Here is a 72089-nt window from a genome sequence, read left to right as displayed (position 1 = left end):
TGACTATAAAATGTTGGACACCATGCAAATATTTTAACAAAATATGCATTTAAGTAATGTAATTAAAAACATACTATAAACACTGTAAAATCAACTTGTCACCTTTATAGACACGGAACATTAACTTGTACTGTGCTTCACATCGTCACAAACATTCATCATTACTCTTTTTGCTGTTTTAGCACATAATTCATTAAGAGAGCGTCGTTTACTATATCTTGTTTAAGAGAGATCGTTTTGTCACTAATAAAGTTACCAGCTGAACTGACGTTTCTTTCACTTGCCGCAGTGGGGGCTGGAATAGATATTATGTTCTTCGCTAGCAGAGCAAGTCTTGGATATACCATGCTGTTATTTCTCCACTACACAAAGGGATCGTCATCAGAAAGGCAATCATTTAATACATGAATGGTTATAGTAAGAACAGAGGCAACGTTTTTCGTCCATAACTTGCACCAACATTAACTCGTTTTGACATAGATCTAGGAACCTATTTCCGAAACAACCACAAAGGAACGGAGATATTTTACACACATTTGATGCACTTCTGTGCACTGATTTGTTTGATATCATGTTGTACTGTCTTTGATGGAAGGCACTGTATTTGGCTGCACTTTACACACCTGTGTTTTTATATGTGAGGTAGTAGATGCAAACGTCAGTAAGGAAGCACAACATGTACAATCGCGATCACAAGAATTCCGGGTGGAAAAGGAAACGGGTAACGTTTGGGCGAAGATTTTGACCAACCCTGCGGATGAAGGACAAGTAACCAAGGCATCGTCACATGTGTTCGTCTTCCAGGAGGCGACGTAGCGCACTCTGAGGGCTGTACTGATTTTTTGCCTGAAATGAATATTTCTGACCACGAGATACTAATGATTTCGAGTGTACATGGCACATAACCTGCATGTTGACCATGTTTTCGGGAACTGATTAAGATGTTTCTATGTTTAAACATTCTTGTTATACTGGCTTTCCCTAATCAAGGAGAACAATAATTTACTGTAATTTAATTGCGATGAAGTGTGCACGATGTAATCCCACCCCAAATTATGATATTGTTTGATCAGCGCTGACAATAACTTCATAGGAACGGTTTTACAAACCCTTGCGTCTCTGATAATCATAATTATTTAATGCCAGATTATTTTGACTTTGGCTTTGGAGGATAATAATAATAATAATAATAATAATAATAATAATAATAATAATAAGTAGTAGTAGTAGTAGTAGTAGTAGTAGTATATAACAGGGCCTATATTGACGAAAATAAGGGTCATTCTTTCTTGCAGTGGTTGATCGCGATGCCATGTGATAGTCGAGACCGCTAACATTCTCCAATTGACCATCAATGAGTTGACATACACATTACGTCTGTTGACTTGAAGGAGGCGTGTGGTTCCTCCCATCATTGTAGAGCCTATGGGTTCGTATGGGCAGACGGAGAAGCAAGTATCTTCTCCTCCGCGTGTTTTTCGTTCATCCTAGATATCCTCGTACTTCCGTATTCACCACCTCCCCTCACTCTTCAAATGTGTGTATGTGTTAACGCGTCTGATGGATGTGACCAATGAGCGAGAGTGTGTAAACAGTTACTGGGTGGTTCTGAGGGCTGTACTGATTTCTTGCCTGAACTGAATATTTCTGGCCACGAGATACTAAAGATTTCGAGCATACATGGCACATATCCTGCATGTTGACCATTTGCAGTTGTTACTAGTAACAAGTACACCCATGCTTCGCTCTTCATCCTGTCTTAATTTAGTAATCCATATTGCTTCCTCTCAGGTTTTGCTTTCACCTTGTTTTTAGACTCCCGTTTCATGTTCGCAACGAATGTTGGAGTTACTGCGAATTTGAATCAGTCGGACCGAAGGTGGTGCGTTCATTCGGAATCCCAAGTGCCAAGCGGTCGGACACGACACGCTTACCAGCAGAGCAAGACTTGACTACACGACTACCTTCGCTCGACCAACATTAAAGGGGACCCTTAATTGGAAGTTCTAAAAGAGGTATGTGACCTCAGCAGTTTCACTTACTATCAGTTGTGTAGTTTTCTGAGTACTGTTTCTGAGATTCTCTGTGTTTAGAAAGTATGTTCCAAACACAAGTAAAACATTAATTGAAACTCCTGGCCCTAAACTGCAGAAGTGATTTCACTCTGATAAAGAAATGACAGAAAGTATCAAAAGCAAACATCCTTCGCTGTCCGGCTGTTTGCAACACTTAAAGCAGCCACAGAGATTTATTACCTCTTGAAAATTGTGGACTAGCCAGGTGGACGAAAGCAAATCGGTGAGGTCTCATCTCGGGACGAGCCCATCTGCTTCATCACACGGCACGTAGATAAGCAAATATTCCAACGACGATTCGTATGTATTTTGAATATCCACAAAAAGAGATTTGGGCACTTAGCTGTTTCAGGTTTCCCAAAGTGCAATTTTATTTTGTTTCTCATTTAGAATACAGTATATCATCAACGAAGGGCCAAATGTGAGAAATGCCGAAGTCCACTTTTTGAGTTTTTCTTCTTTTACGCATAATATATTTTTTTCTTAACATAGACTACAATATCTTCAGTTTTGTTTTTAAGTCGTTAAATTATAACACCCAAATATGATAATATTGATGTTTACTGTTCAATTTCAGAGATAAAATGTACACACAGTAGATTACTTCGTACCTCAAAAGTGGGCCTTATCATCAGAACTATTAAGACATTTATTCTATTACTACTACTACTACTACTAAATGTTGTCATTCCTCCACTGAAGGGGGAGGTGGGCCTCCTAGACGGTGACACCGTCTCTCAGGCCAGGAGATTTGTACCGGAGAAGGATATGTGCGGAAAAGATGAGAGGGTTGGCGGCCGTGTCTTACTAGGAACTGTCCCGGTATTCACCTTAGTGCAGGAGAATGTAAAACCACGGAAAACCATTCTCAAGACAGCCAGTGATGGACCAGAGATGGACACTGGAACAATGGCGTAACGTGATATGGTCGGACGAATCACGATTTCAACTGCACCATGCCGATGGGAGGCACCGTGTATGGCGCAGACCACATGAAGCGATGGATCCCGCCTGCCTCGAAGGTCTCTGTTATGGTCTGGGGTGCATTTTCCTGGTATGGAACGGGCCCCCTAGTTGTTCTGGAAGAGACATTGAATGGTATGCGGTATGTTGAGCTGCACGGAGACCATCTCCACCCATTTTCGGCCTTCCAGCGCCCAGACGGTTCTGCGGTGTTTCAAAATGATAACGCGCCGCCACATCGCTCCCACGTCTCCCGGGAATGGTTCCAGGAACATGCAGCGGAGGTCCAACGACTGCCATGGCCACCCAGGAGCCCCGATATGAACCCTATCGAGCATATCTGGGATGTCCTGGAACGCAAGCTCCCTGCCATGGATACTGCCCCCACGAACAGACCAGCATTGGTGGCCGCTCTGCAAACGATTTGATGTCAGCTGCGTCCAGAGGACTACCAGGGACGTGTCGACTCAATTCCACGGCGTCTCACTGCAGTTCGCAGGGCCAGAGGAAGCCCCACACGCTATAAGGTGAATATCCCATGACATTTGCTAAGTCAGTGTATTCTGCGTCCTATTAACAAAATGATAGTTTTCTGGTTTTCTCTTAGTGATCTTACTGCAGACTAATCTACAGTCTCTTATTATTTTTTTAGATTCATAAACACAGCCTAATTTGTTCCCAAGATGTTGTCTCTTAATTTACACATGAAACTTATTTTTGTATTCAATTGGTGTCATGAGTTCTGATGTCATCCACGGGAATGTAGATTCATTACCGGTACTCCTTAGCCTACCCATGTAACTGACATTTTGAGTATAGTTATTTTTTATGTAGATATTAATTTACCGTAATAATGTTACAGTTATCAGCTCGCCTGGTGGCCATGATCGTTAAGGCGCTGAAGTCTAAACGGTCTGACACCGAGGTTAACCGGTTCATGTCCCTTTGGCCGAAAAAATTTTCACCATCATAATGTTGGCCGGCAGGGTAGAGGAGGTGGTGGTATACAATTTCTAATCACTAGATTGCGTGCCGAAAGCTTGGATTAAATTCCAAACCTCTCCGCAGTGCTCATATGGAGTGAGGGCATATGACGCTGTTGATGGTGATTCGTCCGTCGGATGGGGACGTTAAGCCTTGAGCAGACCCCTTGGTGCTATTCGACAGGAGTAGGCTATGTGCCGGCACCGGGTTTCCTCCTCTCTCTACTATCATATATCACGTCATTCATTTCATCCCATTAACTCGTCTGAAGATGTTGACGTCGGGAAGGGCATCCGGTCGTAAAAACCCGCCACGACAAATTCATCTCACCTCATACCCGACCCCGTAGGGAAACGGGACAAGGGTTGGACAAACACACATTTTTAGAGTTATTGTCGTCAGTTAAGGAATTAGGTGGCACTTTTTGACTGATATTTTTAAATTTGGTTCTCCTATACACAAAAGGTTGATTGATTGCTTTAGGCACTATGATGTTTGGAAAATCATAGACTAATAGCACTGATTTACAAGGGGTTGATATCTGACACGATGTTTACTGTTTCCGGTGCAGAGTTTCGTGCTGATTTCAAATCTGAAAACCGTTTTGCTCCATCACGTCAGATTTTGAAGATGCTGTCAAAGTTTTATTTTTCATGGAACAGCGTTCATCGAGAATTGTTTTCATAACGTTTCGTTTCCCTACCAGAATATTTTCATTTGCTTCTTTATTTTCAGTGACAGTGGACATTATGGAGTCCAGAGGTTGCATACATTCACCAGCTCTGTTTTGCTACGTGTGAGGCAATGTAACAAACAAATCCAGTATGTACCTTGTGGTGCATTTGCACTGATCTTAGCTAAAGCCATGTTCGTTAACACTCCATGTAGCAATCAATGCTCCAGTGAAACTTCTGTATGCGAGTTCGTTTCCTTGATTCAATGTTAAACATATGTAAATGGTTCATGTCGTATATCTCAAGAACGGTGGATGGTTGAGACAAATGGTTTGCATATTTTGAATCAACATGTTTCAGTTGTCTTAGAACGCGTGTGGGATATCAAGATATCCACCGAAAGTCAGTTTTTGTTGATCAGTGTAGGTTATGATCGCTTAAATCATTAAGAATATTATAATTCTGAGAAATACAGAGCTCATTATTATGTATGATCTATCAAGGTGGCATTGTGATTAGTAATTATGGTAGGGAAAATGCTGTTATATGGAGAATGCTTAAAACAACGACACAATTGATATAAGTGATCAACATGATTACTTTCTTCCAGTTCATTTATATTCAGATCCCCTACTGTAACACATAACTTTTTACTGTATTTATTTGCACATATCCTCAAGGCAAATGAGGAAGAAATCGCTATATTGACGGGATAATAAAATATTTTCGAAATCTACTGACTTCGATTATTAATATGCTGAGTGGAACATCAAAGGAATTTACCAGAAGTTTAAACATATAATGATCTAGATACAGTATATAATCCCCTTTCTGTTTGTCATTCACAGTGATATTGAGAAAACGAGAATGTTTTAGAACTGAAATTGGTAGCAGTTATAGACTGCTGTGTCTTCTCTACAAGAAAAAATACAAAGAACCTAATACGACCACGACTTTTGTAGGCTACTTTGTTAAAGAGAAATATGTTTTTGTCAAGGATGTTATTGTCTCATCACCATGATGACGTAAGTACATAGCTCTATCTATCGGACTGAGTTAGAACTACATACATCCTGACTTCTTGTGCCTTCCAACTGGTACCAGATATGGGTTACAAGAACAATGCGATGCTGACAATCATACTGTTTAGTGAAAAATGCTAAATTTCAATAAAAATTAATCATTTTTCCCGTCCTGGGGTATGATTATCTCCATCGATAAGCACAAAAGTAAACAGCCTGTCTCTGGCCATGGGCGTTAAGGCATGAACCCTATATGGACTGACACCGTGGTTATGTGTTTCGAGTCCCATCGGTTGAAAAATACTTTATCATCGGAATGTTAGGCGGCAGGGTAAGGGAGATCGTGGTACACAATTTCTGATCTCTAGAATGCGTGCTAAAAGCCTAGATTAAATTCCAAACCTATCATCAGTGCTCAAATGGAGTCAGAGCACATGACGCTGTTGATGGTGATGCCGATGTAAAGTCTTGCGCAGACCCCTTGGTGCTATTCGACAGGGGTAGGTTAAGTGCCGGGATTCATCTTCTTCCTTCCTATTGTCATGTATCACGTCATTCATTTCAGCTCATTAACTCCTCTGATGAGGTTGACATCAGGAAGGGCTGCCGGTCGTGAAAATTCGTCAGGAAGATTCTTCTCTCTTCATACCCGGGCCCGAAGACGAACGGGACAAGGGTTAGGTGAAAACATGTGATAAAACGCCTTTCGCTGAGTTTGCGGAAGGACATTGTAACAAATGATGACCTTCGATGCCTTCTATGGTAGAGATATGATTCGGCTGAGATGGGACTTCGTATGCGTGGCTCTTTCTCGACAAAGTACCACTCATTCAACGAGGTAAGGTTGTGATTGTGACGTTTGGACAAAGACGAATATTGAGTAAAATTAAGTAACAGGAAAGTGAGAGTAATCACTCTAAATTCGCAGACCTCTACGTCTAACATTGTCAGAAGACGAGAAGTAAATGAGACAGGCTAAGTTAATCATATAGGACGAGGCATCCATGGCTCCCCATTACGCTCTTTCAGCAGTAGGTCAGATACTTACTGCTCAATGAACAACAAATCACCTACCGCTGGAAAAGTGATCTTGCTTGATGAAGACTTCCGACAGTGCCTAGCACTAGTTCCTTACTGTTACAGAACAGCTGTAATCCAGTTAAGTTCCAAATAGTCTACTTTATGACCTTAAATTTAGATGTAACTTCACTGAATGGTTTCTAAAACGCGGAAACAGAGACCTAGGACAAATGGCACTATCGAAATTCTACAAAACTGAATTTCGAAAATATTGTAAGAGGTTTACTTGGTTCTTCTTTTCATCCAATTGAAAGCACAATGTGTTCCAAAGTAGCATTTTTTATTTTTATTTTTTATTTTTGCCCAAGAAACGAACAAGTTAACTTCATCAACCAATAGGTTATGAATAGTTTGTGAGGTGACCAAATAACGTACATTAGCATTGACTCCATACTGTGCAATGATGTTAATGAAGTTAATAAATCTGGTTTTGTGTAAGGGAACGAGAATAAATCTATGGAAGCCATACAAAAGTATCGTTCATGAAGAAATCCAGACGGGCTCGACTTCAGGAAGAAAGCGTTTTATTCCAGGAATAGATTTAGCACCTGTGAATCCGAGTATACCATTCATTTTTAAATGGAGGCAATTTCCTCTAAACGTAGCCTTCTCTGTCACACTGAATAATTCACCAGGGAAAACTTTAAAGTTGGGATATATCTCCCCACGTCACTATTTTGGACAGTTGTGTGTAGCTTTCTCAAAAATTCGCAGATACTCTACATAGACGCCGAAGTTTAACTCAGTATAGTTTGTAAGGAAATACTGTAATGCCTGCTTTGATTCCATTCAAATGGCACATAAAACTTGCAATCTGTAACACATACATAATATATATTAATAGTCCATTTAGAATGTCCAATTACTTTACATATAGTAATTTCTTGTGTTGAAAACAGACTTATGCACTTGTGTTTAACATAAATGATAATAGTTCCGTCCCTTGTCCAGACATATTGTACCAGTAAAACAGCCCGACTTTATAGATTAATTTTATTAAAGTTAGCACGAAGTAGTTCTCAGGGCAATTCTGGGTGGTTTCTAGCTAGAGCTTGGTACAGGAGGCAGGGTCCTATCTACAAGAAATTTTTTAAATAGATTAAATAATAGTTTTTTATTCAGAAAATACTTTTCAAAGTGCACATCACCTTACTGTTGATAGTCGCTGTCTTCAACATCGCCTATTGATGACCCGTGCCCCCTGTTCACCAGGCTGAACGGGACTGGAACACGTTCTGGAAGTTGCCAATATTACGGTGAGATAAGGCCGGAACACCCAGGTTGGTTTGATATGGGTTTGAGTCTCGAAATTTCGACGTTCTGGACGATCTCCGACGTTCTACGACGTTCTCCGACCATCTTCGACCATCTCCGACGATGTTGTGGGGTAATCACTCGTTACATAACTTACACGAGTGTCCAAATTTACACAGCCTCCCCGAAACTTTGGTTTAACAGCAGTGTTTCATTTAATATGGTTGGGATATGCCGTCGAATTCACTCTTAATCTTGTAGATAGAATTTATAAGTTCACTAAAGATGCAGATACGAGTAGCATCGAGATTGGAAGAAAATAAAGCACAGTTCATGAATAGAAATAATGAAACTGAAAATTGTTCACGCACTTGGCACAGTTCATGGTGATTTTCCACTAAATAAAGTAGCACTTGACAATGAAAGAAATGTATGTTGCTCTAGAGTTTATCAAAGACACTGCTGCCAGTCATGCAATAGTACTAAACACTTTGACGAAGAAATAAGGTTGAAATGAAAAGCACAGTTCGTTGTTAGGCGCACTTGACATACGAATAAAAAATAGGTGACTGTTCAAAAGTTTATCAAAGACACTGCTGTCAGTCACACACAAATAATTTACACACTGTTCAAAAGAAATAATACACAATTTTGTTTGAACTGGATAAAGAACACAGTTTGAGTTCGGAGTGAAACCTTGGTGTCGTAGCACAAGATTATGGTAATCACTTGCATTAACATTCATGTGAAAGTTCGAACACTTTCATAAACACCCTTGTTCATAAATGAAATTATGCTGACTGAGATTTAACAAAATGTCACAGATAATAGTATAACGTAGTAGTGTCACATTGTAATTAATGACATGTTTGTTCAGAGGCTGAGTTTCACACAGGCAACGTGGTAATAAATTCAGTTCTACAAGAACGAAAGTTAGTTATATCGAGAAGTTTCTACAAGCGCACAGAATATAAGTTCAACTCAACTGTTGTCACCTAAGTCCAATACATGACTTGTCATAATCAGAGTTCCAACACACGCAAAATTTATAAGTTCAACTTGACTGATGGACACAATGTCCATTATAAAGATTTTGTCATACATTAGAGTTCACATGCGCACAATTTAAAATTTCAACACGACTATCAGAGTTTAAGTCCCACATGAAGACTTGGAATATTCGAAGATAGCCTCTGTCAGCACTTCGACGAACACTGCAGCGTGGAGAGTCAGGCTGGACACCCAGCTATGACTGTGTGATCAGAGTCAAGTGAGCTCAGCTTATATTCAATTTGGGGCTCCTACGTCATCAGATAACGTGATCTCTTTGAGGCTGATTATCTCGCGAATCCCTCGACGGATTTACTTGAGATTCAGAATTTGAGACGTTTATGTTATCCTCTTCAAAATAACGTATCGCTCAAGTCGCTGCGGTTATTATTACAGAAGTTTTAAAAAATTTCCTCATCGAATGTTCGTGAAGGCGTGACGTTCATATCCAGAACATACCAGGCCATGCAGGCTACACGTGGCGTCAGGCGGGTAGTCTATATTGTCCCTGCAGCTACGTCACACACACATCTGTTGCTGGCTCGCCTGCTCGCTCCTTCGAACTTAAACAAACCAAGTTCGCTCTGAAAGTCTTGCGCGATGATGGAATACAATTACTCGTCAAAAAATACGGCATGTACAGGTCGTAACCGGTACAATATTTATATCATTTACTGCTCAAATCCTTCACTATTTTAATCATTCCCTTGGTTCAGGATGTTAACTGATCGTTTATGTGCATTGAAAAGCTTTGAGCTTCAATGCCAACTTTTACAGACTGAAGACTCCTGACATTTTTCTTTGCTGACATCAGTTCACGCTTCTTTTATCTACTGGAAAACTTGACTACCGTACAATCAGTCACTTTAGTACTTTGTTGCTGGAAGGGATCCTGTGCGCAATATCTATGTCCTGTTTTCTAATTTCGCATCCCACTGCATCATCCATGTTCTTCACAATTCAGTACACATCTTCTCCTTGAACTTCCTATGCACCGTAAATCTCAACATCTTTGGAGATAGTGGTTCACTTGTTCGTCACTTTCAATGTTCTCTTCTTTGACTTACTTTATTTGATCTTCAAGTTCTTTGATTCTCTCATCACGTGAGTCGGTGAGTGAAGCTCCACTCTTCGTTCGTTTATTACCGTGGTATTTTAGTCTACACTGTCCAATGATTTGGTTATAACCTTACTTAGTAATTTACAAACTAAAGAGTCTATAAAGGACGGAGAAATCATTATGTTATTTATGACCTCCTTCATCCCCATTGAGTCTCCATTGCATGTTAGGCAGGTTATATTCTATTATCTCCCTCGTAGGAGCTTTGTGAAGTGTTTCGCTGTCCTTTAGTTAGAATTATCGCTCTGCTTTTGTTTTTACCCTGGCGTCCCATGTTCTCGCAAATCGCGAATCGCAATTTACTAGCAGAGCCTCTCGTCTACGGCTACTAGCATTTGTCCATACAAAACCATTAACTCCCAAAATAAGTTCAGAACAGTTATTTACCTAAGAAACATGTTTTTCTCAGTTGAAACACGAGTAAACACCTAGAGTAAACTGTTACGAGCAAACTGTTCTTTCACCAACTTGCTTTGAACCTCTTTAGGCTTTAATGTCGTTTACCACTATTCCCCTTGTCTTGTCTCGTCGTAAAGTGGTTATTATAACAGAAAAAGTGATTGCAAGTGAATAGAAATAAACAGTAGTGGCGACTGGGAATAAAAATTGGGGGGCACAGAAATTGACTGCATTATTTTCTTAGTCCTTCTGTACCAAATTTTCTGTTTCAAGTGTCGAATAAACTGTTCATTTTCGAAGTAAATAAAACGGTGATACCAATCATCTATAATCCAATCGCCTGTTGTCTTGCATAAAATATAAAAACCTTGGCGGTTGAGTTATTAAATGATTGTGGTAATATATGTTACTCTCCCTTTTTCGCCTAAAATTTTAAGATTCGCGTGTGCCTGAATCAGCAGCAAACAGGTTTGCACAGTGACACCACTTTATAATATTTCCCTCAATAATAGAATAACTTCCTTTACGTCAGTTAGGTCTTATGGCGACTACGCGATAGGAAAGAACTAGGTGTGGGAAGTAAGCGGCCATGGCCTTCATTAAGTTACTTCCCCAGCATTTGCCTGGTGTGAAAATGGGAAACCACAGAAAACCATCTTCAGGGCTGCCGACAGTGGGGTTCGGACACACAATCTCCCGGATGCAAGCTCACTGCTCCCTCAGTAACAAACTGGTTATTATTATGTGGACGGTTTCATACACACTTGAGGATGTGAGATGCATTAGTAAACACATCAGTAAACACAATTCAAACACGAATAGAATTCTGTGATCAACTGATGGATTTACGAAAGAATTATTTATCATACATTTTCCCTGTTTTTCCAAATTTATTCCAGACACTCTGACAACAATTCCGTTGTATCGTGCTCCAGATATTATTATTATTATTATTATTATTATTATTATTATTATTATTATTATTATTATTATTATTATTATTATTATTTATTTATTTATTTATTTTATTTTATTTTATTTATTTATTTATTTATTTATTTATTTATTTATTTATTTATTTATTTATTTATTTATTTATTTATGTCTTAATCCGCTTACCCTCCAGGGTTGGTTTTTCCCTCCGACTCAGCGAGGGATCCCACATCTACCGCCTCAAGGGCAGTGTCTTGGAACGTGAGACTTTGGGTCGGGGTGATACAACTGGGGAGGAGGACTAGCTCCTCGCCCAGGCTGTCTTACCTGCTATGTTGAACAGCGGGGGGGGGGGGGGGGAGATCGGAAGCGGTAGACAAGGAAGAGGGTAGGAAACGTCCGTGGCCTTAAGTTAGGTACCATCCCGCTATTTGCCTGGAGGAGAAGTGGGAAAACTCGAAAAACCACTTCTAGGATGGCTGAGGTGGTGATCGGACCCCTGTTTACTCATTCCACCTCCCAAGGCCGGGTGGACTCCGTTCTAGCCCTCGCACAACTGTTCAAATTTCGTGACAGAGCCGGGAATCGAACTCGGACCTCCGGGTATGGCAGCTAATCACACTAACAACTACAACACGGAGGCCGACTACTATTATTAATATTTGATTGATTGATTGATTGATTGATTGATTGATTGATTGATTGATTGATTGATTGATTGATTGATTGATTGATTGATTGATTGATTGATTGATTGATTGATTGATTGATTGATTGATTGACTGATTGATTGATTGATTGATTGATTGATTGATTGATTGATTGATTGATTGATTGATTGATTGATTGATTGATTGATTGATTGATTGATTGATTGATTGATTGATTGATTGATTGATTGATTGATTGATTGATTGATTGATTGATTGATTGATTGATTGATTGATTGATTGATTGATTGATTTACAACATTGTGACCAAGTAAGAAACTCGATTGAAATTAGTTACCAAATGAATCTTTTTTCCTCTCTTCCCAGACTCTCTCCATCGGGCGAGTTGGCCGTGCGGTTAGGAGTGCGCAGCTGTGAGCTCGCATCCGGGAGATAGTGGGTTCGAACCCCACTGTCGGCAGTCCTGAAGATGCTTTTCCGTGGCTTCCCATTTTCACACCAGGAAAATGCTGGGGCTGAACCTTAATACAGGCCACAGCCACTTCTCCCTAGGCCTTTCCTGTCCCATCGTCACAATAAGACCTATCTGTGTCGATGTGACGTAAAGCAAATAATAATAATAATAATAATAATAATAATAATAATAATAATAATAATAATAATCTCTTCATCCTCTCGCTGTTTTTCTTCCCTTCTTCCGTCGTTGCAGTGGTGGTCCTTATCTTGGGTTTTTCAGCAAAATGATGTTTGTTCATCAAGGTTCTTAAACTAGACCTGTCCCATATAATTTCTCCTGTTATGCTGATTTCTAGAAGATCGTTTCCAATGTCGCTTATGCAATTATTCTTGACTTTTATGGAGGAGGCATAATTTAATATTTTTCTAGTAAGTCTTTCATTGTCCATTCTTCGAAAATGGCCATAAAATTTCAATCTAATAGTGTCTGACATTTTCTCAAAATTTGATATAATTTACAAGACCTTTTTTCATTCGCACACCTTTATATACGGGGCCAAAGACTTTCCTAAGGATTTTCCTTTCTTGTTTTTCTAAATTTTTAGTTAGTGATTTGCCTCTAATGATTAAGGTTTCTGATGCGTATAATGCTTCAAATCCGCCTCTGTGTTTTAGTGGTTAGTGTGATTAGCTTCCCCAGCCGCAGGCCCGGCTTCGATTCCCGGCTCTGCCACGAAATTTGAGAAAGTTGTACGAGGGCTGGAACGGGGTCCACTCAACCTCGGGAGATCAACTGAGCAGAGGTGGGTTCGATTCCCACCTCAGCTATCCTGGAAGTGGTTTTCCGCGGTTCCCCAATTCTTCTCACGCGATTGCCGGAATTGTAACTAATTAAAGGCCACTGCCGCTTCCGTCCCCGTTCCTTGCCCATCCTTTTCAATATTCCCATCCCCCAAAAGGCCCCTGCTTAATATTGCAGATGATGGCGTCTGGGCGAGGTAATGGTCCATCTCCCCAGTTGTATCCCCCGAACAAATGCCGCACGCTCCAGGACACTGCCCTAGAGGCGGTCACACCAAGAACTAAAACACAGATATTTCAGTGGTAGCCAAGCATTCCTACGAAACAAGGCACGGAATATCATTTGACAAGATCAAGGTCCTAGCCGCTATCCTTGGAATCTGGAAAGGAAAATCCGCGAGGCTATCGAAATCAAGAAACACCCGAACGACATAAATTTAGAAGAAGGATATAAAATCAGTAATTCTTGGATGCCTATCATTCATAGTTTAAGACATACAGACCACAACATAAACACACGGGCCGAAACCCCATTACATAACAGCGCGGGCAAGCCCCCACTACCTGGCTGTGACACATACCTTCCAGAATACTCACGAGACAGCCAGGGCTTACGTCAGCCAGAAAGGTCTAGTAGTGTAAATTATTATTATTATTATTATTATTATTATTATTATTATTATTATTATTATTATTATTATTATTACACTTCTCCTTGGCTGAATGGTCAGCGTTGAGGCCTTCGGTTGACAGGGTATCGGGATCAATTACCGTCTGGGATGCGCATTCTGGCTCGGGGACTGGGTATTTGTGTTTGTCCCACGACTAGCCTCTTCATACTCAGACAACACATTGTATTTCTTACCACCACAGAAACATGCATTAGTGATTACATCTCTCTCTCTACAGGGTAGGCATCAGGAAGGACATCCGGCCGAAAAAAACAGTACCAAATCAAAATGTGCCGGTATACAGTTTGCACCCATGACCTGTGGGAAAAGCGGTAATAAATTATTATTTTTGTTGTTATTAACAGTAAATACAACACTAACACCAGATAACATTTCAGCAATTCGTGTAATAGGTAGTGGGAAAGAGTACCAGGCTGTAGGCCCACAGAACGCACTCCCATCTCGCGGATACCGATGAACTAAATGACATTATGGGGGCAGGGCTTTCAAACAGCTAGAAGGAAACTTCTTTACCTCATAACCTTCTAACACCGCGGTTCGAACCCACTCGTCTCTCGAATGCAGAACATGGCTCCATAGCCACTCCGCTCGGTCAATGTCATTCATATTAAGTAGAATAACATCATCGGTAGTATATTTCAGAGAGTAATTTTCATTTTACCATACTTTATAGACAGGCGATACGACTATTTATAGCGGCAACACAACTCTGGTTTAATGTGTCAGTAATTCCAGTGACAATGGAAGGAACACACGCCAGGGGGCACGGTAGGTATAACGCCAGTGCAAGGTCTATCTATATACACCCTGCGCTAGTAATGCTAAGCGCACACACTCTAGCGGTGATGTCATAAGCTCCATGATAGTAGCAGCCTAAACTTCATATACTAGCCGATGGATGGCGCTAGTTAGTAGTGGTGCGCACCTGTCAACTACTCCTGCTCTCCTGTTAAATTACACCGATTGAGGGCACCATTCTCTATCCTCCCTCCTTGAAGTACAACGACCTTTCTCGTCTTCAGCGATCGATGTAAGAGTCGTATGTTGATATGTCTCATACGGCTTACACATCCCATTGTCAAATACTACATATCAAATTATAAAACTCACTCGCAATACTCGTCGTTTTAAAACTACGTAATACGAATTTATACGACTTCCTGACGAGATGTTTCCCCATTGTTCATGGTAACTAGAGTATAGCGATTAAAATGATATATACTGCGTGTTTTACTTCTGTAACAGGAGTACAACTGAAGCTCTCATTTTTATTTTACTTTTTTACTTTTTGCTGCGGGCGAGTAAATGGAGAGCCGCAGAGCGAAAACTATGCCCTGGTTTAGAACGTAAGAACGTAATTTACTAGTGTAATGACACTGACTCGAAATCTTGGCGGAATAATTTCACACGACGCACCTTCCCTATCCTTCTCACCAGACACAGATGTAATAACTTTTGCCCCATCATAGGTCTTTTGATCTGAACTCTAAATTCTGTTATTGTGAGTGTGTTCCTGGAACTTATACTCGTTTATGAGGAAATGTCGAAAGAATAGTACCTAACTTCAAGTTCTTGAGAATCTTATTCCATTTCCTATTTCATAGGAACTCGTGATCGAAGCTCGATGGAGTCCCACAGTAAAAATAACAACACCACAGTCACAAAGTCCCTTACGACGTGAGAGTAAGGGAATACCTCTTTATATTTCCTGTGCTTCGCATATAAGGTGGCATACAAGTGAGACCTGCTCGATCTTGACCTACGCAACGTGAGGACTTACTCACTACTACAAAAAAAAAGTCATGAAATGAACCTCCTGCTCCAGTTGATTCAGATATCAAAGCAATCAGGTTATGAAGGCCCTCGGAGGATTGGAAAGTTAAAACCCTCTCTCCCCCTACAATATCATTTCATCACAATAACTCTTCTTATGATGGCGACCCAACAGAGAAATTCGATATTATATTATTATTATTATTATTATTATTATTATTATTATTATTATTATTATTATTAAAGTAGTGAAAACGATCGCTGGTATAAATAAACAAGTGGGAACAATGGCTTGAGGATACTGGAGGATAAAGGCTAAGTTAGGAATGAGCTCGATGGATGAATTGGCGGGGTCATGTGAGGCGAATGGAGGATGATAGGTTACCTAGGAGAATAATGGACTCGGTTATGGAGAGTAAGAGAAGCAGAAGGAGACCAAGGCGACGATGGCTAGACTTAGTTTCTTATAATACATAGTGAAGTAAACCTGACCACAGAGTCGTAAAACTAACTGAGGATTGTGGAGGCGTTTAGTAAATTTACAGAGGCTTGTAGACTGAACGCTGAAAATTTCCATAGTTCTTAATTCCATAGTACCCACTTTTTTCCTACTGGCAATCATTTTCATTCTGGATATTTATTATAAGTCCGCCTCTGCGGTGTAGTGGTTAGTGTGATTAGCTGTCAACTCCCAGAGGCCCGGATTCGATTCCTGGCTCCGGCACGAAATTTAAAAAGAGGTATGAGGACTGGAACGGTATCAGCTCAGCTTCGGGAGATCATCTGAGTAGGTTGTGGGGACGGGCGTCGATTCCCACCTCAGCCATCCTCGAAGTGGTTTTCCGTGATTTCCCGTTTCTTCTCCAAGCAAATGTCAGGATGGTACCTAATTTAACGCCACGGCCACTTCCTTCCTTCCTTCCTTCCTTCCTTCCTTCCTTCCTTCCTTCCTTCCTTCCTTCCTTGCCTTTCCCTTCCAATCTTCCCATTCCTGCAAGACCCCTGTTCAGCATAGCAGGTGAGGCCGCCTGGGAGTGGTACTGTTCCTCATACACAGTTGTATCCCCGACCAAATATCTCACGCTCCAGGACACTGCCCTTGGGACAGTAGGGGTGGAGGTGGGATCCCTCACTGAGTCGGAGGGAAAAACCAAATCTGTACGGTAAACTAAGAAAAAAATATTTATAATAATAATGTATGTATGTTGGGTATTCAGCCCGAAGGCTGGTTTGATCCTCTGCAGCTCCGCCAACAGCTGTCATAAATAGCCTAGGCATCACTGAAGAGGCGTACTAGGGAAATGAGGAGTGAGGTAGTTCCCCGTTGCTTCCCTCAATAATAATAATAATAATAATAATAATAATAATAATAACATTGTTATAAACTTAACATTTTTGTCCAAAACGTTAGACTCCTAATCTGAATGGTCAGCATAGTGGCCTTCGGTTGAGAGGGTCCCCGATTTGATTCCCGGTCGGGTCGGAGAATGTAGCCACGTGGGGTTAATTCCTCTAGCTTGGAGACAGGGTGTATGTGTCACTACTCACCGTCTCACCTACGCACAACACTACAAAAACATGCAATAGTCAATACACAATTCGTAAGCGTGACCTCACCACGGGGTAAGAAAAGTGGCAGAAAAAATGTGTATATGGAACATCTAACAGTCAGAAAAAACTTATCAATTGCATAAGCGTAATGGTAGAACATGACAAGATTTCAGAAGGTGAAAATCAAATCAGATTTATACAGAAGCCATAAATTCAGTGCTGCGTTGTTCAAGAGCTAATGCAGTTACTTGGGTTTATTTGGTCAACACGACACAACCTTACAAACGAATATGAACGGATAGTCAAGTAAAACAGTGTAAAAACGTTCGTTAGACAGAAATAAAACATAACATTATGAACACCGATTGTTCAAATATCTTAACTGACAACAAACTGAAATGACAAATGAAGAAGAGTGAGAAAGAGGCAAAAATACCACACATTATTCCGTGTAATAATAATAATAATAATAATAATAATAATAATAATAATAATAATAATAATAATAATACAGTAATAATAATGGCAGATGAAAAGTTAGGAGCAACAAAGACGTTTACCACAAGGTGGGCAGAATCTCAAGAGACCATGAAGAGGTGGAAGCTGGCGTTTCTCGGACATTTGTACACAACGAACTGAAATAGATTTATCAAACAAGTATTTGATTACTTTTGTTGAAAAAAGACCACTACATCCTGGATTAAGGAAACGCGGAAAGATATGGAAAGTTTAAACATCTCAGACAGAAATTAACTTCGGAACTAAGGAAAACATTTGGAAGGATCTCAAGCCAGAGGAAGAACTAAGAAGACCAGAAGAGCCTGGACAGAACAACGGAAGCAGGCCAGCGAATGGATGAAGTATTGGACACAGAGGAAACTCTGCACAAAGAAAAGGTTGTAGCGTGATCCTGAGTGGTCAGTTCGTTTGTAAAGAAATAGTAATGAAAGTGTTACAAACTTAACACCGGTCATATGTGACCAGAACGTCTTATGAATTTATCTCATTTTTACTGCCGGATGACCTTCCAGACGCCAAACCTACGTGAAGGAATGTATGCATTACTGCATGTTCCTCTGAGTGTTTTGTGTTTATGAGTATTAAGACGAACACAAACATCCAGTCTCCGAGTTAGAGGAATTAATCGTGCACAGTTAAAATCGCTAGCCCAGTCGGCAATCTAACCCGAGCTCCTCTGAACCGAAGGCCACTACGTTGACTGTTCAGCCAAGAAGCCAAACAATTTTAGCTTCTTCTTTTTATTATAAGGACCCGGAATTTTGACGCGATGTCAGCTTTTAACTAGTGCATCGTACACATTGTTAACTTACTGTACATATAAATCCTGATTATGGCTCCCTGATTACAGAAATGCTTGTTTATTAAGTCATTTCGTCGTCATCTTTTGCCATTTCTTAAAATTCTAGGTCGTTTTCTCGTTATTTTTGCCATTTTCAGCAGTTCTTTACATTAATTTCTTGTTTTTAAGTATTTTTTCGTTCTGCGATATTATTTGGTTTTTATTGTAATTTAAGGGTCGTTGATAAGTAGAAAGGGTGGGTCACAGAGTGAGAAGGCACATCTTACCAAATTATTCATGTCCTTTTCTTACCTGGCTAGATCAGCAGCGAGTCCGCAGACTTTCGTTGACTTGATCAAATAAACTAAAATCTTAAAGAGATAATAGGACAGGAAGCGCGATTGTCTGAGTCAATGAGGATAAGAATTTCACAAACTAAACTTTAATGATTGGAAGCATAAAAATCGGATGAAAAGAATATTAATAATTCCACGAATCTATACAAAAAATACAAGCGCACATCAGTAGCCAAGACGTGGCGTCATGATCAATAATCTGTTCTGAGACTGTGGGAACATTACATAAACACTGCATTTTATATCTTGATAAGTTCGAACATATTTTACACAGTAATTAAAGGCCCTATTGCACGAGAATAAGAACAGAAATTCTTCGCACATAAAGAAACTAAATTTAACACTATTCCCGTAAATTCGGGGTACCAATACACATTAATACAAATACAGGACTATCTGTTAACCCCAAAAGACGCTGAAGTTATGATGAGTCCGCTCTCATTGTCAAAGGACTAGTATGAACTCGCAACCTCTAGAAAGCATTCGTGCTATACCTCTAACAAAACTCATTCAAATGACAAACACAGAAAGAACACAAGGTACAATACAATAACACAGAACAAATCACAAATACCACCGCACCTGGAATAAAAATTACAAGGAAATACACTCGTCTTGCAGGATTGGTGAATTAGGCGTCTTTCTTCCTGGAGCACCTTATCTGTGTGATGCATTGACCTTCCCTGGAGAGAGGGGGAGTGAAAGGCCTTCTGTCTCTCTGGTATAAACAAACATTAGGTCAGCAGTCGTCTACCATAACACGGCTGAATTTCCGTCACAACTGGGATCTGTCACGTGGATAGCAGGCCCCACCTCATGCGAACTTTTCACCCCTTCAACACCGGGTACCCTACAGGCGCTCTCAGCCATTCTTTAATATAACAAAACATTACTCTGACATATGAGTCACTTTCCTCAAATCCATAAGTAGGCTTATATGCCAGACCTCTTTTCAGGCCATTCAAATCAAACGGAATATCATCCGTACATTTCATCTCCTTATACATCTAACCCCGATTCACGCCACGTGCAGAGTCATAAGAAAACTCGCCGGAATAATTTGGATAACCCTCTCTAATACAACATTGAGGACATCTGACCCTCAGCTTCTTCAGCACCTGTGAAATTCATGCACATTTAAATAGCATGCTGGCCCTATTCTTCCAGTAAGGGTCTCCCACTCGACGTTGCAAGGCATCTATGTCCTTTATACATTTTAAAGATCCTAACTCCGCAAAAATACTTTGCAAAATAACCCCCAAAAAAGAAAAAACATAACATTATCAGACACTAAATCAAACCTAAATCCAAGCTAACTCCCTCATTACCATGAACAAATAATACAAAGCTAATACACTTACTACACTACTCCTGAGTAAAATTTGCATGATTGCCATAAGGGTTTAAGGAAAATTCATTTACAATTAAAACAAATGCTAATAAAATCTGTTCAAACTTATCTTGTTATGGTGAACTCACGAACCCTCCATGCCGGACTCAGTAATTGGACTTAGCCCAACAACACTCTGTCTACATCCTGTGTCTCTGGTCCTCGGTTCAGCGCCTGGGGTTGATTCATGACGATGCCGTCTTCTTGATTGAAGAGTGTTGGAAGTCTCATGCTATTGGCAGTTCTTGTAGTTTCCGTATCGCACTAACTGCAATTGGAGACACAGTTAAACGTCTGCTGGCGCACGCCGATCACTCCTATTCCTTTATCTTTCACATTAGGACTGAAAGTACAGTCTCCCAGTCGAAAGTTATTTAACAAAATTCTTAGCGCTTTAACGCACACGACCTCTGAGTTGAAGACTATTAATTGTTCCCTTCCTATTTCGGGTACTAGCTATATCTCTAGGCTATAACTATTAATTGTTTGATTTTACATCTTCTAAAACGAAGTCTTTGTGTAGTTGGCAAAATTACGATGCAGCCTCCTACGTGGCTGACTTCCACAACGCAAGACTGAAAATAAGAATTATGCTCTCTCCACTTAGCACGCTATATTTATTAGTCCGGACAGAGACAGCACACCAGGGGACTCACAAAGATACACATTTCACCTCTTTGTGCTGAGAAGAGTTTGGTCCCCACGCTTGTTCCGCGCACGTTGTATAACACCACAAATCAATTCATAGCACTCAGAAAATCATGATAATTTTTTTTTTCGGTAGTTTTAGTTTCCCTGGATTTCGTCCATAAGCGAAGTACTCCTCGTTTCAAAACTTGCCAGACCTGCTTTCTGCCGCCTTTCTTCTTCTTCTTCTTCTTCTCAAGGAGGAACATGTGGTTTCCCTAACAGCATACGAGTCGCTCCATCCTTTACATGCGATTTCCTTGCTCTCTCTCTCTCTCTCTCTCAGCGTGCCACGCCCGTCCTGGCTTGTTCTGCCCCCCTCGCGTTCCAAACTACTTATTCGCGCCTTTCTGAATTCGACTCCCTGATACCACATTCTTTATGAGTTAAATATTAATTTTCTCTCACCATGAACGATATGGTTCATGTTTTTAAGTACGGCATTTTGTCTTGGTTCTGCATTATTATTTGGTTACTATGAAGTGATGCGTGGAATGACATTGGTAGACGAAGAAGTTTGAGTCGTACCGAGCTCGATAGCTGCAGTCGCTTAAGTGCGGCCAGTATCCAGTATTCGGGAGATAGTACGTTCGAACCCCACTGTCGGTTTTCCGTGGTTTCCCATTTTCACACCAGGTAAATGCTGGGGCTGTACCTTAATTAAGGCCACGGCCACTTCCTTCCCACTCCTAGCCCTTCCCTGTCCCATCGTCGCCATAAGACCTATCTGTGTCGGTGCGACGTAAAGCAACTAGCAAAAAGAAAGTTTGAGTCGTGTTTTAACAGTAAAAATATCACAGTATGAAGATAAAGTTGGAATTAAAGAGTCAAAATTGGGGAAAGTAGGCGTATTCGTTTATAGGAAGGGAAGTCAGGGACTGGTATAATTTATCAAGCGAGATGTTCAATAAATTTCCTAATTATTTGCAATTATTTAAGAAAAGACTAGTTATTGCTAGTTAGTTGTTTTACGTCGCACCGACACAGATAGGTCTTACGGCGACGATGGGACAGGGAAGGGCTAGGGGTGGGAAGGAAGCGGCCGTGGCCTTAATTAAGGTACAGCCCCAGCATTTGCCTGGTGTGAAAATGGGAAACCACGGAAAACCATTTTCAGGGCTGCCGACAGTGGGGTTCGAACCTACTATCTCCCGAATACTGGATACTGGTCGCACTTAAGCGACTGCAGCTATTGAGCTCGGTAAAAGACTAGTTAAACAAGAGATAGGGTTTCTGCCACCTACCTGGGCGGCTGCCCCAAATGCAGATCAGTGATGATTGATGATTTCTATGCATTTACATTGGGTAATCTGAATATCGTAGGAGCACTCAATAAATGAAAAGGCTAAAACATGAAAAGGTTCAGTACGCTACTCAGTTCAAAGGTTGGGAAATAAAATAACATTCTACAACCCTTATCCGTACTCTTAGGAAATCCACATCCCTAGAGAGCGAGAAGATTTGTTTTATCTCTACAAATGGTCAGATACCGGTACCTTTTTGAGAAATACGCGAAGTGAAAGGGTCAGCAGCATGTGGGTCGCTACAAATACGTGGTTTCCAGAATGTCAGTGGATCGCAGGGATCACATAATATCTTTCTAATGACGACACACAGTTGCTGAGTTATTTTGGTTATAAGAATTGCATTTTTAAAAAGGACTGAAATATTATTCTCTCAGCTGTTTCTGTACCTATTGTTACTACTATTGTCATTATGTTATTCTTATTCTTCTTCTTATATGTATTATAGTCCGCCTCTGTGGTGTAGTGGTTAGCATGATTAGCTGCCACCCCTGGAGGTCCGGGTTCAATTCCCGGCTCTGCCACGAAATTTAAAAAGTGGTACGAGGGCTGGAATGGGGTCCACTCAGCCTCGAGAGGTCACCTGAGTAGAGGGGGCGGTTCGATTCCCACCTCAGCCATCCTGGAAGTGCTTTTCTGTGGTTTCCCACTTCTCCTTCAGGCAAATGCCGGGATGGTATCTAACTTCAGGCGGCGGCCGCTTCCTTCCCTTTTCCTTATCTATCCCATCCAATCTTACCATCCCCCACAAGGGCCCTGTTCAGCATCGCAGATGAAGCCGCTTGGGCGAGGTACTGGTCCTCCTCCCAAGTTGTATCTCTCGACCCAAAGTCTTAAGCCGTAGGACACTGCCCTTGAGGTGATAGAGGTGGGATCCCTCGCTGATTCCGAAGGAAAAACCAATCCTGGAGGGTAAACGAATTAAGAAAGAAAGAAAGAAAGAAAGAATTGTTATTATACTGCCCTCCAAAAGAAGCGTAAAACTTGATAATTTAAAAATAATCTCAGTTTAATGTAGCAAAATTTATTTTTATTTTCAAAAATATTATTAAAGAATCTCTCCATACCTATTCCGAAGACAGCAATGCTCAAAACATTTCGATTTAAGAAGATACGGTTTTCTTTAACTAAAAGAAGCAGAATCTGGTAGATTGATTATAGAAATTATTGATTTCAATGTTCGGTTCCATGGCTAAACGTTTACCGTGCTGGCCTTTGGTCATAGGGATCTTAACCATCATTGGTAAATTCTGCTGGCTCGGGGACTGGGTGTAAGTGTCGTCTTCATCACCATTTCATCCTCATCACCAGTCCAGAGTGGGAATGTTTACCTCCCGAAGGAACTCCGTGACACACTGAGCAGTATAGGTTCTTGCATTATCGTGTATAAGCACGGAGCTATCTTGAAAGCGAATGCAAATGGCATTACGTGATTAATGAGAATCTCTTCAACGTACCTGTGTGCAGTGAGGGAGCTGTTCTCAACGAATACAAGTTACACCACCCCATATCATCACGGGACCACCTCAAACGGCGTAATGCTGGTGAAGGAACGGGGCGGGGGGGGGGGGGGGGAAGAGTTCTCCTGCCGTTCTTCACACCCTGTCACTCAGGTGACCTCAGGTTGAATCTGGACGCCAGTACTCTTCAGTCCAATGTTCATACACCTGCGCGAAGTGAAGACGGTCTCTCCGGTGCTTTGGCAGAAGTGCTAGTTTTCCGGAGACTAATATTGCCTCATGGAGCATCCTTCTGACTGTTCTCACTTACAGCTACGTCGTGGACTTGCATCAGACTGCTCCGAACCTCGACCATTCTAAGATGTCGGTTCCTCAACCCTGTTAAAGCAAGCAAGATGGCCTGAACCAGGTGTTCTGTGGTAGGCACGCTGATGAGTTGTTTATGGCTCAGAAACCCGTCATGTAAGGCTCGATACCGTTCAACCAGCGTTAAAGATACAAGAGTGACTATAATGCTGAAATAATTATTATTTCCATAATTGGCGTGAAATGAATGAGAAAAGTGCGGAAGCACTCACCATTGTTTGAATGGGCAACAATATTGTATTAACAAGTCTTTGTTATTCATTGTTGCTTCTTTTTCAGTAATGTACTACTACTAAATTGTTTTCATTCCTCCCTTGAAGGGCGAGTCGGACCTTTTAGACGGTGATACTGTTACGGCGAAGGAGATGATCGAAGAAGGTGAGGGCGGCCGTTGCCTATACCAGGAACTGTCCCGACATAATCCTTAGTGCTGGAGAATGGGAAAAACCATTCTCAGGACAGCAGACGATGGGGACCAGCCCCTCTCCGCCTCGCGAATACAGAGGCGTAGAGCCACGGTAGAGCCGTGACCACCCGTGCCAGCCGTGCATACTTGTAGGCCGACTTTTTGCGGGGGGAGGGGGGTGAATATGTGGAGAGTCCCATGGCGAAAACTATGCCCGTTTACTCGTCTGTTTCCAAGGAGTACCCGATGAGTCGGAAAATCTCAATTCTTGCACTGGCGAGGGAGAAGCTATCTGACTTGGAGGCAAAAATTTCCTTCAAGCCAGAGGAGAAATCCCCTCTTCGCTAGTAATGTGGAAAAAAATAATAGGAATTAAATGAATAGGAAGAAATTTTCTTAACAAACGGCGCTTTTGAGGGTGTAATTTAGATTTAATTAGTGGATTTGTGGTGTGATAATTTAGATAAGTCCGAAGTGGTGATTCTAAATCAGGTCGTAAGTGAGCCAAGGGCCGCGGTGTTTTTTAACGAGTGTTCGGCTTCTTGGTCCTTTCTACCTGTATTAGAATTGAGATGAGCTGATCGGCAGGCTGGGCTGCGGAATACGAACGTTAAAACGTATCTTTCTATTAAATCTCAGTAGGTTTGCTCGAGTCATCTTAGTAGTTTGTTTTGAAAAATGTCTCATTTTGAGAGTGGAGTCTTGGGAATATAGCCGCAGGTCTCACAGTCATAAAGCAGTATGGCCTGATACATGCTAAATAAGCCTACTCTGCAGAACACTAGCCAATCAATAAATACTTGTAAAAGTAGGGTAGGGTACTCGTATTCAATGTAGAATCTAAAGGAACTTTATCCTGAAACATCAATCAAGTGTTTAGTCAATCAATCAATCAATACTGATCTGCATTTAGGGCAGTCGCCCAGGTGGCAGATTCCCTATCTGTTGTTTTGCTAGCCTTTTCTTAAATGATTTCAAAGAAATTGGAAATTTATTGAACATCTCCCTTGGTAAGTTATTCCAATCCCTAACTCCCCTTCCTATAAATAAATGAATATTTGCCCCAATTTGTCCTCTTGAATTCCAACTTTATCTACATATTGTGATATTTCCTACTTTTAAGGACGCCACTCAAACTTATTAGTCTACTAATGTCATTCCACGCCATCTCTCCTCTGACAGCTCGCAACATACCACTTAGTCGAGTAGCTCGTCTTCTTTCAATTCTTGCCAGCCCAAACTTTGCAACATTTTTGTAACGCTACTCTTTTGTCGGAAATCACCCAGAACAAATCGAGCTGCTTTTCTTTGGATTTTTTCCAGTTCTTGAATCAAGTAATCCTGGTGAGGGTCCCATACACTGGAACCGTACTCTAGTTGGGGTCTTACCAGAGACTTACATGCCCTCTCCTTTACATCCTTACTACAACCCCTAAACACCCTCGTAACCATGTGCAGAGATCTGTACCCATTATTTACAATCCCATTTATGTGATTACCCCAATGAAGATCTCTTCTTATACGAACACCTAAGTACTTACAATGATCCCCAAAAGGAACGTTCACCCCACCAACGCAATAATTAAAACTGAGAGGACATTTCCTATTTGTGAAACTCACAACCTGACTTTTAACCCCGTACCTGACTTAGTTCTTGTAGGGCTGTATATTATTATTATTATTATTATTATTATTATTATTATTATTATTATTATTATTATTATTATTATTATTGCCTAGATATATATCCTCTTAAAATAGTAATCACCACCAAGGCGCTTCAGACGCCTTTTGTCACGTACACCGTCCGTTTACTTGCTTGCCCTGGTCACTTCCCATTGGTCACACCGCAATAAAACACAAAATGTCCCTATCAACATACGGTCGATCGTTTAGTAGGTACACCTGTTTTAGATATTAGCCAGAATGGGCGTATATTTCGTATTGGGAGTTTGGAGTCAGGTAGACCACTACGGACATTGCAGTACTTCTCCAGCGTGTAGAACAAAGTTGCCATCGACGTTCGAACGTGACCGACAATCAATGACGTGCAGTCAGGCGTGTGGCGGACATTTTGAGCACTTCTTATGTTGTACGGTGGCAGCTACTCGACGTGGGGTGTGCCAGGTAAAGGCCATTTCCCGTACAAACTTGGAAAGTCTGTATCCACCCCAAGATAATTTTTCATAAGTTGGAGAACATTCTGCATATTCGTAATAAGATTTGCATGTTTCCCATGTTTTGGCAGTTGTGCGGTGGTCGAAGGGACTTTCTTGTTCGATTACCTCAGTGTATGTCAAAGAGCACCGCAGCGCCGTGCTCGTGCTCGCAGTAGTAGGAGAATAGACCATATAAAGAGGTATAGTTTTCTAGAGATTTAGTGTTTTCGGAGTGTATACTTTATAATGCAGTATTGGAACTGCGTCTTCACTAGGAATCCAATAGAACCCGTGTGCTAAAACCCCTCAAAAGAAGGCAAGTTTAATATGTTGTTTATGTTTAACAGTACAGATAACACAATCAAAGTATAAGGAACTGAAGGTAGGTTAAACAAATAATAATAATAATAATAATAATAATAATAATAATAATAATAATAATAATAATAATAATAATAATAATAGATCATGGGAACATACTGGCAAAAATGAGTGCAATTGGACTAGAAAAAAGAGTGACTGAATGGGTTGCTATATTTCTAGAAAATAGAACTCAGAGAACTAGAGTAGGCGAAGCTTTATCTGACCCTGTAATAATTAAGATGGGGATTCCTCAAAGCAGTATTATTGGACCTTTATGTTTTCTTATATATATATATATATATAATGATATGTGTAAAGAAATGGAATCAGAAATAAGGCTGTTTGCAGATGATGTTATTCTGTACAGAGTAATAAATAAGTTACAAGATTGTGAGCAACTGCAAAATGACCTCGATAATGTTGTGAGATGGACAGTAGGCAATGGTATGTTGATAAACGGGGTTAAAAGTCTGGTTGTGAGTTTCACAAATAGGAAACGTCCTCTCAGTTTTAATTACTGCGTTGATGGGGTGGAAATTCCTTTTGGGGATGATTGTAAGTATCTAGGTGTTAATATAAGTAAAGATCTTCATTGGTGTAATCACATAAAGATGATTGTTAATAAAGGGTAAAGATCTCTGCACATGGTTGTAAGGGTATTTAGGGGTTGTAGTAAGGATGTAAAGGAGAGGGCATATGTCTCTGGTAAGACCCCAACTAGAGTATGGTTCCAGTGTATGGGACCCTCACCAGGATTACTTGATTCAAGAACTGGACAAAATCCATAGAAAAGCAGCTCGATTTGTTCTCGATGATTCCGAACAAAAAAGTAACGTTAAAAATATGTTGCAAAGTTTGGGCTTAAAAGACCTGGGGGATAGGAGACGAGCTGCTCGACTAAGTGATATGTTCCGAGCTGTCAGTGGAGAGATGGCGTGGAATGACATCAGTAGAGGAATATTTTTGAGTGATGTCTTTAAAAGTAGGAAAGATCACAATATGAAGATAAAGCTGGAATTGAAGAGGATAAATTGGGGCAAATATTCGTTTATAGGTAGGGGAGTTAGGGATTGGAATAACTTACCAAGTGAGATGTTCAATAAATTTCCAATTTCTTTGCGATCATTTAAGAAAAGGCTAGGAAAACAACAGATAGGAAATCTGCCACCTGAGCGACTCCCCTAAATGCAGATCAGTATTTATTGATTGATTGATTGATTGATTGATTGATTGATTGATTGATTGATTGATTGATTGATTGATTGATTGATTGATTGATTGATTGATTGATTGATTGATTGATTGATTGATTGATTGATTGATTGATGATAATAATAATAATACCGAGCGAGTTGACCGTGCTGTTAGGTTCGCGTAGCTGTGAGCTTGCATTTGGGAAATAGTCAGCAACTCTGAAGATGGTTTTCCGTGTTTTATCGTTTACCCACCAGGCAAATGATTGGACGGTAACTTAATAGCAAAGACCGCTAACTTCCAAATCCTAGCCCGTTCTCATCCTAGCGTTGTCGAAAACACTCAGTGTGTTAGTGCGACGTTAAACCACTAGCAATATGAATGAAAATATAATTTTTCACCTTTGGTGTTAATTAGATATCATGGATCATCTGCTGAAAGGTATAAAGTGGCAGGGAGGGATTCAGTTAGATGAAAATGTAGGAAGCAGTCTGGCCTAAGCTGACGACTTAATCTGAATGGCAGCTTGTGCCCGAAGCCTGCAGTCTAATATCTTGGAACCTGAAAATAGGAGCAATGAGTACGGTATGAAAATTAGCCTTTCCAAGACTAAGTTGATGTCTGTAGGTAAGAAATCCAAGAGAATTGGATGCCAGGTGGGGAATACGGAACTGGAACTGGTGGATCGTTTCAAGTAGTCTACTGGGATGTGCATTCTCCCGGGATGGTAATACAAGGCTGAAAGGCTGGACGACTGCAGTCTATCTAAGAGCTTGAAAATAGGTGCAGAGTGTATGATAGTGATCCGCCTCTGTGGTGTAGTAATTAGTGTGATTAGCTGCCACTCCCCCTCTCCCCCCCTACGGACCCACGAGTTCGATTCCCGGCTCTGCCACGAAATTTCAAAAGTGGTACAAAGACTGAACGGGGTCCACTCAGCCTCAGGAGGTCAAGACTAGAGTGGTGGTTCGATTCACACCTCAGCCATCCTCGAAGTGGTTTTCCGTGGTTTCCCACTTCTCCTCCAGGCAAATGCCGTGATGGTAGCTAACTTAAAGCCACGGCCACTTCCTTCCCTCACCCTTGCCTATACCTTCCAATCTTCCCATCCCACTATAACGCCCCTGTTCAGCATAACAGGTGAGGTCGCCTGGGTGAGGTACTGGTCCTCCTCTCCAGTTGTATACCCCGACCCAAATTCTCACGCTCCAGGACACTGTCCTTGAGGCGGTAGAGGTAAAATCGGTCCCTCGCATAGTCCGAGGGAAAAAATCAACCCTGGAGAGTAAACGCATTAAGAAGGTAAGATTATTATTATTATTATTATTATTATTATTATTATTATTATTATTATTATTATCATTATTATTATTATTATTATTATTATTATTATTATTATTATTATTATTATTATTATATCTTAGTCAGTTTACCGTTGAGGGTTGGTTTTCCCCTCGTACTTGGCAAAGGATCCCGCCTCTAGCGTTTCAAGGGCAGTGTCCTGAAGCGTGACATTTTCGGTCGGGAGATAAAACCGGGAAGGAGGACCAGTACCTCGCCCAGGCGGCCTCACCTGCTATGCTGAACAGGAGCCTTTGGGGGGGGATGGAAGATCAGAAGGGATAGAGAAGAAAGAGGGAATGAAGCAGCCGTGGCCTTAAGTTAGGTACCATCCCGGCATTTGCCTGGAGAAAAGTGGGACACCACGGAAAACCACTTCGAGGATGGCTGAGGTGGGAATCGAAGCCCCCTCTACTCAGTTGGTCTCCCGAGGCTGAGTGGATCAGGTTCTAGCCCTCGTACCACTTTACAAATTTCGTGACAGAGCTGGCAATCGAACCAGGGCCTCCGGGTGTGGCAGCTAATCACACTAACCACTATACCAGAGAGACAGACATGAATATTATTAATAATAAAATATCACTCATAAAGTCCCCTGACCATTTAATTCAATGTTTACAACTGAAGCCGTCGATAGCGCCGATGACGTGAACCAATCGTATTTCTGTGACGACGACTTTATGAGCACTTAGGTTTTTTTTTTTTTTTTTCGTACATTGCTAAACAAGGTTTCGAATGATTCATTTCAATGATTAACGTGGCTTAAATACATTCAATTACCATTGACGATTTCTGTGATATCCAGGATATATAAATAATCAACAAAGCTCTTTCTGCGGACCAAGGATGCTATTGAAGATGGTCTTGTACGAACCCTTTTAGTTCTAGGAAGGAACAAAACGAATTCACATATTTTCTTCCACGTGGGAGCAGTTTTGTCTCGTTTCAGGTCTTCTAGAACATGCAACAGTCGCTGTTCTGATGTATATTTTAGCTCATCCCACTCCGCTAAGGTGTTTGTGAGCTGTTAGTATTGTTTCATGCATTAAAAAGGTGAATAAAGTAATCAGGATAAAATTTGGAACTTTAAATATTTTCCAGGAATTGGTCTCTGAAATTCGGAACTGTCCCGAATTTCGCATGGTCACCGTACCTATAACCAACCTACACGTATGTGAGGATGGTGCCCTATTGAAGGTGTATATTGAAGACAGCATAAACATCCCGAACCGGAGGAATTAATCAAAAAAGGTTAAAATCCCCGACCCTTGTGGGAATCGATCAAAGTCGAGATTCCTTGGACCAAAGATCAGCAAGCTATCAATTTAGTCAAGGAACCGTACTGTATGTAACATTGCTGACATTCTAATGTAAGAAAATATTTTGCAATTATAGAATCCTTAACAATTGACATTAATGAGCTAATAAAACAAATCACAAAATTAGTGATACAAGTATTGCCAAGAAAAGAAGAAATAGTGCTATTGTTGCTATTGCGTGTGTCGTTTTGGGGAGGGACGGACTAGATCGCGCTTCGTGCATAACAGCTGCCTCCTGTCAACACCAGGAGCCGATAAACAGCAAGATGGTCGTTCAGAATGACGACATGAAATGGTTTGTTCAGTTATATTCATAATGAAAGGCTATAGTGAGCTGGTTCACTTGCAGTATTCTCTGGAGAAACATCTCCTTACAGCATCTCGAAGATGCCGTCATTCTTCGTCCATCACTGTTGTCAAGCGCGATTTCCTCACCACGCCGAAAGCCAGGATCACATATGTTACAGGATGTACATCACACACATTACCCGCTAAATTTCAAGCAATGAAGCAACGACATCAACGTCAGAGAACACGTACATGACAGGAGAGTAGCAAAGTGGGAGAGATCGCTGTTCCATCGAACAGGCAGAATAAGCAGAATATGAAGGGCACAACTGATATAGCAGCTAATTCCATTTAATCTACTATGGGTTACGTGAAACTGACAATACTAAGAACATGCTAAAGGATAACGGATATTCAATTGCAGTATCCCGAACAGATATTTGTATCAAAGAATGCAATTTATTCACATTATTCTAATCTTGTGCGCTAGACAAGAGAGTAATTGAATGAGTGGATATATTTCTAGAAAATAGAATTTAGAGAATTAGAGTAGGGTTTCCTGATCCGGTTGTGGTTGAGAGTAGGACTTCCGCAAAGCAGTATTATTGAACCTTAATGTTTCCTTGTACAAGGCGTTCCAAAACACGTGAAAATTAATCGAGGTGGAGAGAGGGTGGATAGTGCACCGCAAAAGAACGCAAAAGGTCCCTATGAACATATCCGTCCGTCTGTTAGGTCATCAGCCCAGAGGCTGGTTGGATCCTCAAATAGCACCACCAAAGGTTATGCGGTTATAAGGAAACCGCAAAAACCAATGGCGGCACCAAAATGAGGCATACTAGGCAAGACGAGGAGTGAGGTAGTTTGCCATTGCTTTCCTCACTGGGTCAGAAAGTGCTATTGCAGCACGACTGACCCTATGAGCAACACCTTTCATAACACTCAGATGCACTAGTCGTGCTCTGAATGTCATTACTCAGCACCACCCATACCCCAGCAGCTTCCATATTGTCACAGCCATGGATGAGACTGGGACTTCGGTGGAAGCTACACTTTACTCTGGCCTGTAACAAGAAATGGTTACAAAAGTACTGTATCCATCATGAAACATATCCATATAAGTAAATGATAGGAGTAGAGAGCTGGAAACACATAAATGACTTTTTGCGGGTTATGTTATATTGTATATAGTACAGTAATAAATAAGTTACAAGATCATGAACCACTTCAAAAAGACCCCAGTAAAGTTGTGAGATGGACAATATACAATGGGATGACGTAGGTGTTAATATAAGGAAAGATCTTCATTGGGATTATCACATTAACGATGTTGTAAATAAAGGTTACACATCTCTTCATGTGGCTATGAGGGTATTTAGGGATTGCAGCTAGGGTGTAAAGGAGAGGCGTATAAGTCTCTGGTATGACCCAAATTAGAGTATGGTTCCAGTGTATGAAACCCTTACCAGCATTATTTGATTCGAGAACTGGAAAATAATTCATTGCGAAGCAGTTCGATTTGTTCTGGATGGTTTCCGACAAAACACCTGTTAGTGTTATAAAATGGTTACAAACATTTGGCTGGCAAGACTTGAGAGTAAGGTGACGAGCTGCTCGACTAAGCAGTATGTTTCGAGCTGTCAGTGGAGAGGTGGCGTGGAATGATATTAGTAAACAAAAAACTTGAACGGAACTTTTTAAAAGTAGAAAGGATCATATGAATATACATTTGAAATTCAGGAGGACAAACCGGGGCAAATATTCTTTTATAGGAGGAGGAGTGTGTTTGTCTATTTCTTAGTCCCGTTTCTTGATGAGGTTAAAAGAATTTATGGCATGTTTTTTCCGGGCTGGTGCCTTTCCTAACGCCATCCTCAGTCCAGGAGCTAATGAAGATGAAATGAATGATAGTGAATGAAATTTGATAAGGGAATGGAAAGAATGGCCTGTGCCCTATGAATATAAACTGTCCGGCATTTGCCTGGAAGTGAAAATGGGAAACCACAGAAAGCAATTCTCAGGACAGCCAATGGTGTGGTTCGAACCCACGCGTCTCCCGATTGCAGAGTTTGGCTCCTTAGCCTTAGCGCGTTTCACGCGGGGCCACTCCGCTCGGTAGGAAGAGGAGTATTGGAATAACATATTAAAGGAGATGTTGAATAGTTTTCCAACTTTATTGAAATCATTTAAGAAAAGATTAGGTAAATAATTCATAGCGAATATATCACCTGGACGACAGTCCTAAATGCAGATCAGTGGTGATTGATTGATTGATTGATTGATTGATTGATTGATTGATTGATTGATTGATTGATTGATTGATTGATTGATTGATTGATTGATTGATTGATTGATTGATTGATTGATTGACGTGACCAAGCCTCAGAATTTGGATTGTCGTCAGAGGGATAATTATTGTCTATTCGTGTTTCCGTCTATTATTTCATCAAATCAAGTCATCTCAGTATAGGAAATAAAGGCCCTTGGAGGGGTGAAAGGTAAAAGCTTCCACTATCCGTAAATGGTGGGGGAGGTGATTATTATTTTATGAGGTAGTACAACTGGGCAACCATCCTCCATATAATACTAATCAGAGAGAAAAATGGAAGGGATCCGACACTTCGAAAATTTAAGATATCGGCCAAAGAAAGGCAAGGGCCACGAAGGGCGTAAAAATTAAAGACTCCCTAGGTCTCGAGTGTCCTAATAATGTCGGTGTCGGAAAAGAACTAGAGTTGGCCAAGGGAGATCGGACAGGATAAATGAAAGTGAGGAGACGAAGCAATGCCAGGACTCAGGACTCAGCTGAAGACCCCGCGGTCACCAACCCACGCTCCCGATTTAAGAGCCCCTGGCGCCCTTTTAGTCGCCTCTTGCGACAGGCATGCGATACCGTCGGTGCACTATCCGTAACCTCGGCACTTGATGCGGTAGAGTCGTTAGCTCTACGCCCGGCCGCCTTTGCTCTCAGGAATTAACCTGGTTCTCATTTGTGGTGTAGGCTGAGTGAACCTCCGGAGGTGGAAATTTCCTTTCTTAAATTTGTTCGACTTCCTGAAGCGGAATCGAGCCGACGTCCTTCCGAGTGAACCTAGTACGCCTTTACAGACATGACCAGGCAGCCCGTATTTCTTCAAATGACCAAGCAGATTTTTGAGAGTAAGCATGCAGCAATGATTAAGTAGCTGACTGAATATAAAATCACGCGACTAAAAAGTTACCGGTATTTTAAGCGAGCACACACTTGGTAATAAATAACCACGTTGATTCAACGTGGATTTCGTCCAGTCCGCATGTTTTGCTACTCTGTTGCTAAAAATATAAACGAAGTGGAATATACGTATTATGGATGTATTCTACACTGAAGAAAATGGAAATTGCAACACCCATAAGGAGTGGTGCTACATTGCTGCAATTGAACATGCAGGACGAGTGTTCGGTTGTGACTCGATGGTTACACTTTCAGGTCCCTCTGACCGCAAGTTTGGACAACAATCAATACAGGATGTGCCCACCACGAGCTGCAATACATTGATGAATTCGTCGAGGCATGGAGTCAATAAGGCCCTGGATCGCTTCCTGAGGAATTGTGCCCATGCTTGCTGCACTGTACGAGTCAGTTGTTCCAGAGTTATGGGTGGCTGAGGACGGTTGGCCAGTTAAATAAGACAAACATGTGCTTGTCTAGTGATATCATGGGGAGAGCTCCTGTCCCGTTACTCCAGCCAGCTGTTAGGTGGTTGGGCCAGCTTACTACTAGACAGAAACTGTAACTGAGACTTGCCATTTGTAGTAAAATGTTCGGAATATAATTTTATTATTTAGGTAAAACTCGTTTTAGTAGAGACTTGCATTCATCTTCGTAGCGACGGAAATTAGACGATGGTATGATCGGTTGGAGATAACCGTTTTCAGGGATGTCCAAATTTGAGAACCGGTAGTGATGTTGTCTGATAGTATTTGAGGGTTGTACAAAGATTTATTTGAATGTCACGAAGCGATGTGACGTGGATTGTTTATTCTGCGTTTTGTGTAAATTTGTGCAGATTGTAGGATTTAATGTTAGGATAATCCAAGCTAGTTTTTTAATAACCGTTAGTGTTGTAATATAAGGTTGTTGAGTAACGTCATGAAATAAATGAATAGTATTGGTAATTATGTCAATGTATCCCGTTCCCAGCGGCGATGAAGAAAAGTATGAGCATAAGACAATCTTTTAATTAAATAAGTAGGGATGTTAAAGAAACCATTCGTTCGCGGTAGATAAAATTTGTTGTTAATTAGTATTATGAGATTACTTCATTTATTAATTTATTTAATTCAGTGAAATTGTATTTTGAGAATTAGCTTAAAACCAAGTGACCAACTTGAAAATGTATTCTGGAAATCTTAGTTTTATTTGCAAGGGAAATCTCAACTTACTAACGTAATGATTAAGGGGACATGTCCGATGGCAAAGGGACTTTACTTCCACAAGCGTTGTGAGCGTTTGTTGTTGTTGTTATCATTTTATATTTTGATTTGTTGAGGATCAGATGTGCTGGGGATTTATTAATGTGGAAACCTTGGTCATCAACTACTCTGACTTAATTGTGTTCAGCCTTCAGCTTAGAAATTTGGATGGTCATGTGGTCATTTACCCCAGTGATTTAGATTAGGGCCATCTGCCATTATAGCAACATTTCCTTGCGGTCATCATCCACAATTACTTGAACGTAAATCACAAAGTTAGATGTCGGTCCATGACATCGTCGCAGGTCACATCGATTCAATTAAGGGTCCATGCCATACAACCACTGTGTGGCACAAACCGATTGGACTGTCTTAATTATACCAAGAGTCCAGAGCTCGTGCTGCGGGGGCTGAATCGTCACGAATCATAATGATGGTACATGCAGTCTCACATGGAAGCCGATCTTAGGGATCTCCAGACTTTCTTTATGTTACTCTTAAATTAAGACAGTGGTTTCTAGTAAGGATGCCCCTCAGGCAGTTGAGTTAAGGTCTCCAAAGCCAGTATCTCTCATCATCGTGATTATTTTTTTATGGACAAGAATGAGTTCATTTTTCGGGGATGATAATGTCATGAGATTCTTCGACCTCACCGTAAATCATGAATAAATTTCAATTTCTTTTGACTCGACTCCTTTAGTAGATAGTTTAAATTACTGAAACCCGCCTCTCACCTAAGTAAGTGACGAAGAACCCGCAGACGACCCATGAGAAAGATCTCATGCCGATTTGCTAAGGTAAGGAAGGTAGGTATCCTACGAAGGACCTCAAAGGGTTCAATACTATTCCTCTTTACAACACTTTTAGAGTTGAACACTATAAACTTACCGTCTTACTAATAAACGGTGTATAAATTTTATACAAGGTTTATACACCGTTTATGTTAAATTCGTTACTAATAAACCGTGTATAAGCCTCCTGTGTATACATCTGTAATAGTTATTCATTGAATTGCTTATACAGACCAGGACCCTTGTATAAGCGTATAGAATAAGTAGCGGAAAAAGAAACGAGTGAGCAGTTTATTTTCGTGGTATTTATTGTCTACAGTAATATAATCGTGTTGACATATTTGACTTATCCATTTAACATTGAACACACATTGAAAGAATGGACGATAACGTTGATGATTTTCACGATATTTTAAACATGGAAGACATACTATACCCTACAGGGCACATTTATACTGCAGGATCATACTTACCTGCTAATCTGTTCTTGCATACGGGCACCAGCTCAGCTGCAGTCGGCAGAAGTGGTCGCTAGTTGGGTTCTTATGACGAGAGGATCATGGGGAACTCATACAATTACATTAAACTACGAAATGAGGAACACTTTCGCTGTGATCAGAATTTTGAGCATAAGTTGTATTCATAACTCAAATTATTTACAATTATTGCACCTGGAGTGCCCAAATAAGCGCCCTAAAGGCTCACATCTACAATTTAAAAGGAAAACAAAGAAAATACCATCTGGATGATGACGTTATGCTGAAGTTTGTCGATCTGTGAACCAAGAAAAACCGGATGTGTTCCCCACATGGAAACTGCATCCCTATGCCTGCGACATAAAATGATATTATGGTAGAATTAAGGATACCCGCAGAGATTACCGCTATTATTAAAGTTTCCTCCCATACCGGGATATTTATATACACAAAAATAGCAGCATAATAAGTAATAAAAATAAACTCAGATAACCTACTCTAGCGCCCTCAATTTCCTATTTACACGGACGTGAACCCACGTCCACCAGGCAGAACTTTGTGTCAACAGGGCAATCATAACAGTAGCATAGTGCCAAGATCACATTAGTAAAATACACAACCCTAAGAATGCGAATCAAACAAGAAAGGAACAGGAGGTAAAATGGGTAAAATAAATGACGCACTGTGTTTGCAAAAGGCTTCTCTGCCAAAGGAGAATGACCTACCTCCAGAGCGATTTAAAAATGGCCGAGCTCACCCCAATACAGAGCAGGCGAACATTGACCTGCAGTCAAGTCTGGAGCCTCCCCCTACATCAAAAAATACTTGTAAACAAACTACCGCTAGACGTCTTACCCTACATTCTTTCACAAAGGGACTTTCAAGCTTCTACACATAGCAGCAAATGGCCACAAAATAAGTGAGGAAAGACACATCTCACATACGCACCTGACTTCATTTAACCACCCATACGGGTCGCAGTTAAATCACATAAAGTGTTCTACCATACTATCACATCAAACCATCACCGTCAATATGCGGCGTGTCAACAGTAACCTTGGGGGTCAGAGGTTCAAACCCAACGTTTGGCAGAGTAGCACAGAGTCGAATAGCGTTAAAACCTGCGCCTCCGCTACAGTTTACGCCCGTCTAAGGCACGTAAATAGAGCCCCTCAACTAAATAAATACCATCGGCATGCCTACCTTACATTACGCAGATATGTCTGCCCTTCCCCTGGAATATAATGGGAATTACACATAATGATCCTAATCCTACAAGTAAAATGTATTTAACGACCGACCCAAAGGAAAATATCCGGTCTATCGTACTCAAACAAATACGTATCACTAGGCACACTACCTCTTGCCGCGATAACAAAAATTACCTCATTGTCTGCTTTACATAAAGATGAAAAAAAAACAAATCTAACTACTCTTACCCTTAGATATATCAAAACAATCTTAATACGCAACCTGATGGGCCACAATCAAATCCTATATTAATATTTACACGTTTAATTCTACTATCTCTGCGTGACACCTTAACTCTACCATATGTCTAGTAATTCATGGTCCACTTATCTCATTGTTGATCTCCTCCTCTCTCCCTCCGGGTAGGCTAGCATGATTTACCCCATCACGGTAGAAGTTTCAGCCAGGGTCGTTTCTTGGAGTCCGGTCTTCCTGCCCCGCTGGCCCATGGTGCTGTCTTCTTCTTGAGGGATGCCTCGTTCAAGGTAGCGTCTTCGAAGCCACGTTCTGAAGTTCTTGCACCTCACTCCCCTCGGAATATCTCGACTTCTTACTACAATGAAATATTCACTTTAAACACAACGCAACATTCTGGACATTTATTTAGGTTGAGCTAGCACACAGCGCTAACATTTTGCAATACACACTCCTCGTCCTCCATTCTCGTATAACTGCATACTCGCTAACTTGTGCACTGTGCCACAAACTATTTTCTGCTCTAGAGACTATCCACTCGGTTATTGTGTTTTTATGCCCGCTTAATTTGGATTCAACAGTCTATCAGAGGATAGATATAGACCTCCTTAGCCTATTGTCCACACTTCCTCGGCACCTCGGGAGCTTCGCCCCTCCCGCTATTTATCCGAGTCTACAAGTACGGCGTTCTTTTGTTACTGATACCATTAAGTACACGCGATCTCATTGATAGGTATCTGAACATCGCGCCACCTATAAATCCACCACCTGTAACTCTGTAAGTCCTATCCACTGGATCAAAGTTATCGCACTGTAATAACTACACACTGTCTTTGTTCTGAACAAAAGGTTTCTGGCGCAATCTAGGGAGACGTGCGACGCGTGCTGGCAGCAATATGATCATCAACTTGATGATCTCCCCCCATATCACTCAGCTTTTATATGAGGCAACACACCAAAGGACGCCAGGGAAAGTCCCGAGAAACAACTTGAGTCTGGAATGTGGCCACTACAGAGCTTCCCACGGTGGTTCTGCTTGGTACATATTTATTGATCTAATCATATGTTAATAAACCTAGAGGTATCTATAGCTTCGTAAAATTCTGGCCATCATTTCCATCTTTTTATTTTCCTGAGAAGCCTTCAATTACGGGAATTACGACACAATTTCCGTAATGTGGTGGGCCTGTCTGCTCCCGCTAAAAATCTCTGTTAAGATGACAGGTCTCTCCCCCAGACAAAATCCCATCTCTCTTTCTCTCTTCCTCACATATTCTTTCTTCGTCACACATGACCACGCCTTGCCTCGGGAAATCACCTTCACGATTCCCGCGCTCCATATAGCATCACGCCCTCACAAGCGGCGTCCTACTGAAAAAATTTTACTGCGTTAAATATCTATTCTCGCGGTTCAATATAATGGTACAATACACCATTCAGAGGTTATGGAGGCTAGACATCTTCGTAAAGTGAAACACTTTAAAGAGACGGAATGACAATGAATAACTATAAAAGAAATTATGGTTGGGCGTATTTTTGTGTAATAATGTGTTACTGCTTAACAGAATTTTGAAATTGTGAGTTTATTATACATTATCTGCCCCTACAAAGATCCTTCTAAATTTGAGTAAAAGAAAGGACATATTCCTCGACATAAAAAAGGTTGACTATATTTTGTAAGTAGTACAGGAGATATTACAAGTAGAATTTTGTAAACAATATAAATTTATTGAGTATGAGCTGTGTGTTTAAAAGAAAAAATTGTTAGAGTAAACTGTATAATACTGTATTATAGGAAAATTTTCTTCTCTTGTTAATTTGACAATAATGTATTTTAGTGTACCATTTGCCACCGAGGTAGACACCTCATTTGCAAATAAAGAGATTTTGATTTGATTTTTTTTGATTCAGGATTGAGCGAGGTAGTACAGGCCTAGTAAGTGAAAGTGAATCGAGGTGCGACAAAGCTAATGCAGTGAACTCAAAGTTGTGATCAACAGTATTCTTTAAGAAAGAAGTCAGCTCTCGGACAAAACTATCTTTATACCGATCTTTTTTTCAGACCAACTTTCCTGTGCGGAATTGAAAGCTGGGTGGACTCAAGATACATAATTTTGAAATAACAGACATGAAAGTAAAGAGAATAATTACTTGTACAAATAGGTGGGAACAATGGCAGAAGGGTACTCAGATTGAGGAGATAAAGGAAGCTAAGTTAGGAATTAACTCGATGGATGAAGGGGAGTTCATAAACCGGCTTCCGTATTGGGGTCATATGAGGCGAATGGAAGAGGAGGTATAACAACAACAACAACAATAATAATAATAATAATAATAATAATAATAATAATAATAATAATAATAACATAGTGTCCGCCTCCGTAGTGTAGTCGTTACTGCGATTAGCTGCCATTCCCGGAGGCACGGACTGGAACGGTGTCTACTCAAACTCGGGAATTCGATGAGTAGCGGGGGTTCGATTCCCGCCTCAGCCATCCCCGAAGTATTTTTCCGTGCTTTACCACTTCCTCTCGAGGAAAATGCCAGGATAGTACCGAAATTAAAGCCACGGCTGCTCCTTCCCGCTTCCTTGCCTGTCCCTTCCAAACCTACCACATTCTGTTGGTGGGGGCGGTAAAAAAACACCCACAGTAACCCCTGCCTGTAGTGAGAGGCGACTAAAAGGGGCCCCAGGGGCTCTTGACTTGTGAGTTTGGGTTGGTGACCACGGGGCCCTTAGCTGAGTCTTGTATAGCTTCCCTCACTTGTGCCTCGTTCTTCACTTTCATCTATCCTGTCCGACCTTCCTTGGCCATCTCCTGTTCTTTTCCGACCATAACGGTATTAGAGCATTCGAGACCTAGGGAGATTTGAATTTTCACGCCATTCGTGGCCCGTGTCGGATCCCTTCCATTTTTCCCCTCTGATTAGTGTTAATAGAGGACGGTTGCCCAGTTCTATTTCCCCTTAAAACAATAATCACCACAACCACCACCACCAATCCTCGCATCCCCAACAAGGCCCCTGTTCAGCATAGCAGGTGAGGCCGCCTGGGCGAGGTGCTGGTCCTCCTGCCTAGTAACCACGACCAAACGTCTCACGCTCCAGGAAACTCGCCTTGATGCGGTAGAGCTGGGGTAGAGGTGGGATCCATCGCTGAATCTGGGGAGTAAACCAACCCTGGAGGGTAAATCATCCCGGCATTTGCCTGGAGGAGAAGTCGGAAACCACGGAAAACCACTTCCAGGATGGCTGAGGAGGAATAGACCCCCCCCCCATCCTTCCTGTACTCAGTTGACCTCCCGAAGCTGAGTGGACCCCGTTCTAGTCCCCGTACCAGTTTCCAAATTTCGTGGCAGAGCCGGGAATCGAACCCGGGGTTGGCAGCTAATCATGCTAACCATTAGGCCTACACCACAGATGCGGACATTATTATTATTATTATTATTATTATTATTATTATTATTATTATTATTATTATTATTATTATTATTATTATTATTATTATTATCATCTGTTTTCCCTCGTGGATGTTGGTTATTTTAAGAGATGTCACATAGCACAGCCCACTGTGTTGCTTATTCAAAAGAAGTAAAATACATCGGCGGAAATACCTCTGGGATGATCCGTCACTCACAAATGCATAGGCCTAGGCCTATCAATGAAGAGGAATTGTCACAGAACACCTCCAGCCTGGTCTGAATCGCAAGAAGCTATCCTGCTGACAACGACTCAGCGAGGGATCCTACCTCTACCGCCTCAAGGGCAGTGTCCTGGAATTTCAGACTCTTGGTCAGGCGGCCTCACCTGCTATGTTGAACAGAGGCCTTGTGGAGGGATGGGAGAAGACTGGAAGGGATAGACAAGGAAGAGGGAAGGAAGCGGCCGTGGCCTTAAGTTAGGTACCATCCCGGCATTCGCCTGGAGGAGAAGTGGGAAACCACGGAAAACCACTTCGAGGATGGCTGAGGTGGGAATCGAACCCACCTCTACTCAGTTGACCTCCCGAGCCCTCGTACCACTTTTCAAATTTTCGTGGCAGAGCCGGGAATCGAACCCGGACCTCTGGGGTGGCAGCTAATCACGCTAACCACTACACCACAGAGGTGGATTATTATTATTATTATTATTTTTTATTATTATGATTATGATTATTATTATTATTATTATTATTATTATTATTATTATTATTATTATTATTATTATTATTATTATTATTATTATTAGTGGCCCCCAGAGAGGGCTAGTGCAAATCTCTAGATGACTCCTATGGGCGATACCTGCGAGTCTGTTAGGATGGGGGCCCTACCAGGATGAAATCTTATGTTCAAGACGGTATAAAACAATCAGTCCCCGAATCTTACGAATAAACTATTGAAAGTTAATGTCCCTAACCCACCCAGGAATCGAACTTAGAGACCTTTCAGACCAAAGGTACCAGTTAGCCACGCAGCCGGACAAAGGTGAGATAAACTGATTTCACAATTGAGGAGAGATGAAAGGAGAACAATTTTACTGCATTGAATACAAGAAATAGCCTAAACTGATATGAGACATTCTTGAGACTTCATTTTTTTTGGCGGGAAGTGCAGTGGGTATAAGAATAGTGGATTGGATGTAGTAGTGCCAGGCTGAGTAGTTCCGACGGTAGAGCGCTTGCCTTCTGACTCCAAGTTGTCAGATTCCATCCTGGCTCAGTCCGGTTGTATTTGAAGGTGCTCAAATACGCCAGCCTAAGACCTCCTGCGGTACAAAATTCCATCACCTCGGCGTCTCCGAAAACCGTAAAAACAGGTAATGGGACGTAAAACTGATAGCCTACATTATGATTAGATAACCCTGGCTACGTAGAAATGGGAGGAATATTTACTAGAGGATGGGCTGGCCCTGAATACAGCATCAACCAGTTTCAAATCGGCGACGTGCGGTTACACAATATAAGCGTAATGTTAACACAAATTACACATCTATATGACATCTTTCTGCGATATAATGCCTTAAATTGCGTGTATTGTGTAATTTCATATCTATCTGCATGGAACTTAGGAAATTAAAATGATTGCATCGGCCGGGAATCGAACCCGGGCCGCCCGCGTGGCAGGCGAGCATTCTACCACTGAACCACCGATGCTACGAAAGTGGAAGGTGAAGTCACTTGGTAAAGATTCATCCTCAGTCTGATTTCTCGATTGCTCATCCGTTGAATTTACTTTACTAGAGTCGAACGGAAATTCAATCAAAATCTGCCGTCCTTCTTTTAATTTTTAGCAAGCGGAATCAACTGAGATATTAATTAAGGTATCTTGAAAATGATGTTAAATTCCTCAGTTACTATAGGCCTATTCTTCTTTATATGGTTACCCTCCAGGGACGGTTTTTCCCTCGGGCTTAGCCGGGGTCCCACCTCTACCGCCTCAAGGGCAGTGTCCTGGATCTTCAGACTCTGGGTCGCGGGATACAACTGGGGAGCATCACCCGTACTTACCCAGGCGGCCTCACCTGCTATGCTGAACAGGGCCTTGCGGGGGGATGGGAAGAGGGAAAGGATAGACAAGGAAGAGGGAAGGAAGCGGCCGTGGCCTTAAGTTAGGTACCATCCCGGCATTTGTCTGGAGAAGTGAGAAACCACTTCCAGGATGGCTGACGTGAGAATCGAACCCACCTCTACTCAGTTAGCCTCCCGAGGCTGAGTGAACCCCGTTCGAGCCCTCGTACAACTTTTCAAATTTCATGGCAGAGCCTGGAATCGAACCCGGGCCTCTGGGGTTGCTTTCTGTAATAGAATGCCTTAAATTGCGCGTATTATGTTATTTCATTTCTATCTGCATGGGACATAGGAAATTAAAATATTGATTGCATCGGCCGGGAATCGAACCCGCGCCGCCCGCGTGGCAGGCGAGCATTCTACCACTGAACCACCGATGCTACGAGTGATAAAGATGAGGTCACTTGGTAAAGATTCATCCTCTGTCTGATTTCTCCATTGCTCATCCGCTAAAAATGAAATATATGGCTTTTAGTGGCGGGATATTCCAGGACGGGTTCGGGTCGCCAGGTGCAGGTCTTTCTGTTTGACCCCCGTAGGCGACCTGCGCGTCGTGATGAGGATGAAATGATGATGAGGACAACACATACACCCAGCCCCCGTGCCATTTGAAGTAACCAATTAAGATTAACACCCCCGACCCGGCCGGAAATCGAACCCGGGACCCTCTGAACCGAAGGCCAGTACGCTGACCGTTCAGCCAACAAGTCGGACGCTCATCTGCTGAATTTACTTTACAAGAGTCGAACGGAAATTCAATCAAAATTCTGGCAGCCTTCTTTTAATTTTTAAGTAAATTTAGCAAGCAGAATCAATTTAGATATTAATCAAGGTATCTTGATATTGGTCCGCCTCTGTGGTGTAGTGGTTAGCGTGATTAGCTGCCACCCCCCGGAGGCCCGGGTTCGATTCCCGGCTCTACCACGAAATATGAAAATTGGTACGAGCCTCGGGTCAACTGAGTAGGAGGTGGGTTCGATTCAGACCTCAGCCATCCTGGAAGTGGTTTTCCGGGATGGTACCTAACTTAAGGCCACGGCCGCTTCCTTCCCTCTTCCTTGTCTATTCCTTCCATTCTTTCCATCTCCCCACAAGGCCCCTGTCCAGTTGTATCCCCCGCCCCAAAGTCTCACGCTCCAGCGGTAAAGGTGGGTGGGATCCCTCGCTGAGTCCGAGGGAAAAACTAACCCTGGAGGGGTAAACAGATTAAGAAGAAGAAGAAGAAGAAGTTTCCCTGCAACTGCAGGTTGACAGAGACTATTTTGGCGAACGTCGTTCTATTGCGACCCCTGTGGGGATTTCCAAAGCCTACGTTGCCATTTGGCTCTTTCGCCTTTATTTTCTTATTTTCCCCTCGTGGGTCAAGTTATCACCACCGTCAGTGATGATTGGTAACCAAGCCTCCTAATTCTGACGGAACATCAATTCAGCCAAGTACAGTAACAGAAGAACAGAATTTCCAAATCTCACTGGGCTAATAATGACGACTTAGACCGTTTGGTCGACTTCAAAACATCAATCATCGACTGTGCACCATCAGCTTTTCAGGCAGTCTCTGCTATTAGGGTTCCATGATTCTGTAGCAGGTGTTAATTAACATAGTCCGTAAAGTACAACAGCCGGCACGAGCGCAATATGTGCTCCGTCCCTCTTTAGCTAGGAAAGTAGCATGATGCAGGAGGTTCAACTGTAGAGTACCGCGATCATCTAACCTGTAATATTCCATTAGGTCTACTAACCTGACGTATGACGATTAAAGCTCAGAATCTAAACAAATCATTGACAATCAATATTTATTTTTGTAATCAGTGCGCGCCCGGTCAAGAGAGTCAAAAAATAATACGACAGAATAGGCACTATAGTCGTGCTGATCACGTAGCATTCCAAATATCTGTCGTCCATCTGGCTGGATAACAGTCGTCTTGGCAGGCTCCGGTGCCAATGGGTTGTCACATCACGGGTTCTGTTTTCCCTTTCGTTAATTAAATTTTAAATTTCTTTGAAATTATTTTGAAAATACTGGGTAAAAACAACTGATAGGGAATCTGCCACCTGGCTGACTGCCCTAAATGCAGATCAGTGGTGATTGATTGATTGATTGATTGATTGATTGATTGATTGATTGATTGATTGATTGATTGATTGATTGATTGATTGATTGATTGATTGATTGATTGATTGATTGATTGATTGATTGATTGATTTGAAATTATAGAAAAACGAACACAACGGACATTGTTCTGATGGACTGCGTATCCATATGTGGCTGGGAGGCGTGATCAGTCTTAAGGAGAATAGGCCTAATGGCTAGGAAGAGCTTAGTGGAATACAACGTTTTACGGTGAAGCGACGATATTGAATTAGCCTATGTTAAATTTGGGATCGTCCGCCTCTATGGTGTAATTGTTAGTGTGAATTACTGCCACCCCTGTAGAACCGGGTTCGATTCCCAGCTCTGTCACGAAATTTTAAAAGTGGTGTGAGGACTGGAATGGGGTCCACTCAGCCTCGGAAGGTCAGGTGAGTAGAGGGGGTTCAATTCCACCTCAACCATCCTCGAAGTGGTTTCCGTGGTTTACCACTTCTTCTCCAGGAAAATGCTGGGATGTTACCTAATTTAAGGCCATGTCCGCTTCCTTCTCTTCCCTGCCTATCCCTTCTAATCTCTCTGTCCCCACTCTCCCACAAGGCCCCTGTTCAGCATAGCAGGTGAGGCCGCCTGGGCGAGGTACTGGCCCTCCTTTCCATTTTTATCCTCGACCCAAAGTCTCAAGCTTCAGGACACTGCTCATGAGGTGGTAGAGGTGGGATCGCTCGCTGAGTCCGTGGGAAAAACCAACCCTGGAGGGTAAACGGATTTAGAAAGAAAGACACTCTTTCCATTATTTCTTCATCCTTTATATCGCTGGTCCCACAACACATATTACTGCTTCGACCATAATCACGTTCCGTTCACTACCCCGTCAGGGATTCTATATTTAAGCCTAAGCCCAGCTCGTATGTAATCCCTCACAAACGTATCATATTATATTCCCTCAACTAGCTTTTTTATGTGGCTACCAGACCTACATATTCACTCAACATCTAGGCATATAATTATCTTTAGATGAAATGTCGTATGGCTTTTAGTGCCGGGATATCCCAGGACGGGTTCGGCTTGCCAGGTGCAGGTCTTTCTATTTGACTCCCGTAGGCGACCTGCGCGTCGTGATGAGGATGAAATGATGATGAAGACAACACATACTCCCAGCCCCCCGTGCCATTGGAATTAACCAATTAAGGTTAAAATCCCCGACCCGGCCTGGAATCGAACCCGGGACCCTCTGAACCGAAGGCCAGTACGCTGACCGTTCAGCCAACGAGTCGGACATTATCTTTAGATGACATTTAACATCGGTAAGGTATAGCTACCCTTGTTCGATCCTCGTAATACACATCGGGGTCTCCACATAATAAATTTCAAATAATCAAATAATCGACCTGCATAAAAAGGATACTTACTATAGACGATCAGAGTGCCTGCCTACGCTGACATTTTGTTGGGTTCGATCACTACATCTACACTGTCCTGAGACACAAATGAAAATACTAATTTCATACAAGCTAAACTTTTTATTCTCTTAGTAACCTCTCAGGATCTACAATTTATATCAATACTATCATGTGCCCGCGTTTAGTAATTCAACCCTTAGATGTTTCTAAACTCTTTATTTAAAAGCAAATTAAAGCATTATATTTACTAACTCACATCTTTTTGGCGTAAATTGCATGAAATACATTGTTTAATTTTTATTATATTGTTACGTCAATGCTTAAGATACCGGGTTGATGGATGGTACAAATAATATTAAAACCATGTAAAAGACCATGTTGTATAATACAAAATATATTGTTCCCTTAGAGCTTCGGAATAAAATATAATAATGTCCTTCCATTTGGAGGTAAGATGTATACTGTATTGTGTTTACCTTTCGAACTCTTGAACAATCCACATACAGTTGACAATGGCAAAAGCACCGTTTTCGAAGATGGAGTCTTACAACTTTAAGCGATTGTCCTATGTCAAAATTTCAGATCTCTGTGTGTCGTAGATTTGACTGGGTTTCGCATACATACACACAAACACTTCCGAATATTACGGGCTGATGGCTTCTCGTGTCGCGGGCCGAAAATGGCTTCCTACTCAATGGACTTACAGTCCGAGGAATACTACTTCGCCCGCGGCATGCTCAGTCATGATGGTGGCTTCAATAATATACGTCATCAGTTTCAGAGCCGTGTTCATTGCAGAGGGAAGGATTCGTATTCCTGAGAAGGATAATCGGTGCCACAATCGTCCACCCCAGGATGTTCGAGGGTACTCCAGGTAACTCCAAATTGTTCAAAATCTCTATCGTGTAGTTGACAGCCTCATCTCTATGACATGTCGTGTCGATAGACTTTTCATTTTATAGGAAACCAGATTATTCTTGTGAGTGTTGCTTGTTGATGACGTTGGTGCAAGAATTGCTCTCAGACACAGCCATGCGTCTGACAAATATTTTAGATATTTGTTTGCCGTGGATTTGGCTTGGCATCGCACACATGAACACAGACAGACAGACAGACAGACAGACAGACAGACAGACAGACAGACAGACAGACAAACAGACAGACAGACAGACAGACATCATGGATTGAAGGAAAATGACTTCCTATTCCACGGACTTACAATGGCATCCTGACTGATATATGTATTATTCCTTGTTTATTATTATAGTCTATCTTGTGTCATATATGTTTCCTCTAAATGTGTAAGTGTCCAACCTTTGTCCCCTATCTCTACAGGGTTTGGGTATGCAGTGAGATGATTCTTCGTAGCGAATTTTTACGACCGGATGACTTTCATGACGTCAACCTAATCAGATGAGTTAATGCGATGAAATGAATTATATTATATATGATAGTAAGAATGAAGAGGATGAAATCCGGCGCCGGCAAATAGCCCACTCCTCTCGAATAGCTCAAGAATTTACGTCCCGATCCGACGGTCGAATCACCATCAAGAGCGTCATATGCCCTCACACCACATAAGACCAAAAACGGTTTCCTACGCCCTGGACGTAAAATGGCTCCTTGAATATTGTGTTCTCTACCTATCTTATGTACGTTCCCTAGCGACAGCGACTCTATGCATTTAATCTTGGTGACAGCACGTTGGAGTGTCATATCCCAATGCACGTTTCCTGATGGTTTTTCGTTCATAACTCGCCAACTAAAGCGAAAATGAAAATTCCGGCTTTGAGGTGCATTCGGACCCCCTTCCATCTACCTATGTTCAAAATTTCAGATCTCTGCGTGCTGTAGATTTTGCTGGGCATCGCGCATAGACAGACAAACACTTCCTTTCATTATTAGTATATAGATAAAACACTACATTTCCAACACTAAGGCACTCAAACTAAAATTTATATAAATCAAACCAAACTAAATACCATAGCTCAACAGCCCGGCTACATAGTGACCGCTGCTCAGCCCGGAGACCTACAGATTACGAAGTGTCGTGTGGTCGGCACGACGAAACCTCTCGACCGTTATTCTCGGTTTTCTAGCCCGGGAATTCATCTAAACGCCAAAGAAATTAAACCGACTAACACACTAGTAAAATCAAATATCGGCCCCACTCGTCCTAATTGAAATAATTAGCTGCAATGTAGCACTGAACTGTCCGACTCATTGGCTGAATGGTCAGCGTTGAGGCCTTTGGTTGAAAGGGTACCAGGTTCGATTCCCGGCCGGGTCGGGGATGATAATCGTGTTTGATTACTTCTTCTGGCACGGGGACTGGGTGTTTGTGTTTGTTCCAACACTTTCCTCTTCATATTCATACAACACACCACACTACACTACCAACCACCACAGAAACACGGAATAGTGGTTACATACTTCCATATAAGGTTGGCGTCAGGAAGGGCATCCGGTCGTAAAACAGAGCCAAAGCCACATGTGCTACACAGTTCGCATCCGTGACCCCACAGGAGTGTGAAAGTGGTAGAAGAAGAATAAGAAGATAGCACGGATTTGATACACGGTATCTCTACTTGCGATATACTTTGGCATGCTTAGAATAAATGCGATTACTTATCTAATCTATGGCGATGATGACTCGGACCATTTCTGGACCTAAACAGCGCCCTTTAGCCACGCACGATGGCACTTAGGAAGGCTTACGAACTCCTAGGTCCTGGGTTGATGGCTCCTTCTATTGTCTAAGTTCTCTTTTCTGCCGTCTTCGACGACGATGAGCTGCAACTTGGATACTTTTCACTCGCGAATTACGACCTGGACTGACATACCAATGGCGCCGTTTTAAACCAGTTTCCGCTGTCTTTGAGTGGCGTTTCGTCTAGGTCACAGCATAGCCCCTTGCACACGGTAACGTCACCGAAGGCAGCAGAATTTTTCTCAGAATATGTATTTTGCAAATATTTATGGCCATAAAATTGTGTGCTAAATCAGCGATTATTTTGTTGGACGTAGATCTTGATTGTTAGGTTGCATATTTCTTTTCATTATTTGGAACTCTTTATCTCCCTCCTAGGTGGAGTGAAGGCATAATCTATAGGGCCTACTCCCTGCATGTCGTAAGAGGCTACTAAGAGGAGAACATCCAAAGACTCTGTACTTGCCCTCTCGACGTCTAAGCTGAAAAACATAACTTATCTATCCATGATGTTATATACACTTAGAGCAATACTGGGTTCGCGTGCCGCTGTGTGACATGCTGTTTTTCCCTCCCCCAATACTTCTGTCTAGCTGTTATCCTGTCTGTCATATACTATGCAATGCATGGGAGAGAGGTAGGAACGTATCACCTATTCCCATTCCCCCACCCCACAGTCTCCATCCATCAATCATTGTGTTGAGCTCATTGCTCTCCCGTCAGTCGTTGTTACTAGGATATCAGGATCCAGAAGGGAGTGTTGCTTGCTGTACACCAGGAAATCTGACGAACCCTTTGCCGTCAATAAATATATTTTCTTGAAAACAAAATACATTACATACATACATACATTATCATTATAGACTGTTATGCCTTTCAGCGTTCAGTCTGCAAGCCTCTGAGAGTTTACTAAACGTCGCCACAATCCTCGATTTGCAACTAGTGTTGTTGCCTCATTTAGTTCTATACCTCTTATCTTTAAATCGTTAGAAACAGAGTCTAACCATCGTCGTCTTGGTCTCCCTCTACTTCTCTTACCCTCCATAACAGAGTCCATTATTCTCCTAGGTAACCTATCCTCCTCCATTCGCCTCACATGACCCCACCACCGAAGCCGGTTTATGCGTACAGCTTCATCCATCGAGTTCATTCCTAAATTAGTCTTTATCTCCTCATTCCGAATACCCTCCTGCCATTGTTCCCACCTGTTTGTACCAGCAATCATTCTTGCTACTTTCATGTCTGTTACTTCTAACTTATGAATAAGATATCCTGAGTCCACCCAGCTTTCGCTCCCGTAAAGCAAAGTTGGTCTGAAAACAGACCGATGTAAAGATATTTTCGTCTGGGAGCTGACTTCCTTCTTACAGAATACTGCTGATCGCAACTGCGAGCTCACTGCATTAGCTTTACAACACCTTGATTCAATCTCACTTACTATATTACCATCCTGGGAAAAAACACAACCTAAATACTTGAAATTATCGACCTGTTCTAGCTTTGTATCACCAATCTGACATTCAATTCTGTTGAATTTCTTACCTACTGACATCAATTTAGTCTTCGAGAGGCTAATTTTCATACCATACTCATTGCACCTGTTTTCAAGTTCTAAGATGTTAGACTGCAGGCTTTCGGCACAGTCTGCCATTAGGACCAAGTCGTCAGCATAGGCCAAACTATTTACTACATTTCCACCTAACTGAATCCCTCCCTGCCATTTTATACCTTTCAACATATGATCCATGTAAACTACAAACAGCAAAGGTGAAAGATTACAGCCTTGTCTAACTCCTGTAAGTACCCTGAACCAAGAACTCATTCTACCATCAATTCTCACTGAAGCCCAATTGTCAACATACACTGACTGACAGAGCAAATGCAACACCAAGAAGGAGTGGTCAGAACTTTATGCCAATTGCAGGGTAGACTGACGTCACTGAGGTATGCTCATGATGTGAAATGCGCCGCTGTGCTGCGCACGTAGCGAACGATAAATGGGACACGGCGTTGGCGAATGGCCCACTTCGTACCGTCATTTCTCAGCCGACAGTCATTGTAGAACGTGTTGTCGTGTGCCACAGGACACGTGTATAGCTAAGAATGCCAGGCCGCCGTCAACGGAGGCATTTCCAGCAGACAGACGACTTTACGAGGGGTATGGTGATCGGGCTGAAAAGGGCAGGTTGGTCGCTTCGTCAAATCGCAGCCGATACCCATAGGGATGTGTCCATGGTGCAGCGCCTGTGGCGAAGATGGTTGGCGCAGGGACATGTGGCACGTGCGAGGGGTCCAGGCGCAGCCCGAGTGACGTCAGCACGTGAGGATCGGCGCATCCGCCGCCAAGCGGTGGCAGTCCCGCACGCCACGTCAACCGCCATTCTTGAGCATGTGCAAGACACCCTGGCTGTTCCAATATCGACCAGAACAATTTCCCGTCGATTGGTTGAAGGAGGCCTGCACTCCCGGCGTCCGCTCAGAAGACTACCATTGACTCCACAGCATAGACGTGCACGCCTGGCATGGTGCCGGGCTAGAGCGACTTGGATGAGTGAATGGCGGAACGTCGTGTTCTCCGATGAGTCACGCTTCTGTTCTGTCAGTGATAGTCACCGCAGACGAGTGTGGCGTCGGCGTGGAGAAAGGTCAAATCCGGCAGTAACTGTGGAGCGCCCTAACGCTAGACAACGCGGCATCATGGTTTGGGGCGCTATTGCGTATGATTCCACGTCACCTCTAGTGCGTATTCAAGGCACGTTAAATGCCCACCGCTACGTGCAGCATGTGCTGCGGCCGGTGGCACTCCCGTACCTTCAGGGGCTGCCCAATGCTCTGTTTCAGCAGGATAATGCCCGCCCACACACTGCTCGCATCTCCCAACAGGCTCTACGAGGTGTACAGATGCTTCCGTGGCCAGCGTACTCTCCGGATCTCTCACCAATCGAACACGTGTGGGATCTCATTGGACACCGTTTGCAAACTCTGCCCCAGCCTCGTACGGACGACCAACTGTGGCAAATGGTTGACAGAGAATGGAGAACCATCCCTCAGGACACCATCCGCACTCTTATTGACTCTGTACCTCGACGTGTTTCTGCGTGCATCGCCGCTCGCGGTGGTCCTACATTCTACTGAGTCGATGCCGTGCGCATTGTGTAACCTGCATATCGGTTTGAAATAAACATCAATTATTCGTCCGTGCCGTCTCTGTTTTTTCCCCAGCTTTCATCCCTTTCGAACCACTCCTTCTTGGTGTTGCATTTGCTCTGTCAGTCAGTGTAAATGCCTTTGATTGATTTTAATAATCTACCTTTAATTCCATAGTCCCGCAGTATAGCGAACATCTTTTCCCTCGGTACCCTGTCATATGCTTTCTCTAGATCTACGAAACATAAACACAACTGCCTATTCCTCTCGTAGCATTTTTCAATTACCTGGCGCATACTGAAAATCTGATCCTGACAGCCTCTCTGTGGTCTGAAACCACACTGGTTTTCACCCAACTTCCTCTCAACGACTGATCGCACTCTCCCTTCCAAGATGCCAGTGAATACTTTGCCTGGTATACTAATCAATGAGATACCTCGATAGTTATTGCAATCCTTCCTATTCCCTTGCTTATTGATAGGTGCAATTACTGCTTTTGTCCAATCTGAAGGTACCTTACCAACACTCCATGCTAATTTTACTACTCTATGAAGCCATTTCATCCCTGCCTTCCCACTATACTTCACCATTTCAGGTCTAATTTCATCTATTCCTGCTGCCTTATGACAATGGAGTTTATTTACTATCCTTTCCACTTCCTCAAGCATAATTTCACCAACATCATTTTCCTCCTCCCCATGAGCTTGGCTGTTTGCAACACCACCATGATGATATCTTTTTACATTGAGAAGATGTTCAAAATATTCCCTCCACCTCTCCAGTGATTCCCTGGGATCTATTATGAGTTCACCTGAATTACTCAAAACACTGTTCATTTCCTTTTTCCCTCCCTTCCTAAGATTCTTTATTACTGTCCAGAAAGGTTTCCCTGCTGCTTGACCTAGCCTTTCCAGGTTATTACCAAAATCTTAGCATGACTTCTTTTTGGATTCAACAACTATTTGTTTTGCTCTGTTTCTTTCATCTACGTACAAATCCCTGTCTGCCTCGGCCCTTGTTTGGAGCCATTTCTGATAAGCCTTCTTTTTACGTTTACAGGCTGCTCTCACTTCATCATTCCACCAAGATGTTCGCCTTTTCCCATCTTTACACACAGTTGTTCCTAGGCATTCCCTTGCTGTTTCTACTACAGCATCCCTGTATGCCACCCATTCACTTTCTATATCCTGAACCTGCTTACTGTCTACTGTTCGAAACTTCTCACTAATCATATCCATATACTTCTGTCTAATTTCCTCGTCCTAGAGATTTTCTACCCTTATTCGTTTGCAGACAGATTTCACTTTCTCTACCCTAGGCATAGAGATACTTAGTTCACTACAGATCAGATAGTGGTCTGTATCATCGAAAAATCCCCGAAAAACTCGTACATTCCTAAAAGATTTCCTGAATTCAAAGTCTGTTAAGATATAGTCAATTATGGATCTGGTACCCCTAGCGTCCCATGTGTAGCGGTGAATAGCCTTATGCTTGAAGAATGTATTCGTAACAGCTAAACCCATACTAGCACAGAAGTCCAGCAAACGCTTCCCATTCCCATTAGCTTCCATATCTTCCCCACATTTACCAATCACCCTTTCGTATCCTTCAGTTCTATTCCCAACTCTCGCATTGAAATCGCCCATTAGCACTATTCTATCCTTGCTGTTGACCCTGACCACAATGTCACTCAATGCTTCATAAAACTTGTCAACTTCATCCTCATCTGCACCCTCACATGGTGAATACACAGACACAATCCTTGTCCTAATTCCTCCCACTGACAAATCTACCCACATCATTCGCTCATTTACGTGCCTAACCGAAACTATGTTGCGTGCAATGGTATTCCTGATAAAGAGCCCTACCCCAGACTCTGCCCTTCCCTTTCTAACACCCGTCAAGTACACTTTATAATCTCCTATCTCTTCCTCCTTATCTCCCCTTACCCGAATATCACTTACTCCTAGCACATCCAGATGCATCCTCTTTGCTGACTCAGCCAGTTCTACCTTCTTTCTTCCATAAGCCCCATTAATATTGATAGCTCCCCATCGAATTCCATTTCGTTCGCCAAGTTGTTTCCAAGGAGTCCCTCGCCTGTCAAATGGGAGTGGGACTCCATTACTCCCATAGGTCCGAGGCTTGCTTAAAGTGTTCTGAGCTCGGTAAATTCATGAAGCAGGATGCTGCCCTACTTGCACATAGTCCAAGTGAGGATCTCTCCTCTAACGGGTTAGAAAAATACTGATACTTAATTTACTGATATTTAATTTTCCTATCAACTTTACTAAAATCAATCCGTTAAACAATATTTTGAAAAATCGTATCCTCTTCTTCAATAAAGGAAAGAGAATTTAACACGGATAATGTAGAACCTTTTTCATATATGAAAAAAAAAGTCTCCCTTAATCTATATACATAAAATAAGAGTTTTGTCTGTACATTGCTCAGAATTTGAAAAGAATGGTATTTCTGTATCGGTCATGTCCACAGTAACAAGGAAATGCATTTTTTCTTTTCCGTAATTTCTGTCTGTCTGTCTGTCTGTCTGTCTGTCTGTCTGTCTGTCTGTCTGTCTGTATGTATGTATGTATGTATGTATGTATGTATGTATGTATGTATGTATGTATGTATGTATGTACACGCATCACGAGGAAACGGCTGAAGAGAATTTAATGAAAATCGGAATGTAAAGTCGGGTGATAAACTGCTACAATCTAGGCTATAAATTATTTAATCCCGCCGAGTGAAATGGTAGTTTAGGGGAAGGCCTGAAAATTAATTCTCAAATATTTATGTTATTAGTGGCCGTGTCTAAATGAAAATCGGTATGCAAGGTCGGGGTAATGAGTCGATATAATCTAGGCCATAAATAATTGTATTCACGCCGAGAAAAATGGTAGTTTAGGGGAAGGCCTAAAATTTAATTCTCAAATATTTATTATATCAGTGGTCGTATCTTCACGAAAATTGGTATGCAAAGTCGGGGAATAAGTCACTATAATCTAGGCAATCAATATTTTTTTCACTCTGATTGAAATGGTAGTTTAGGGGAAGGCCTGAAATGTAATCTATATATATAAAATAAGAGTTTTGTCTGTACATTGCTCAGAATTTGAAAAGATTGGTATTTCTGTATCGGTCATGTCCACAGTAACAAGGAAATGCATTTTTTTTATTTTCCGTAATTTCTGTCTGTCTGTCTGTCTGTCTGTCTGTCTGTCTGTCTGTCTGTCTGTCTGTCTGTCTGTCTGTCTGTCTGTCTGTCTGTCTGTCTGTCTGTCTGTCTGTCTGTCTGTCTGTCTGTCTGTCTGTCTGTCTGTCTGTCTGTACACGCATCACGAGGAAACGGCTGAAGAGAATTTAATGAAAATCGGAATGTAAAGTCGGGTGATAAACCGCTACAATCTAGGCTATAAATTATTTTATTCACGCCGAGTGAAATGGTAGTTTAGGGGAAGGCCTGAAAATTAATTCTCAAATATTTATGTTATTAGTGGCCGTGTCTAATTGAAAATCGGTATGCAAGGTCGGGGTAATAAGTCGATATAATCTAGGCCATAAATAATTGTATTCACGCCGAGAAAACTGATAGTTTAGGGGAAGGCCTAAAATTTAATTCTCAAATATTTATTACATATCAGTGGTCGTATCTTCACGAAAATTGGTATGCAAAGTCGGGGAATAAGTCGCTATAATCTAGGCAATCAATATTTTTTTCACTCTGATTGAAATGGTAGTTTAGGGGAAGGCCTGAAATGTAATCTCTATATATAAAATAAGAGTTCTGTCTGTACATTGCTCAAAATTTGAAAAGATTGGTATTTCTGTATCGGTCATGTCCACAGTAACAAGAAAATGCATTTTTTACTTTTCCGTGATGTCTGTCTGTCTGTCTGTCTGTCTGTCTGTCTGTCTGTCTGTCTGTCTGTCTGTCTGTCTGTCTGTCTGTCTGTCTGTCTGTCTGTCTGTCTGTCTGTCTGTCTGTCTGTCTGTCTGTCTGTCTGTATGTACACGCATCACGAGAAAACGACTGAAGAGAATTTAATGAATATCGGAATATAAAGTCGGGTGATGAACCGCTACAATCTAGGCTATAAATTATTTTAATCACGCTGAGCGAAATGGTAGTCTAGGGGAAGGCCTTAAATTTAATTATCGAATATTTATATTATTAGCGGTCATATCGATAAATACTATATAACTAAAGTTATATAGAATTCAATTTCCAATCAATTATGTCTTATACATTTTTACCGTACCGGCTCTGATAACACGGATTTTAATGAATTTGTATTTTTTGTTGCTAAGTCCATATCAACGCCGAGCCACGAGAAAATGGGTTAACAGAATTTAATGAAAACCGCTATATAGAGTTGGGAATAAGAAACTACAGTCTGGGCTAAAAAGAATTTTATTCGCCCGAGGTGAAATGGTAGTTTAGGGGAAGGCGTCTAAAATTTAATTTGTAAATACCGGTACCTATGTTATTGGTGCTATCGAAAAGTACTACATAACAAAAAATAGACAATACAATTTCCGATCATTTATGTTTCATTTAGTTTTAGGCTACTGTACCGACTATGATAAGAGTGGTATTTCAGAAGGCCTACAATATCGAAAGCGCATAACATTGATCAACAATAACTTTACATTGACCATTGTTTGTTGTGATGTTCTTCGTTTCTTCTGGTGCCGCTCAACTCCGATGGATGGGATTACTACTGCGTACCGAGTATAACAGCCTGACTGAACATTGGCGGGAAATAGCCGGGGAGTTGGAAAACTTTCTTCTTTAGTATGCCATTCCTCTGGTTCAAACATTTTCTGATACTACAGGTACGTAACACACTGGTTCATCATAGTATTCCAGCTATTCGATTCCTACTCTGACGCGCTGTTTTGAATGAGCTGTATGCAAACTTGCGGCAGAGGCTTACTTAGTAGTAATGGTAGTAGTAGTAGTAGTAGTAGTAGTAGTAGTATGAGCTGGTCCAGAATTACAATTTAAGACTATTTCAGATTATAGCACCACAATTCACCAAATAACTCAAAAGTCAACCCTGAAAAGAGCCGTTTCTTAAGAAAAGCTTCTTCCTCTTCATTTTTATTAAATTCTACATTCATTAAATTCCAAAATAGCAGTGAAGAGGGGGCTTCTCCTCTGGCTTGAAGGAAAAAATTGCCTCCAAATCAGATAGATTTTTCCGTTGCCAGTGTAGTGAATTGAGATTTTCCGACTCATCGGGTACTCCTAGGAAACAGATTAGTAAAAGGGCATCGTTTTTGTCCTGGGACTCTTCACTATTCGCCTTCCCGCCCCCTCACCGCCGAAAAAAGACTAAGAGTGTTCACGGATCACAGCTGTCTGCGGCTTAGTCATTCCAGCTCTGGAATTCCAGCATAGTACTGTTCGTTAAAAGTGAGAAAGTATGTGGTCTTTCATTTGATGGAGTATTTCACATGAAAGCATTGCTTTTAATCGCGCCATTCCTACCGACATCATTGTAATATATGTTCGTTTCAGATGGGAAAACCACTGAGACAGTCTTTCTGAGGATGTAAAATGGCTGGTGAAGAGTGAGTGCCTGCCATTATAATGAAAACTCCCCAACCTGGTTGTGACTGATGTGTAGGCAAGCGGGCCTACAATTACAATGAAAATTCCCTAACAGAGTCTTCATATGAGAAAAGACGTTTGGTGACTTCCCCGTCGCGTTTCTAGGGTAATATTAAGAGCTATGAAATTTAATATGATCTTGCTCACAACGTGTACACTACCAAGCCTAGAATTCTACATACAATGTAGAATTCCGTAGCGAAGCACGGGTACATCAGCTAGTCATAAATATGTGAAAGATCTTAATCTTATTCCTGTACGGCTCCATGGCTAAATGGTTAGCGTGCTGACCTTTGGCTACAGGGGTCCCTAGTTCGATTCCCGGCGGGGTCGGTGGGAATCGAAGCCCCCTCTACTTATTTGACATCCCGAGGTTGAGTGGACCCCGTATCAGCCCTCGTACCACTTTTCAAATTTTGTGGTAGAGCCGGGAATCGAACCCGGACCTCCGAGGGCAGCTTATCACGCTAACGATTACACCAAAGAGGCGGACAGTAAATTACGAATAAAAATCACATTTTGTAGGGGAACATGTTTTTGAACGTATGCCATGCTCCACAATACAATACCTCACACCTCACACCCAGGTACTGTATATTAGCAACTAAACCTTTATTCTTTACCGTTGAAGTATACAAAAGAACATTGATGGATTCGCGTTCATTTTCAGAACACAAACGGAAATGTCCAAATAGCGGCGAAAACAAAGTGATAACAGTCCTCCAGGGGGGGGGGGGGTTCCATCACAGTTGGAGAGCTTCAGTATGGTGTATGCCCTCCACGAGCATTTATCACAGCTTGGCACCTACGTGGCATGCTCCGTACAAATCGACGGAGGTCACGTTGCGGTATCAGGTCCCATTCTTCAGCCTGTTCGAGGTCTTAGAGAGTCTGTGGTGGAACAGGACGTCCACGGACACTTCTGTCAAGCCTATCCCAAACATGATCGATGGTATTAAGGTCGGGACAGACTGTTGGCCATTCCATCTCTTGAGTGTCCAGTTCTCGCAAGACAGCTCTGGTGATGCGCGCTACATGAGCCCTGGCATTGTCGTGCATGAGTACGAATTCAGGGCCAGCACCGTATGCAGCAACCAACACATGCTGTAGCAGTGTCTGCTCGATGTACCCCGCAGCGGTAAGATTACCACGGACGACGACAAAATCCGTACGGCCATCAATACTGATGCCACCCCACACCATCAGAGAACCTTGTCCGAATCGGTCGCCTTCCTGGACAACATTCGGCATGTTCTGCTCACCACGGCGTATCCATACACGTTGACGTCCATCACGCTGTGTCAGAGGAAATCTGGACTCGTCTATGAACAACACAGGTCTCCATTGGCGAAGTTGCCAATTGACGTGGGTACGGGCAAACAGAAGGCGAGCTGCGCGATGTTGCTGCGTTAAAAGGGGCACTTGAACAGGACGTCTGGGTCGTAAGGACACTTCTCTTAACCTGCTCCTTACTGTCTGGTCAGACAACGTGACTCCAGTGACCTTCCTGAAATCTTGTTACAGTTCTCTCGCAGTTGCTGAAAGACGCCGCAACGCACAGATGGTCAGATATCGGTCATCCTCTGGGATTGTCATGCGTCCACGACTTTGTCCAACCCACCTTGTGAACTGGCCTGTATCGTTGTAGCGATTCCACAAGCGGTGAATAACTGAACGGAGGGACATTGAGATCCACAGCAACACGACGAAAAGTCCATCCTTCCTGGATCAAAGTGACGGCCCTTGCGACTTGAACCTCGTTAAGATGTCTCATGGGATGTGCTGGTTGGCGTACAGTAAAACGTGCTCAAATGACCGCAGTCACAACTACACATGGACGCACCACTATTCACTTTCACTTTGTTTTGAGGGGTCACCCGACAGTTTAATGCATGGCTACGCCTACAGATGTAGTATACCTTCGATTTGTCTGACTCGTTGGCTGAATGGTCAGCGTACTGGCCTTCGGTTCGGAGGGTCGCGGGTTCGATTCCCGACCGGGTCGGGGATTTTAACCTTCATTGGTTAATTCCAATGGCCCGGGGGCTGGGTGTTCGTGCTTTCCCTAACATCCCTGCAACTCACACACCACGCATAACACTATCCTCCACCACAATAACACGCAGTTACCTACACATGGCAGATGCCGCCCACCCTCATCGGAGGGTCTGCCTTACAAGGTCTGCACTCGGCTAGAAATATATTTTTATTTTACTTTACTTTACTTTACTTTATTTTACTTCGATTTGACATACCCTGAGTAGCTAAGGTCTCAAGGTATGCTGTACGACCATTGGAACCACTTCTACCAAATTAACGTTCACATACCAGACGTTACAAAACATGTTCCCCTAATTTTGTTTTAACTGTGTACTTGGATTACTTCTGTTCAGTTACTTTCCAACTGTGGTTGTATGAAAAAGAAAATGTGTGTTAAGACGTACACAACCACGTAGCCTACATACCGAGCACGTTGACCACGCAGTTTGGGTCACGCAGCTGTGAGCAGGCATTCCGGAAGTGATAGATGCGAACCTCGCTCCCGGCAAATCTGAAGGTGGTTTTTCTATGGTTTCTAATTTTTACGCCAGGCAAACTCCGGGCTGTATCTCATTATTTTTTTTTAATTGGCTTTACGTCGCACCGACACAGATAGGCCTTATGGCGACGATGGGATAGGAAAGGCCTAGGAGTTGAAAGGAAGCGGCCGTGGCCTTGATTAAGGTACAGCTCCAGCATTTATCTGGTGTGAAAATGGGAAACCACCGTAAACCATCTTCAGGGCTGCCGACAGTGGGATTCGAACCCACTATCTCTCGGATGCAAGCTCACAGCCGCGCGCCCCCAACCGTACGGGCCAACTCGCCCGGTGTGTATCTTAATTAGGGCGACCGCCGCTTCCTTTCCAGTTTTAGCCCTTTCCAGTCTTAGCCCTTTCCTATCCCATCGTTCTAATAAGACCTGTCTGTGTCGATGAAACGTAAAAAAACAAATAGAAATAATAAATGTACATGAGTCCGCCTGTGTGGTGTAGTGGTTAGTGTGATTAGCTGCCACCCCCAGAGGCCCGGGTTCGATTACCGGCTCTGCCAAATTTGAAAAGTATGAGGGCTGGAACCGGGTCAACTCAGCCTCGGGAGGTCAACTGAGTAGAGGGGGGTTCGATTCCCTCCTCAGCCATCCTGGAAGTGGTTTTCCGTGGTTTCCCGTTTCTTCAGGCAAATGCCGGGATGGCACTAACATAGGCCACGGCCATTTCCTTCCATCTTCCTTGTCTATCCCTTCGATCTTCCAATCCCCCTACAAGGTCCCTGATGAGCATAGCAGGTGTGGCTGCCTGGGCGAGATACTGGTCCTTATCCCCAGTTGTATCCCCGACCCAAAGTCTCGTGCTCCAGGACACTGTCCTTGAGGCGATAAAGGTAGTATCCCTCGCTGTGTACGAGGAAAAAATCAACCCTCGAGGGTAAACGGATTAAGAAAGAAAATATTCTTCAATTAGGTTGGAAAAGAGCTTAATTATGAATATCTTGATTGATCATTTAATTTAAGGGCAAGGGAACTTTCATTATTGATGCTGACTATTTTGAGGTTATGTACTTGATGTTTATTCTCGTGATTTTATTATGTAACTAGTTGTCAAGTTGGCAGCAGTGATGAGCCATTGGAAAAAGAGTAGGGCAATAATATTAATGTCTTTGAGGGCAACGATATTTGCTTTTTACGCTCCGAGCACTAGGCACTACACACCAGGGAAGTAGGAGGAGGGACATCATCCATCCATCAATCATCCTGTTGCACACATTGCTAATATCAGTTCTCGATGCCAGGCTTGCAGGATACTATAGGTGGTCGTCAGCAGTGCTGTTATCAGTAAAGTTGCGACACTCTAGCTAGTGATAATCGTCTGCTTAATCTACCGTCTTCCTTATATGGCAGGGCTCAGGCTATAAGCTTGCTATTACACCAAACAATCATATAATCCGATGTTTCTTCCGTAGAAGTGTGAATCCATGGAAAATAAATAAAATGCGAAAGTCATTTCCAATACATGCATACACCAGCAGGAAGGCCTCTACTATACGGCAACTCGGCACACTGCGGCCTTCGTTTCCAAGAATTAACCTGGTACGTATTTGTGTGATAAGTTGAGAGAGGTGGGTGGTGGTGATTATTGTTTTAAGAGGAAGTAGGCAACCATCCTCTATATAACACTAATCAGAGGGAAAAATAGAAGGGATCCGACACTTCGAAAAATGAAGATATCGGTCAAAGAATGACAAGGGCCACGAAGGGCGTGAAAAATGAAAGACTCCCTAGCCCTCGCAAACCTAATAGCGTCGGGGTCGGAAAAGAACAAGAGTTGACCAAGGGAGGTCGGATAAGTAAGTAAGTAATAAGTAATATGTTTTATTTATCCTGGCAAAGTTAGGGATGTACTCCCTTTCTTACACTTAACCAGTCTTAACCTAGAACACTTAATAATAACTACTGATGACAATAATATGATAATATGGACAATAGTAACAGTAATACCATTAACAAAAGTAACCACACTTAAAAAAATATATATATCGTATCATCTATATAATATAAATCGTACGTAAAGTGCAGAATATAATTATGAATAATGAGTACTAAGAGTATAATTATGAATAATGAGTACTAAGAATATAACTATGAATAATGAGTACTAAGAATATAATTATGAATAATGAGTACTATAACAACTACTTAAGAAAAGGTTTAGAAAATATATACATTTCTACAGTACACCGAAATATCGCCTTCAGTTGAGAAGTGAAGAGAAGGATTAGTAAGAAGTAGAAGAAGAGGAAGAAGAAGAATATCTGTGAAAGGAAGAGGGAAATGATGATGAAGAGGCGGTAGGAGTAGGTGTTTTCAGGTCATAATTTGATGATTCATGCATGTTTACCTAGTATTTCGACACAGGCATGTTTAAAAGCTAAGCTGCTGGACATGCTTCTGACGTCCACTGGTAAGAGATTCCATTGTCGGGCTGCGGTAACGGTGAATGATTTCGTGTAGATTGCTGTTCTGTGTACAGGAAGGGATAAACACATGGTGCTGCAGGATCGGGTATTTTTGTTATGGTCTGTGGAGAGGAGCTTCATTCGATCACGGAGATAGGCTGGTTGAGAACTTTTAAGAATAGTATGCAAGAAGCAAAGAGTATGAAGTGTGCGTCGTTCTTGCAGGCGAAGCCACCCGAGCCGCGTGTAAGACGGTGTGACATGGTCAGCGTAACGAAGTCCACAGATAAATCTTACACAGGCATTCTGAGCGCACTGTAATTTCCTTCCCCAGTCTACTCCTAGGTTGTTGTAAACTATGTCGCAATAATCAAAATGAGGTAATGCGAGTGATTCAACAAGAATTTTCTTTAGTTTAAAAGGGAAAGTTAATTTGAATTTACTGAGACAGCGCAGCGTTCCGTATATTTTCCTACACACAGATATAGTTTGGGCAGACCAGGACAGATGTTCGTCAAATATTATGCCAAGATTTCTTACATTTTGGCTATACTGTATGGGAGTACCACTTATGGACAACTGTGGTAACGCTGTTCGATTGAGCTTGCAAAGTAATTTAGGGTAACCAATAATTATTGCCTGGGATTTTGATGGGTTTAATTTTAAACCGTGATTTCTGGCCCACATATCTATGGTCATCAAGTCTTCATTCAAGTGACGTGTTTCTGAGTGTAGGTTTTCGGGTTTGCTGTGTATATATATCTGTAGGTCATCAGCGTATAAGTGGTATTTACAGTGTTTTAATCCGGATAGATGAAAGTGAGGAGCCTGGCACAAGTAAGTAGAAGCAATGCCAGGACTCAGCTGAGGGCCTCGTGGTCGCTAACCCAGACTCAAAAGTTCAGAGCCCCTGAGGCCCCTTTTAGTCGCCTCTTACGACAGGCAGGGAATACCGTGGGTGTTATTCTACCGCCCCCACCCACAGGGGGTTAAGTTGAGAGAAACCTGGGGTATGTGGCTCTCAGGAAGTCCACCAAAGGTGCGCAAAGTAGGAAGAATTGTTTTAATATGGATGTGTTTTTGGTCTATCTGGAATTAGCGTTATCAAATTCCCGACACTATTGTAACCATGGCAATTGGTGATCGTATATGTACTACATACTCGGTCAGTAGCGTCATCTCTCACAGTGCGCTATTACTAAGAGCTTGAGATAATCTCCTCAAGTAAAAGAAAACTCGTATCCTCGTTCTGAGGTGGTGCAGATCTTTTCAGGTACACCCCCAATGGAGATGAGCTGCATGTACCATTTTAATCACATACGAGCCCTCCTGCCATTCTTAAATTTCTAGCAGTACTGGGAACCGAACCCGGCATCTAATAGTGCTACCCGTCACACCATGGTGACAGTCTCGTATCAAGTGAACCCCGTTAGAAGTAAAATCCTCAAAATGGACGGGAAACGAACCCAGGGCCTTGGAATAGAAGACAAGCAGTCTATCTCTACGTCATAGGGCTGGCTAATTATAGGCTAATAATCGCCGGGCTGACTGGCTCAGACGGTTGAGGCGCTGGTCTTCTGACCCCAACTTGGCAGGTTCTATTCTGGCTCAGTCCGGTGGTATTTGAAGGTGCTCAAATACGTCAGCCTCGTGTCGGTAGATTTACTGGCACGTAAAAGAATTCCTGCCGGACTAAATTTCGGCACTTCGGCGTCTCCGAAAACCGTAAAAGTAGTTAGTGGGACGAAAAGCAAAATAACATTATTATTAATTATAGCAATAATAATAATGACGCCTCTGTGGTGTAGTGGTTAGCGTGATTAGTTCCCACCCCAGGAGGCCCGGGTTCGATTCCCGACTCTGCCCCGAAATTCGAAAAGTGGTACGAGAGCTGGAACGGGGTCCACGCAGCCTCGGGAGGTCAACTGAGTAGAGGTGGGTTAGATTCCCACCTCAACCATCCTCGAAGTGGTTTTCCGTGGTTTCCCACTTCTCCTCCAGGCAAATGCCGGGATGGTATCTAACTTAAGGCACCGGCCGCTTCCTTCCCTCTTCCTTGTCTATCCCTTCCAATCTTCCCATCCCCCCCACAAGGCCCCTGTTCAGCATAACAGGTGAGGCAGCCTGGACGAGATACTGGTTCTCCTCCCAATTGTATCCCTGACCCGATGTCTGACGCTCCAGGACACTGCCCTTGAGGCGGTAGAGGTGGGATCCCTCACTGATTCCGAGGGAATCACCAACCCTGGAAGGTAAACAGAAGAAGAAATGAAGAAGAAGAAGAAGAAGAAGAAGAAGAAGAAGAAGAAGAGGAAACATTAGTATTATATTACTGAGAGAGTGGCTGCGCGGTTTGGGTCTCTTAGCTGTCAGCTTGCATTCGGGAAATAGTGAGTTCGAACTCCACTGTCGGCATCCCTGATTATAATTTTCCGTGGTTTCCTATTTTAAGGCCAGGCAAATGCTGGGGCTGTACATTAATTAAGGCCACGGTCGCTTCCTTCGCACTCGTAGCCCTTTCCTATCCCATCGTCGCCATAAGACCTATCTGTGTCGGTGCGACGTAAAGCCAAGTATCCACAGTTCTAGCCCTTCAGGCAAGCAACTCAATGTTGAAAACATCCTAGGGATATGAGCTACGAGTTTTAGGTAAATAAAATATAATAAAGTATAAGGATATATTGCTTATTTATTCCTACAAACTACAATCCTTTTCTTAATCATCCTTATCCGGTCGATTAGATTAGCAGTTTGCCTTACTACGAGCTCTAATGTGAGTCAATGCATTGTTTCACTTAAGCACCACTACGAGCGCTAATGTGTGTCAATGCAGAGTTTCACTTAAGCCCTTATAACTACATTCGGTGTGAACATTTTTGAAAAAATCAAAAAACTCCTAAGGGTATGGAACAAAGGAACACCTTGCAGAAAGAATTATGTAAATAAGTTAATTTGGCCAGGATGTGAATTATAAGGAAAGCGAGTAAAGAACCAAGCGATTTTAGGCTTTTTTTCCGGAGTCGCATTTAAGCCGGAAGTGATTATCAATTTTTTTAGCTTTATAGAGCTATCCAACACACACAATTTGAAACCTTTAGCCCTTCAACTTTCGGTACAGGTGAGGAAATTGCTTAATTTTACGTTTTTCGTAGTTATGCGGACCCCAACTTTGCCAGCTAAGAAATGTCTTTAATTTTATCACAGTTCGTAAGCCTTACAGTCATCTCTCCTTCGATTTATCGGAACTCTTAATCTCCCATGTGGGTGGTGTCAAAAGTTGAATTATATTATTTGTACCTCCAGCATTTCTTAAGAGGCTACTAAGCGAGGAATAACAAAAGAATCTATACTCGTTTTCTCGTCTTCTAAGTCCAACAACATATTCATGATTCTACGCTTTTCCTGGTAGCGAAGAAATTTGCCGGAATTTTTTTTTAAATTTGTGAACTTTCTCACCGGAAATCCACTCGGAAAATCAACCAAGTGGGCCTTTAAAGCTTTAGCTAAGCAAGCTCCACTTACGGAACATGTGCCCTGTTATTTATTGAACAAGGGACACAGTGCGCAGCCCAGAAGGTGAAAGAGCGCTCGGTTCATCGGGAAAAATGTGGTTTCGATTCCTCATTGGGAAGACGAAAAATGTATAAACGAGGTCAGTACACTGCGACCTGCAGACGAGCACTAAGTACAGGAGAAATGACTTATCAAATCACGAAATGTGTGATATGACTTTAATTTGTGGTGAGGCAAGGTGTAACAAAGCAAGGGTGGGACAAATGTATCGGGAACGTTTTCCCAACCGAAGACACCGAAGTGATCGGTCCTTTAAAACTAAAAATCAATCAATCAATCAATCAATCAATCAATCAATCAATCAATCAATCAATCAATCAATCAATCAATCAATCAATCAATCAATCAATCAATCAATCAATCAGTCAATCAATCAATCAATCAATGAGTTCCACCCTTATTAGGTAGCACTCGGTACTACCGGTCCAAATGTACCAATCCTTTACGTGACGTTGCAACAACAACAACAACAGCAGCAACAACACCAACAACAACAAAATTTACAGTACGAGAGTTAAGTTTTGTAGCTCAACAATATTTATATTTTTCTTGGTACTGAGCTATCACGTTCCGATAGTTCAATATCGCGCTGAGCGTTATCTAATTCAGTCGAAATGAGAAGACACTTGGTGTTAATTCTGTTTATTAATATAGCTGGCTATTCCTATGTACAAGAATTAAGTTTGAGTTAAATTACATCTCTACTATATTCAGAGATTGAACTCCTGATCTGAGACGTGCGAAGCCTGAGAACCAAACCACTCGGTAGTTGGCTGTTGAACGAATGAGAGCGGGCCTTCTTGGTCAGCTAGTTTTATACCATAGGTTATCAGGTTAGAGTCACGTGTCAGTCCAGTGAGAGCGATCTTATATGTTTGCTAAAGGGAGGTGATGTGGGTGGTCACACCTAAGAAGTAATGTTTTCCTCCCTTGTGTTTTGGCAGGTGACATTGCAACACTCTTATAGTAAGCCAGGAATTTCATACCACACACAGTGTCTCAAAAGAGGGAGTGGGTTTGTTTGTCGAGAAACTCATGTTTCTCGGAGAGTGCAACCCTTGTTCTTTGACAGGTGATCTTTAAGTGCAACATGGTTTATTTCATGTTTCTTGAGAGTGAAACCCGTGTTCTTGGGGAAGTGCATTCCCTTGTGAGATGACCAAGTGGGTTTAAAATATTGGCTTTTTAACTAACTTACAATATACTCTTAAAACCCCGAGTCCTGGACTGTGGAGACCATGGGCTTGGCTTCCGGCTTCGGGATACATAACTCGAGCATCGGCATCCTCGTAAACGAATTGTTGTTTTCATGCTTGGATTAAACAACTTCCCCTTACCGACCTTGTCTCGCCCCAACCACCTCTACCTACAGCAGGCTTAGGGTACGAACATATCGAAGATGCATCGCAACTCGCGGTCGCGGTTTACATCGCGGTCGATGCCTCGATGTCACCTCCTGGTAGCACAAACGCACAGTTTTAAATGGAACAGTTCATGTCAAAGATGCTCGCTTCCATTCATCATCGCGATTTACCAGGAGGTCTAGCGCGATGACAAAAAAAGTTTGTTTCCATCGCTATAGAACGGGAGGCATCGATGTAGCTTGCTCCTGATTGGCTTGTCCGGATTGAGATAACGTGATATATCCCCCCCCCCCCCCCCCCCGTTCTACTGTGTTCTTGATCCAGGTGTTCACAGAGTCCGCGTGTGTATTCGTGTGGTAGTTATTGTACTTCACAGTATCAGTTTTTGATTCCACATTGTTGTATATGTATTGGAACGTCTCAAGGGACATTCTCATGTATGAATGGAATCTGTCCGGGTGGTGTTTCAGTTCTTCAAATAAATTGTGATATTCCCCCAGCGCCTGCCTTCTTTGATTTATAGGATGAGTATTCCACTGGCGGGCTGACCGATGTGAAAGTAGCCTCCATCGTGTGCTTATGCACAATGAATCACGATCTCCACTGTCACTTGAATATTCTCTATACCTGTAAAAGCTCAGCAATAGAGGATAAAATATATTTAACTTGAACGCGGAGATCTAAACATTACGTCCACTCACTGTAAACACATCTCAGAACACTGAAAGGTAAACCTCCCCGATATGTCCACCCTCCATCGACCGCGACGTAAACCGCGACCGCGAGCTGCGATGCATCTTCGGTATGTTCGTACCCTTAGTTTGCGACTGCTCCCTGAAGAGTTACTGGAAACCTAAAAACATTGACTTATAACATTTAATTTAAAATTAAAACATAGCTGATAATTTCTTCACATAGATTACTTAGAATATTCTCTTTCTCACCTGTTGAACGGACGTACCTTATACCAGTTACACCCGGTATGAATATTCTGTATTTTTTTACTGCTCAGACATCTCCCACAATTTTTCTTCAGTTGAAAATGTTGAAATGTGAACCCTTTGGAAATAAATAACATGCCGAAGATCTATGTTCTTGCTAGCTGCTTTACGTCGCACCGACACAGATAGGTCTTATGGCGACGATGCGACAGGGAAGGGCTAGGAGTGGGAAGGAAGCGGTCGTGGCCTTAATTAAGGTACAGCCCCAGCATTTGCCTGGTGTGAAAATGGGAAACCACGGAAAACCATCTTCAGGGCTGCCGACAGTGGGGCTCGAACCCACGATCTCCCGGATGCAAGCTCACAGCCGCGCGCCTCTACGCGCACGGCCAACTCGCCCGGTCTATGTTCTTGAGCGGCACACTTGGCCCTTTGATTCACTCAGCGTGCACCAAAAATGAATACTGGCTTAATTCCTGGGGACAAAGGCGCCTACGCAATTCTACTCCCACCTAGCGCGGATAGTGGAGAATTTTAAATTCCACTCCTCCAATGGCCTTCAAGGCCTTCACAGAAATAGCTTTGCTTTGATTTTGTTTTCTAAAAACCCTGATGTAAAAATCGGTATCAAAATCATACCAAAATCGGATACGAGTGGCAACAGAAGAGACCAAGAGCACTTGTCCAATGTAACTTTATTACTGGTCATTTTTTTTGGCTATTGGATTTACGTCGCACCGACACAGATAGGTCTTATGGCAACGGTGGGATAGGAGAGGCCTAGGAGTTGGAAGGAAGCGGCCGTGGCCTTAATTAAGGTAGGCCTACAGCCCCAGCATTTGCCTGGTGTGAAAATGGGAAACTACGAAAAACCATCTTCAGGGCTCCGACAGTGGGATTCGAACCCACTATCTCCCGGATGCAAGCTCACAGCCGCGTGCCCCTAACCGGACGGCTAACTGGCCCGGTACCGGTCAATTTTAGGGGCTTGAATGTAGCCTACTTGAATGTATCGAAGCAAGATGTGAATACCGATATCCAGATATCATTTCCTGATTCTTCGTCCAGCTCTTTCAATCAATTCTACTCCAACGCAACGAGAGGAGACGACTCAAGCCAATACTGACGGAGCGAGCGAGGGTGGGGACAGCGACAAAGCGTTTCGTGACTCCTACTACGAACAGAGAACTATGAGATACAAGAGGTTCACCTTGTTATCCTTGACGCTAGACCTATGTGATCAAATCTAAAAAAGTAATATATTATCGTCAAAAAATAGGTAATTAAAAAATATATATAGGAATTGTAAAACACAGTATGCTTGGCGGTTATTGCCATTGAGTAAAATTCTGCGTTTTCTTCTCTTCTCTTCTCTTCTCTTCTCTTCTCTTCTCTTCTCTTCTCTTCTCTTCTCTTCTCTTCTCTTCTCTTCTCTTCTCTTCGGACTCGTAATCCTCACAGGTAAGGAATCTTGATCGTATGACTTAATTATATCTCCTGACCATACTTTTCCATTTCAGTCGATTTTCTGTTTCTCTGATAGAAATGTGGTTATCACAATTTCTTTAAAATAAAAAAGAAATGCCAACAGACCTACTAGGACTAACAGTGTGAACATGGAGTCTCTGTTTAAATAACTGATATAAGCTGTATTGAAATAACATGTCTAATAATGCACTTCATTTTTATATGTGTGTGTATCGTAAAATAAATTGTCATGGTTTCTGCGCTTCATACGTATCTTGCCTTGGAGTTTGGCTGCCGTGGGTTCTTTCTTCTGCCTCTTTCTGGCGGAGCATTCAACCTGCTCCAACCAGCTAATTACTGTTCTACGTCTGATCAGTTTTCTGTCTACCTTTCCTTGGGCAACTAGCTTCTCAAGACTAGTAACATCACGGCGAATCACACGCTAAAAGTATTGTAAAATGCTGCCTCGGCAAAGTGCAGATATCCTGTAGTGAACATCTACTTCATTTAAAAATGGAGATGTTTGTTCTTCTGGCTGTTCAAGGAGGACGTAGCTATCACCTCCAACACCACATTTCAAAGGCATCTATTCAGTTTATATCTGATGCCTTCATCATCATGATTCAACCAAACAAAA

The 72089-nt window shown here is 42.2% G+C and overlaps 2 non-coding genes across 2 annotated transcripts; both read right to left on the bottom strand.

The window, feature by feature from the left end:
* Positions 1-43656: 43656 nt before the first annotated feature.
* On the bottom strand, positions 43657-43727 carry TRNAG-GCC (transfer RNA glycine (anticodon GCC)). The gene has a single exon. It is a non-coding gene; the product is annotated as a tRNA-Gly (tRNA).
* A 723-nt stretch (positions 43728-44450) lies between these two features.
* Positions 44451-44521, bottom strand: TRNAG-GCC (transfer RNA glycine (anticodon GCC)). Its single transcript has one exon. It is a non-coding gene; the product is annotated as a tRNA-Gly (tRNA).
* Between the last annotated feature and the right edge of the window lie 27568 nt (positions 44522-72089).

This window comes from Anabrus simplex, chromosome 1 (assembly GCF_040414725.1).
Source record: "Anabrus simplex isolate iqAnaSimp1 chromosome 1, ASM4041472v1, whole genome shotgun sequence".
NCBI classification, from domain to species: domain Eukaryota; kingdom Metazoa; phylum Arthropoda; class Insecta; order Orthoptera; family Tettigoniidae; genus Anabrus; species Anabrus simplex.
The sequence above is the reverse complement of the archived record's forward strand: the minus strand, read 5'-3'. Positions and strand labels throughout refer to the sequence as shown.